Below are 72,089 nucleotides of genomic sequence, written 5' to 3'. Positions count from 1 at the left end.
AAAACCAGATTCTGGGTTCGGGAGTCGGTTACGCGTAGGGAAGGTATTAGCACCCTACAACGTCTGCCCGCGAAGGCAGTACCTTTAACTAAATACGCAAATATGATGTGGTTTTCAAAATGTTTAACTATCCCCTAAAATAAAATTCTAAATAAACAAAATATATTTTTTTTTTAGTTTTTTGGGCCCGACAAGGATTGACCTTGCTCCTACGTATTCTCATTCAAAATGAGAAATCAGGGGGTTACGTAGTTCTTTTGGAAACTGCTTGAAAATTTTGTTTAGAAATTGTTTGAGAAATTTGTTTGAGAAATTGATTATGGATAAATTTGGATTTTTGGGAAGTGAACCTGACAAGGACCAGCCTTGCTCCTACGTATCTCCACTCTTGATGGAGAATCAAGGATCACGTAGTTCTGGGGAGGACTGTTTTGTTGTTTGAAAATGTGGATGTTTTTAGTTTTTGAAGATTTTATATTTTTTTTTTATATTTTTGATAAAAAGGAAGGTAATTAGTACTAGGTCGACGCGGACGGTCACACGAGTACTCATACCTTTAGAATGATATTTAAATATTTTTAATTATTTTTTTAAAAGAGAAATAACGATATTAAGCACTAGGACGATGCGAACGATCACACGAGCACTCATACCGTTATCTACTTATTTAGGAAGACTAAGGGTATTGAGTGCTGGACGATCGCACGAGCACTCATACCATTATTTAATTTTTTAGATTGAAGATATTAAGTACTAGGCTGATGCGGACGATCGCACGAGTACTTATATCATTATTTAATTATTTAAATAAGAGAGAAAGGTATTGAACACAAGGACGATGCGGATGATCTCACGAGTGTTTGACTTTTAAAACATATTTTTGTAATTTTATTTAAGAAAGAAGAAAAGGTTTTTAGCACAAGGACGACGCGAGCGGTCACACGTGTGCTTAACCTTTAAACGTATTTTTTGTAATTTTATTTAAAAAAGAAGAAAAAGTTTTTAGCACAAGGACGACGCGAGCAGTCACACGTGTGCTTCACCTTCAAAACGTATTTTTGTAATTTTATTTAAGAAAGAAGAAAATGTTTTTAGCACAAGAACGATGCGAGCTGTCACACGTGTGCTTCACCTTCAAAACGTATTTTTTGTAATTTTATTTAAGAAAGAAGAAAAGGTTTTTAGCACAAGGACGACGCGAGCGGTCACACGTGTGCTTAACCTTCAAAACGTATTTTTTGTAATTTTATTTAAAAAAAGAGGAAAAGGTTTTTAGCACAAGGACGATGCGAGCGGTCACACGTGTGCTTAACCTTCAAAACGTATTTTTTGTAATTTTATTTAAAAAAGAAGAAAAGGTTTTTAGCACAAGGACGACGCGAGCGGTCACACGTGTGCTTAACCTTCAAAACGTATTTTTTGTAATTTTATTTAAGAAAGAAGAAAAGGTATTTAGCACAAGGACGATGCGAGCGGTCTCACATGTGTTTTAACCTTTAAAATATATATTTTTTGTAAATTTTATTTTTTATGTATTATTAAATATATATTTTAAAATAAGTAGATATTTAGAATAAATAAATAAAATAAAATAAAACAATAATAAAAACAAATGAAATAAGAAAAATAAGGGAACAAAATAAATGAAATAAATACAAAGCAAATAAATAAATAAATAATAAACATAATGTAAATAATAAGGGGTGTCTAAATGAAAAAAGGGGTGTCTAAACTATTTTTCCTTTTGTAAATGAATTGGGCCAAAACCCAAGCTGAAAGGGGGTGCGGAAGTGAGAAACAGGGGCTGCGCGAAGGAGAAAAGAGTTTTTGTTTACTTGGGCTAGGCCCAGCACTGGCCCAAGGATGTACGGGGGTGCGCGGGTGAGAAGCGGGGCTGCGCGAAGGAAAAAGCTTTTCTATTATATTTTTATTTTGTTTTTTATTTATTATTATATTTTTTTGAAAGCTGGGTCAGAAACAGGCCCAAGGCCTTTTCGTTCTTCAGCAGCCCAGGAACCCTTAGGGGTTCTCCCATTCTCTGCGCCACTTCACTCAAATGAAGGTCTCTTTCTCTCTGAGCGAGGAAAACCAGAGGCGTTCAACTCTGCCCAGACGGCCGCCGTGCCACTGCTTCTCAAAACCAGACACCGCGCCACCACCCTCTACCGGTCTCGGCGTCGACGGCGACCTCAGGCGCCACCGGAACCACTGCCGACCGTAGCGCCACTGCCTTCTCTCTCCCGCTTCCCTTCGAAAATGGTAACCCAGGGAGGGGTTCGTCTCCGCCAGCTTACGCACACGGGCCGCCGCCTCAGTCGAAACCGCCCACTGCGAGTCGCGGCTGAAACGTCGCAAGCACTCCCGCTCACCCTCATTCGTCACCGGAGCCACCGTCAGCCACGACACTAGGTTCCCCTTTTCCTCTTCTCCTCGCGCGCATACAGCCGCCTCCGCCAAACCGGCTACCGCGAAGAGGCCTTCCGCCTGGTCCTCGCTGCCACGACGACCTTCTTGCTCTGCCTGAGGTGCTGCCGGCGATGCGGGTCACCACCGCGGTCTTAGCCAGCCGCCGTATACCATGGTCCAAAGCGTTGCGAGTACACTGCGCACCGCCGAGATCGTCGCCGGCCACAACTCCAAGCCTTTCTTTCGTTCTCTGTTTCTCTTCTCCCCCGCGCACTACTACCTTAATCTAGTGTTCTACAACGTGATGGTGAGCCTGAAGGTGGCTGTGTGTCCTCTTCTTAGATTGGACAAGAATGAATGGAAGTGGAGATTGGTGTTGCGTGGTAGAAGGCGATGGTGAATGGCACAGTGGCCAATTCCCGCTTTGGTTCAGTAAAGGTAAAGTATGGGCTTGTATGTGGGTGCTGGAAATTGGTCATTGTTCTTGGCTGTGGCTTTGTGCAATGCAGGTTGAGGATGATGGTGTTATGCGTGAGTTGAGATGGAGGTTCTAATGGGTGAATGGAGTGGTTCCTGTGAAGATGATACTGGCTCTATTGTTTTTTGTTGTGATTGTGAGTGAGGATTATGAGAAATTAATTTATGACTTGCTAGGATTTCTTTAGCAGGGGAATGTAGGATGATGACATTCGGTAAGAACGTAGGTTACTATAGGAGACGATGGTGAAGGTTCGTACACAGTATTATTAAGCATAAAAATGCCACAGTAAGTATATATCTCCAATGCTTATTCCATTATACATGATAGTATGAACCAGTGAAGGAGTTGCTTACCTCTTGGAGCTCCTGTGTTATTGCTTGGTGTCTCTAGTGACGGCTGCAAGGAGTGGAGTTGGTGCCGGCAGTGATGATGCCCAAATAGCTCGCCTCCCGCCTCCGATGAAGCAAAGTTTTGTTTCCTTTTTATGATCCCTCGAAAAAAAAATCTCTCCCCCTCTTAATCCTTCTTCTCTGCTTTTTCTGTTGATGCCCTGACCAAAATCTCCAAATCCTTACCTGCAGAAGCCGTTTTCTGCCCCCTCCCCCTCCAACACACGCGTTGTCCTTCCCTCGACAAAACATTGTTTTTTTTTTACTAAAGACAAAATAGAATGTTCCAAACCTTTTTTTTATATTAATTACATTTAACCACATTAATTATATTAGAACAAAACTAAAAATAAATATAAGAAGTAAAAACAAAGTTTAAAAATGGAAATTACGAAAGGAAAAGTAAAATAAAAAAAGAAAATAAGAATAAAATAAAAGAAAAGAAATGAAAATTATAGTGTAAATGAAAATGGGTAAAAAATAAAACATAAAACAATAGAATACGATAAAGCCAAAAATCAATCTGGACGAAATTGGGTGTTGACAATAGGTCACTCATATGCAACATTCCAGCCGATATGCAACATTGCGCAAGCTTTTTACCACTCTGAACGATCCTTCCCAGTTTGGAGCAAGCTTGCCATGCACTGACTTTTTGTGAGCATCGTCCATGCGTTGGGAATCCAAGTCCCACATTGGATAGAAATGAGAAAGTAGAGCAGTATATAAAGATGAAAGACTCATTAACCCATTGCCTTAAGGTTTTGGGTAGAGAGTGGTGTCAATCCTTTATATAGTTGAGCTCCGATGTTATTGGTGTTTGTGTAACCCACAGGGAACCTCCTCCTCAATAGACCCAACACCACGTTTGTCCACACTACGTCTCGTTCGACGAACTTTGTTGCTTGACTTTGGAGTTATAACATCGTGTTACCATCTGTTTGCATGCATTGACGTTCAAGTCTTGTACTTGTCTTCTTCACCTACTTCTATTGAGAGCATAACATTCGTGTAATAAGTCAAGTTGAAGGAAGTTTCCCTTATCAACCCGTGCGGAGTGCATGTGCCTACAACACTTGCGATATCTCTTCCATCCATACTCCTTTGGCCTGCCCTAATCTTATCTTTAATTCAACCGACAAACAATGTTCTTTAATTCCTGTTCATATCAAGCAGTTATGATGGTTAAAGTTTTAGCTTCTACCCATTTGGTGAAGTAATCTACTATCATCAGATGAATTTCTCCTAAGCTTTGCCGACTTAGAATGGGTGATAAGTTTGATAATTACCTATTATTCACACTTATTAGAACCCCTTATTTGTCTTTTTATCATTTATTTTTTGTTGAATTCCATGAAAAGATGAAAGACTTATATAAAGTCTTTATAGATAAAGATACTTATTTGTTTTGGTTTATTTTGTAGGAAAATGGAAGATTGGAGAAGATTAAAGAGATACTGCTAGAAGCCACTCGCATAGTGAATCATCAACACTCGCCTAACGATACCTTGACAACACTAGCCCAACTAAGAAGCCCAATGAGCTGAAGAAGCCAACGTGTCAAAAAAGATACCTCTCATCCAGTGAGAGGATATTGTGGCTCAACTTGAACACTTTTTGGTGAATATTTTAAAGTGTCGAGAATTGAAGAAAAAGATAATTTTTTTGAGGTGGAAACGAACCAGACGCTCAAGACACGGGTTGAGGCATTTCTAGGGCGCAAGAACTCCATTTTCCTCCATCCTTTTCATCATTCCAATCCATTCTTGTGCTCTTGATGTATAGTAGCTAACCTCCATTTCATTGGGGTTGAATGTAATGTAGCTAAACTCTTTGTAGTTCTTTCTATGCAATAGAATATCTTTCATATTTCTTGGTTTTATCCTTTTTATTCACTTGCATGATTAAATTTCTATGCTATTTTGGTGGTGTCTAATCATTGAAAAATGATTTGGAACCTAGACATGGATAGAACAACCAAGAGGCTTGATTTTAGACATAAACCAAAGCTCTTGGTCATTCTAAAGATTTTTTCTTAATGCATATATTGTGTTTAAATATCTGAAAGATTAGTATTTTCACATGAATATTTAGAACTTGCCTCTAAGGGATTATGGCTTGTATACTTGTAATGTGAATGCTTGAATATTGTTAGCATAAAGCTGAAGAGATAAAGTTTTGATGATATCCAAAGTCAAGTCTCAAGTGCTCTTGTTGCAAGAAGATCTTCACGAAGACTTGTCTTGTGTTAAAGCTTTTGTAATTTAGTAGATTTATGTATAAGATGTAGTTTATCTTTGACTCGTTTTGAATCAAAAAACCTCATTTTATATTCATGATAATCAATTATAGACTTATAATAATCAATTATCAATAATCATTTATGACTTGCAATAATTGATTATCATGAGAAATTATGAGAATTTTTAAGCAATTTTTTTTACCATTGTGCATTCATTAAATGCATAATCGATTACCATAAGTGGATAATCGATTATCACATGTTAATTAATTGACAACAGATTTTTGGAGGTATCCTTGAGTGAGATCTCTATAAATTAGATTGAAACTCTCATTATAAACTACAAAATATATTTATTTTGAAAATCTAATCTGCTTAGCTGTGTGCTTTGATAAGTGTGTTTTAGGGTTTATTGTAACCATTGTGCTTTGGCTTTGAGAACTTGGTGTTGGCATAAAGCGAGAACTTTCACGGGAGTTGTGATTAAGTGTTGTTGTTGTTGCTGAGTTGAAAGCCTGTCATCCTTTGTGAAGATTCAAAGGAGGTAAAATCTTGTTAACACTTCGGCAAGCGTACCGAATCGTTTCAAGTAATAAACCGGTAAGATCAGATATCGTTTCCCAAGAGACTCGTGCAACATCAAACAATCGTATAATTTCTAACTAGTATAGACTAAAGAATGATTCCATAATTTGAGTTTTTATACAATTAAAGTAAATATGAAACATAAATGGTAAAAGTAAACTTTAGTAACTCAAACACTTAGAAATGGAAAGATTAGAAATGATATGAATTGTTATTGTTCGGGTATGATTTCACCTACTTCACTCTTATGCATGTAAAATTTACGTTTTTTTTCAATAATATGCTAATGTCAATCTACTAACTTACTCAAACCCAATCCCTTGGTAGAGAGAGCCTAGACTTACTTATTAAACTCTAATCCCTTAAAAAACCTAACAAGTTCATCCGCTTTAAGAATTGAGATTTAAGACAATCAAAGGTCCATGTTTTATTACTAGATACAATTTCTTTTAGGTGTTTAATCTAGTTCTAGATTCACACAATATTTTCCAATATCAAGCAAACCAAAAATCATGCTATGGTTGATCAAATCATAACAAGCTTTAAGTGAAGGAATTAAACACTAATAATCAATGAAAGAAACTTATGGAAACTTAATCATTAAGAACAATTGCAGTTACATAAGAGATTCATGGTTACATCAATCCCCTAACAAGAATGAAGTTAGCTCTCCATTGTCATGGAAAGCTCAAGCTTACAATGGAAGAAAATGGAAGAGGTGGAGACCCAAGGAAGAAGAAGGGAGAGCTCCCACTCACCCAAGCTAGCCTCCAAATGCTCCAAGAAGGTGTTTTCGTGCTTCAATCGCCAAAAGATGCCAATGCCACCCTCGTTGCATGTTAGTATTAAATAGGTCTAAAATGCCACATCAACAAAAGTCACGCTCATCATCCTAACAGAAGGCGCCCAAGCACCAACTTTGTGAACTGGATGGCACTTAGCACCCTGCATGGGGCGCCCAGGCGCGAGATTGTCGAAGCAAATGTCGTTTAGCGCCTTGGCTTAGGCGCCCAGGCGCCAACCTTGCGCATCAAATGGCGCTCAGCGCCCTAGATGAGGCATCCAGGCGTGGTCTTTGCGAGGCAAATGATGCTCAGGGCCCTTGGAGGGGCGTCCAAGTGTGATCTTGACTTCATGATATCATGCTTTTGATGCTCTTGGTGATTTTCTTGGGTTCCAGCGCCTTGATTTGATTTATGTTCTTCCAAAGCACAAAATTGACCTACAAAATAAGGGAATCAGTGATGATATCTCCTAAGTGTAACCTAACTCAATTATTTACAAAAGCAAGATAAAAGAGAGGATTAAGCAAGTTTCAAGCTATTGAGGAGCTGATTTTATTTCTAAAATGAACCTTAGATAATGGTAAGAATTACCGTTATCAGTTTTCATCCTTTGTGAAGATTCAAAGGAGATGTTCATCCTTTGAGAAGGATTCAAAGAAGACTTTCATCCCTTATGGGTTTCAAGGGAAGTGAGTTTCATCTCTTGGGGTAACAAGAGAGGTGTTTTAACCTTAAACCTGTTTTATTTTCTTTGTGATTATAATAGTTTGTTGGTTTGTGATAGTGAAGCGTTAATTCTCGTTTGAGATTAATAACTAGACATAGGATCTGTGTGATCCGAACAATTATAAAAATCAATTATGCAATTTTATCTCTTCCTTACTATTTTATTTGTTTAAATTATTATTAAGGAATTTATATTTTATGAGAAAATTATTAAAGGTATTATTTGCAATAAGAAACCAATTCACTCCCTCTTGATTTGTTGTACATGCTAACCATTCCGCAACACCGCTCTGACAATATGTAATAGATAGATTGTGTGGATGAGTACATAGAGTTTGGGTCATGAAGTCCAACCCTGATGAGGCTTTACCCGTATCACTTTATAACCTTTATACTCAGTAACTTTATATTTTTGCAACTTATTTGAATCAATAACTGTTTATATTCATTGTCTAAACTAGTAAGTAATCATAATTATCTAAACAAACACAAATCCCTTGGGAAATGATACTTTGACTACAATCTACATTGAAGGATTTGATGTGTTTGCCAAGGATTTAACAACGGGCTAAAAATTTCCATTCCCCATTGAGCGAATAGTCAGGAAGAGATGATGTTATGCAACTCTGAAGATGGCGTCTTGACTTCGTTTCCATGCTTTTGGAATCTATTGCACCTTCCAAAGAATTCCTTGCAGTTGGTCTCGATCGTCGACCGAAAGTATCTCGCTCTTCATAGCTCATCAACCAGTATGCATGCCACATATGCCATTATGCAACTCATCCATTACGTATTAGGCTTTTTCTTGGGACATACATTTGAAAAGTGGCATTGAAAATCCTCTCTTGTAGAGGTTGTCGCCGGTAAAAAATCGAGTTATCAACTTGGCATTTCTGTTTTGATTGACAGACCTTCTTCTTGCTGCTTCACTAAAGGTCGAATTTATGCACTCCAATAGTTTTGATCGGTCATAAACATGTTTGTACTTGCCTTATTATAACTTTTAGTTGCCCCTTCTCCTTTCCTTTGACCAAATTTGATAACAAATCTGATAGAGTGTTTTCCACTCGAAAAATATGCTCAATGCTGGCCTCTTTAAATCCTTTGATCAACTCTATCATCTTGTAATAGTATTGGAGGAGTAAGTCATATATAACTTGATAACTTCCTTGAACTTGACCGACCACTAGTTGGGAGTCGATATTATATTTCAGCTTTTGTGCTCCCAAGTTTTTAGCTATGGTCAGCCCGACCACTAAGGCTTCGTACTCGTCCTGATTGTTTGATACTTTGAATTTGAAAATTAGGGAATGTTCCACACACACCCCGTTAGGCCTTTTAAGAACTATTCCTGCTCCTCCTCTCCTCTTGTTTAATGACCTGTTCACGCATAACGTTCATTGTTGGTCGATTAGTTCACTCTGCACCCCTTCCAACTCAACCACAAAATCAGTCAAATATTGGCCCTTGACTAAATCTCTCAGATCAAACTTCAAGCCAAACTCTGATAGCTTCACCGACCAGACAATTATCCTCTATGCTAGATTGAGATTTTAGAGAATTTTCGCGATAGAGTGATTTGTTCACACGATTACATGATGATTTTGAAAATATGGTCTTAGACTCGGACCACTATTAGTAATGCCTTAACAAAATTGATCGATCAACCTTATGATCAATTGCATATATCATTTTCAACTTTAATTGTGTGAAAGTAATTCTTACCGCATCAACCGCTTATGAAACCTATATGCTCAAAATTCTTATATGAAACATTATTCACCTTAATTCATGAGCATTTGACTAAAAAATCATTATTTATCTACTTTTATATTACAAATAAAAATACAAATAAGAGATTACGAATATATTGTATCTATTGAGAATAATCTAAGTATGAAACTAAATTTCGAATTAAATAAAAATAACAAAGTTAAATACTATATAAAAAAACTCTATAAATACAACAATATCTTAAAATTTTAGGTTAAAAATAGTATGAATAAGTTATGTGAGTTAAACTCATACCACATTTATATAAACTCTCACTAATATTTACTTCATAAAGGAAAACACTATTTTAATCTTGAAAGTATTAAATATTTTACATTTGTATTTGAAAATAATAAAAATTAAATTACGATTTTGCAATGTCATTTTATTTCTTAAACTTGAATATTTATTATTATATTAGTCATTAAAATTAAATGAATTTTATTAATTAACTCCCAGCCTTTTGAGTTTCAGACTAGAATGAGTATAAATTATATTTTTATATATTTTTAAAATTTAATTACTTTTAAATACTACAGTGATAGCTCATATTTTCTGGATTTAATTAGATGTTTAACCCCATGTTTAACTTTCTTTTTCTCAATTTCCTACGCATGCATCAACAGGGAGGCATTGCAGTGGTGTTGCCCCTTTCCTTTTTTGTAGACTTGAATCGTTGGGTTCAAACTTACTTTAATCAAAGGCCTAAATTATTTTTAAAGTCATAAAAAAATTGTTTTTGCTTCCTACACCCTATCAAATTTTTGCCTCACTCCATCAAAATGTTACTGGAATTTTTTTTTCGTATAACAGGAAGGAAAATTTGCTTTCCAGAAAAGAATTTCGAGAAGTGTTTATTGTGTTTCGGAAAATAAATTCCGATTTGAAATTTGATACGGTGTAAAAAACAATATCCTACAAAAATTAAATAAAAAGTCTACCTCCTTAGATATTATGACCAAAAATGACGTATTTTTTATCTGCAACTGATGTATGAAAATATTATGACAAAAAAAGTACTTACGTTGGTCGAATTTGACTTTTTCAATTTCTTTAGTGAGAATCAATAATTAAGGTAAAAACAATGCAAATCAAACAAGGCTCTTTCTTTAAACACTTCTCTAAGCACTATCATTGGACAACTATAAGCTTAAAGAAACGACGAAATTAAAGAAGTCATTAACATTTAAGCATGGTATCTCTAAAATTAAATTATTAATTTTTTTTACCAATAATTATTAAGTTATGGTTATGTTATTAGTTGCCATTTTAGCAAAAAGGGTTATTAAATATTTTAATTTAGTCCCTAATTTATTAAAATATTCATTTATATTTCAAAATTATAATCATTTTAATTTAAAAAGTTAATTATTTTTAAAAATTATTTCAAAGTTTTTAACGGTATATTTTCATTAATTTTTTAAAGCATATTATTTATAGAATTAAATATGGTTTTAGGCCTTGAAGTTATATATGAAATTAAAATTTGTATCTCCTGAAAAGTAAATGTAAAAGTCATATGTATAATTTAGTAATTCATGGAATACATGTCTCTCTTTGATGACATGTGTGATTAATTTTTAAAAATAAGAAAAGACATGTATTGTTAATAAGAAAACAAAGTAAAAGGAATATTGAATATATGTAAACTTTTGTGTTCTTTAGCGCTAATAGTGTGTGCATTCGGTTGGTGCTAGTGCCTTTTGGGGTCTGAGGTTGGTGGTGCTGAAAGTGTGGTAAATTTGTTTGATTTGGAGAATTTACGGGTTAGGGTTTTTTTGGTAAGGTCATTTGATTTGGGGATTAATATTAAAACATTGTTAGGTTATGATTTCTTAAGGGTATGATGTGTATGGTAACTTAATTAGAGTGAAATGTTATGTTTTGGTAAATTTTGTATTCTAGTGCTAATTGAAAGCATGACCTCTACGTCATATTTTGAATAAAAAAACTTTTCTACTTTATCTTTATCAATCAATGTTTTGAACAAAAAGTGATAAATTATATTTTTACCTTTGTGTGTCTATTTTCATGATTAACTCTTTTTTAGCTTTAATCTTGTTTTATTATTAAGTTTAGTGTATTTTGTATTTTAGTTCTTTTATATTGTTTTACTTCTAATATATTTGTTTATAAGTGTATAATAAATGAATAAGGAGCAATTCTAAAGAAAAATAAGCAAGAACTTAAGAGATCTTGCTTTGGATAAAAAATGATCATTTTGGAGGAAATACTAGCCTTGAATGGCACCAAAATCGCGTCTGCAAAGCCAGAGAGAGAGTAATCAATGCTGCAAGGAGCTTGGTGTTGAACGCCACCTGGTCCTCCAACACTCACATTGATCGGTCTAAATGGTGTTGAGCAGTGGTTTCATAAAGAACCCCTTTTGCGTTTTAATTGATATAGCGTTGAGCGATACTGATATGGTGTTGAACGTTGACATTACTGACATGTCAAAATGGGGTATTTAAACATATTCCTTGCTAGCTTTTGGAGAATCTTCTTCTTCCATACTTCCCTCTCAACCTAAGGAAATTGAGAGAGGCCATTGGAGGTTGTTTGGGGTGTTGGGAAGCTCTCCCACTCCTCCTTGGGTCTTCAATCCTCATCCATGGTGTTTTCTCCTTCTTAGGGTTGATGAGAGATACGAGCTACGAATTGAAGGTGTTGAGGCAAAGGGGAGACACAATTAGAGCATGAGTAGTTGCCAATAACCTTGGGAGAGGGCTTGCATCCACTCTTTAGTTTCAATTTCTTTCCTATCTCTTCAATTTGTAGAACCCTAAGTTTTCTATCATGGAAGGATATTCTTATTTGTTGATATTAGATGTAAAACATGAAACTCTTATGTAATTTTGTGCTATTAATGATACATGTTTTCTAATTCATGTTAGTAATAAATTTCCATGCTTAATGCTTGATGTAGATTATTTCCTTGCTTAATGCTTGATGTAGATTATTTTCATGCTTGATTTGTGATTCTTGAGGGGTTGGAAAATGTTTTAAGAATCTAGACTTGAAATTGAATGTCTAATATATGGATGCTTGTGTGTAAGAATATAACTTGATTTATTAGTAATATTAGACTTTTAAACTTAATGCATGCTTCTTCAGAATTTAAGATATTGAGACTTCATGAGTTATAATAGACTTAAAGTCATTAAGAAAAGAAAATTTGAATATTTTGATAAATTGATTTTGATTTGAATATGAAATTGAAGTGTTTGTTAATTGAGAATAAATTAAATAAACTCCAGTCTTAACAAATTGAAAATAATTTAGTTACAACCTCCTAATCAAATACCACTTACAATCACTTTACAACCTCCAAAGCAAATACCGGCACTACGCTTACAATCACTTTATAAAGAGAGTTTTAGACTTTCTTTTAAGGCATAAATGAGGAAGATATAAAGGTTACAATTTCATGACATAAGTGAATTCAGTATTCGTTTAACAATACACGTTATTTTTTCTTTTAAAAAATAATCACACATGTCAAATGTAAGGTTTTCATGTTACCGATCATAAGAAAATTACGCGACATTCAAAAAGAGGATGTATTCAACGCATTACTATAGGGAAAACTTTTATATGAACTTTTTAAAAGAAACAAATTCTAATTCCACATGTAAAATCAGGAATTAAAAATATATTTAAACTTTATTTATATGTTTTAACTTTTTAATCTCAAACATTAGTTTTTCTTAAAATATTTTAAAACAATAATCAAATTTTAAATTTACACATTCACAAGTTTGTATTTAAATAAAAATAATTGAATTAGTTACATACTGACTTAAAATATCTAATAATTTTATAATTAGATAAAAAAAACATAACATATTGGAAGTAAAAAATAACAATAACAAAAATTAACAATAACAAAAATGCTTAAAATTTAAAAGGATACAACATATTTCAAGTGATTTCTAAAGTGATATTTTCCAAACACGAGATTTCTCATACAAATTCTTTGTTGAAAAGATGTCTCCAATGCCTTTTCTCTTTTCCATGTTTCTACATAAATTAATCAGATTACAATAATGGAATATTAATTTTTTAAATTCTGCTTAAGAGCTACAAAAGGAAAGTTCCTTATACTTGCTTTACTTTTCAAAATAAATTAATAAAAATTTGTATTTTAATCCCATGAATATAATAAGCCAAACCAAACATGGAACTGTAAAGTGTCGTGTTGGAGGAATTTCACATTTTGGGGGCTTCGACTTTTGCAGCTTTGAATGGCCACCACGGCATAACATAGCCTATATCTGTACCACAAAATTTTTGGAGAAACAAAGTTATCTTTTCCCTTTTCTTTCTCCTTTGTTGAAACTTAGCCATTGTGTAAAAAAATAATTCACCATAAAGGATGGTTCGCATAGAAAAGAATAAAACCATTTGAAAGGACACATGCAACGCAAAATAAAGGCATAGTTCCTTTGGATATGCCATCCTAAGACCCATAAATATCGTTCCCAAAGCCATTCATCTGTGTGTGAGAGTGTGTCTTCCCAGTTGCAGCTGCATTACAGGGCATGTTCTCCATTGGCAGGTACCCACTACGATCAATGCATCTCATATTTGCAACTTTCTTAGTGTGAAATCTGCCAAAGGAGATTTGCCCAGCGATTCTCCTGCAACCACTCCATGCTTCCTTCAAACACCATTCATTATACTTTTCTCACCAGCTTTATCTATTGTTTCAAACATTCATATTTTATCTTGGGAAAATCAGTTTCCAATGTTAGAAATTCAACTGTAATTTTAAGTTCCAAGATACGGGAATGTTCAGCATCATATAAGAAAAATTACTCGTAGTCTCACTTCGTAGTCTCACTGCTCCAAACTTTTGAGATTTTAAGATGATAGTTAGTTCCTACCGCATTTAAGAATCCCACCTCGTTTAGGAGTTGGTCTAAAACAGTTAAATACTTCTTTTTCCTCTTTTCATTATCTGAGGTGGCTGTTAAAGATAAAAACGGAATTTCACGTTCTAAATATACAGTGATTCTAACGAAGTCATTTAATGTAACTATCGGTTAAGTTATGTGTTATGATTGATTTTAACTATGCCAAATGCAAATATATGTACGGTGATTGACCCTAAATTATATATTTGTTTTTCTCTTCTTTCAAAAGCTTTGTTTACACTGTCAAATTTCCATCCACATGATAATGTAAATATAAATATGATCATGTTTTTACTAACTCTTATTTAATTATTTTGGTTAATTTCCTTTGCAAGCTAAAGTGACAAGCAATTAAATATGATTTTTGACCTGATTACACTCCCTTTGCTTGCGTTAGGTTTTCATATCAGCGTTCCTAACACACTACAATTCGAAGATTAATTCATTTTTTCTTTTAAAAGGAATGAACAAATGTCAGGATGAGATCAAGCAGATAGTTACCTCCGTCATTTATTTATGTTTGTGCAATTAAGATGTAAAATTTGGGTGAAACAAATAAATATTTTGTAATAAGGCATTATTGACAGTTAGTTTCTTAAACTAGACAGGGCTTAAAGTGCTTCATGCACTCTGTGAGCACAAAGTTTTGAAGCATAATAATAATTATTATAATTGATTAAACTAGCTCACTTTCTCCAATAGGAATATAACAAGCACGTAATCCAAATCTTTGGGCTGCTTCTAGTTTCAACATAAACAACTTTTGGGTCAATAATTAATAATAGTGTTTGGTAGTCAGCAGTAACAAATCTGTGAGTGCTTGTAGAAGCCAAAGAGAATGTGCTGCAGAATCTTCTTTCTGCATAATGGTCTCATTTCTTTTTCTTCTCTACAAATTAAAATCAGATTCCCTATGAATGCGTAAACACAAAATCTGAAAACATATATTCTTATTCATCACTCTCCGTTGAAAGGTACTTTAATTCTGACCTAACATGTTCATCATATATATATATGTACATCTAATTATTTTCCTTCTGATACTTTGTTGGTTGATTCTATTCTATTTTTATGTGATGTTCGCCACATATGGTTACTTAATATGTTTCACTGTAGTTAAAGTAGTGGGCATAATTTTATTTGTAGGGTCGATTAAAAATTCTTCCAGTGTGTTTAGGTTTTTCTTTGACGCTAAGTTTGTTTAATTCATTCATTCAAAATTTATTTGTCATTTTCTTATATTTTAAAATGCAGTATAAATTTGTAGAATCAGTTATCAAATTTTTACTGTTGGATAAAAATCAAATAATTCATCTAATTCGAACACCGGTTTTTAAATATGAACTTTCATTGTTTTTTATTTTATTTTTTCTTATATATTTCTTAACTTTCTTAACAAGATATTGTGCAGGAAAAGAACTATGCTAGCTAGTTATTATTAGATTTAAATTACAGATAACAAAATAATATGAAGTTTATGTGTGTGTGCCCGCGCGTCAAGTTAGCTAATATGTGAATTTGAAACTTTAATCATAAATAAAAAAATATAACAAGAGTTTTGTTGTTTGTAAATAAATTAACTTTTGTTCATAACCTATAGAGAGCTTGTAACAGAAGACTTAAGTTTTATTTTCACATAATACATGTTTGGAAGGGACAAAGAACTTTAGAATTTGATTAAACATCAAATAATCAATTAATTTCATAGACGATCCTAATTAGAGACCAAACTGTGTAGATACTCCAAGATGCATCAGGGAGCATACTATATTGTAAAAAAATTTATCCTACATCGGTATTTAAAAGACATTCCAGGCAATTCTGCATCTGTATGAAGAACACGGAATACAAATTAATGTTAAAGAATATTCCTTGAATAAATATTTATTGCCTTAAAACATTAAGGATAGAAACACATTTCAATATTTACATTGATAGAATGCATCAAGTACTTCTTAACTAGTATATAATAAGCTAACAAAAAATAAGAGGAGGAGGAAATAGAAGAAGTGTAGAAAGTAGAGGCTTTTGGTCATTGTTAAACTTGAATTATTGACACATTTTTTATTATCAACGGATTGCGCCTATCAGTAATATGTGATTTTCATATAATAAAAGTGAATTAATATTATCGGTTGGAATTTAAGAGTATTAGAGACAACTTTCAGATTTATGAAGAGTTACAATTATTCATAAAAAGTTACAACCAATAAAGAGTTACAATATTATTCATGAAGAGTTACAACCATTCATGAAAAGTTACAATGATTTATGAAGAAATGTAATTAATCAGAATCTGATTTTTCTTGGATTTGAAAGATGCCTGATCAACATCTATATAAAGGATCCTATGTACATATATAGATTTTTTCTCTACATTCAGTCATTCACTTAACACACAAATCAATTCGTGAGAATTTTATTCTTGTTTGACGTTAATACTAAGAGTGAGTATTATCGTTGTATTTCTTCTTTGTATCTCAAAAGCGGATTTCGTGATCCACTTCACTCTTATAAGAGACGAAATATTGCGTTTAAGAAAGTGTGTATTCACGTCTAGAAGATTATATCAAGTCTATATTGTTGTTCATCTTGTTTCTCTAAGTTTTTGAAAAATTGTTCCAACACTATCATTTTTGTTAAAATAGTACAAAGTGTTAGTATATTTCATCAATATTATAAAAATGGTAGTTAAAAATTATATTGTTAACTTATGTCTATTCAAAAGCTATAAAACAATATTCTAATATTTAAAAATATCAAGTTGTCAACCTTTAATTACAAGTAATAAATAATTATAATAAATAACATATAAAAAAATTATAAAAAATTAATAAAAGATTATTGCTGATGGGTTAGGTTACGGACTAACCTATCTATCTTCAACCCTGTTCAAACTTATTTAACTCATAAATTAAGTTAATAAAGTTTAGTTTAATCTATATTTAAAAAATTAAATTTCTTTCAACCTAATATTTCAAAATTTTGACACCTCTAAGCTTTTGTAAGCAAATTAAGAGCCAAAATTCACATCCCTTTAGGCACTATTTCAAAACAAACTAAATTTAAATTTAGAAATATGACAATTGAAATCTAAATAATGAAATATTGTTGAATTATAGTTACATAACAGGAAAGGGAACTATATGGTTTTGTATTTTTAAAACAGTTAAAGTCAAGATTTTTTTTTTCATAAAGCATAATAATTATACATTTTCTAAGCTGAATTTGAAATAAAAATAATGAATTTCGAGGTTTCACCTTTAAACATACTTTGATTTTTCACTTTAAAAAAAAGTTTCACAAAGGGTTAGACAAAAGCATAGGAAAGGTGAGAGACAGTACAAAATGAGGCATAATTCGAAGGGATATGCTGAGTGTAGGAAGCCATAAATAACATTTCCAATAGCCATTCAGTTGGTATACCTTCCAGTTGCACATGCATTGCAGGGCAAGTTCTCCTTTGGCAGTTTACTATACTATATATCTTAGACAAATTATATATATATATATATATATATATATATATATATATATATATATATATATATATATATATATATATATATATATATATCATAGTGTGCAACCTGCCAAAGAAGATTTGCCCAGTGATTCTTCTGCATGCTACTATATAATATCCTCTCTTCTTCTCTTATAATCATTTTTTCTTACATATTTCACTGAATTTTATGTTAGCTTACACCTTTTTTGCTGAGTTGAAAAAAATCATAAAGCCGGAATAATTTGTTTCAGTATACTAGGAAAAAAGATATGATTTGAAAAGTACTTTTGTGATATTTAGCTAAATTAATTTCCTCTTCAATATCAAAATACTTTTTTAGTAAGGTATAGTCAAATTTATGCATTTTTTTGTTCTTGTTACCCTCAACATGATTTTTTAATTCTTTTTGTTGATTGAGTCTTTTGAGTAAAGAATTCATGAGGGGAGACATAAAACTAAAGAAATATTCCAACCTATATTAAAGATTAACATCAATTTTAATTTAAAACCTTAAGTTAAAAGATTTATAGGTTTTTATTATTATATGATGTTCAATTTTCTTATATTTATCTAAATGTAAAACTTAGATTCACTTATATTCCTAACAATCTCCTCTTAATTCCTTTCACATTGCACGTTTTCTCTCAAATGATAATATTCTTAATTATAAGTATCCCTTATTTATATTGTCGTTCATCTTAAGAACATAGAATTTTACATTATATATATGAGTCAGTCACCAAAACTAGTTATATATTGTCTTTGATACTATTTATAAATTTCAAACCTTTGACTTTAATATTATTAATAAGTCTATAAGGAAAAAATTCACTGTGAAAACACAAAACACAACATTAATAACTCACATAAAGAATTAATATCATTTGTAATATAAAATCTTAAAACAATGACCTTATGGGTTTTCTTTCTTAATCATATTTTTTTAATTATATGATGCTTTAACTTTCCAACACTTGAAGAATGTTGTGTGTGTTTTCATCTCAAAGCTTAAACTGTTATAACTTTAGAAAAATTCCGGGTTATCACTTTTCTTTTGTGCAATTCAAATGTAGTTATTTTAATTTTGAACCAATTTTAATGAAAGAGTATACATTTAGGATACATATATGTCGACATTATTATATATTTAATAAATAATATATAAAATATCAATAAACATATTTAAATACTATAATGAAATAATATAAGGGTATTTTTAATTGCGTGCTTAATTCCTTTTCCCTTAACAATGATGTTATTGAAATTTGAGGAGAGGTACAACATCTCATATAAATGCTATACATGAAAAGTGCAGTGTGGAATTAGGAAAAATCTTTAGTAAGAAATAAACAGTTTGTACAAATATATAATTTTATGAGAAAAAAAAATGTAATACATTAAAGTTTGTACATAAGTATAATTTAATAATTTTCATACTTTTATTATATTCTATAAAATTTAATTGTCAACCTTAAAACTAATTTCAAAAGTAATATATACCAATAAACTGGGGCAATACCTAATTCACTTTTTTAAAAATTAAATATTATTTAAATAAAAATAAAAATTCTACTGGGATCAGTGTGTCCACACCTTTTAAGCCATACCTTACTGTAAAAAGCAATTAAAAGTATTTTATGGATTAAATAATTAAGAAATATCTCGTTTATAATTATTTTGAGCAGTGATTTGTGTACTTTAATTTATATTATACTCCTCCTAGTAGCTAAATTTTTTAAAAACAGTATTGTGTTATAATAATCACAGGTAAAAATTAGTAATTATTTAACATTATATATATATATATTATTGTTAATTCTATTCTCAGATTAAACTTAACATTTTATATTATATATGATGCATAATTGAAAAGAAGCACAACAGAGCTCTTTAGATTGAACTCCTAAGAAAAGAAGAGTTTTTATATCAAAAAATAGCAATTGGGAAAACAAGAAAAGCTAGAAGAAACATATTATGATTAAGGAATTTTTCTTCTAATTTATATCATGATTTTTCGTGACTGATAAAGACTATGAGTATTGAAAGTCCCACATCGACTAGAGATAAGGTCAAATTATAATACATAAGTGAGGTGCAATCATCACTTTACAGGTTGGTTTTGTGGAGTTGAATTAGGCTTAAAACCCATCTTCTAACATGGTGTTGCACCTCACTTATATATTATATTTTGGTCTTATCTCTAGTCAATATGGAACTTCTAACAATGAGAGAAGATAAACTTGGGAATTCAGATCAATTATGCTGAGAAAGTAAAAAGATGAAAGAAATTGAACTAAGAAAAGGTTGAGGAAAAGGAAAATCCTAAGGAGAAGAATATAATGAAGGCATTGTTCCATAGGATATGCTGATTCTTTTCTTACCAGTTGTAAAAAACATTAATGGCAGTAGAAAAGAAATTCCACTATGTGCTAGCTAAGGCTGCATGCATTACTGGACATCTCATGCATGTCACTTTTGGCATCATGATATATGCTTTTCATACATTCGCATTTTCTTCAATGAGCTTACAAATTCTCAGCAATTTCCTGCTATTAGTGCTTCATTGGAAATTAGTTCATAATGTTGGATGAGATATTCAGAAATATTCATGATGTCTGTCGTTCAGAAAAAATCAAATGAATATATCACCCTTTAGTGCATGGTTTCAATTGACCGAATATATTTAGACAAGAAAAGGCTTCCATGTCTAAAACTTTACACAAATTAAGTGTATATTGCATGTTTGGGAATAACTTTCAAAATGCTCCAAAAATACTTTTATCTACGTCATGCTACTTTCGCTTGATAATCTAAATGAAGTTAATGCTCAAACTCTTGGAGGAGAGAAAGAATCAAGTTGGTCTCTTTCTAACTCAAATTACCAGCAAGAAACAAACTTATCTCTGTGACCAAATGAACACTTGAGCAATACTATTCTATCATAGCATTAAATTCCACAGTTTACATCTCATTCAAGTGATTAAAAACTATATTTAATTTAATTATCAATTAAATTTAGACTTTCCTCTTATTTGCTAAGACATTTTTTCATCATTACAAGTCAAAATATTTCCATCTCAATTCAATTAAAATCAAATATTCATGTCATCCATTAAAAACATTCTAATTTCATACTAAGTAATTACAACATCCAAGGATAAAATAAAACCTATCTACTTGTAATACAAACACTTGTAAAGTTAAATTTCTACAACATATTTACTTATATATATAATTAACATATCTACAATTCAATTTCAGCAACACAAGCACTAACAATTCAAATTTTAACTCAAGGATTTCCACATAATATTTTGTCTAACAAAAATAGTGATGATAAGAATAATCCGTACTACAGATATCTATAAAAAAAATCACTAACAAATGCTAAATGGACATCTAATAGGTACAAATATTTAATTACCTATTTATATTTTCACTCCTTTATTATTTCTTTTTAAACTTAAGAGGCATTTTGAAGAAACATGATTTTGAAGTAATATTATTATTTAAACGTTTATCTAACACGGGGAAAAAAACATTACTAATTTTAAGTTCCCCAAAAGTTAAAAATTTATCATATAACAAGGATCATCTATATGTAAAACAATAAAAAATTTAATATATAAATTATTATATAAAAAGTTGTATTTTATTTATTTATAGGTATCTATATCAAATATTTTTAAAAATAAAATAAATTCTAACAGAATTCAAAACACAATTGTTTGTAATAATTCCCAAATCAAACCTCATTTTGTTCCAATAGTAAGGTTCCAATAATAAAATAATTGATCCTTTCACACTTCAATATATAAATTGTATGTGAAACTAAAAAGCGTTTCCAATAAAATAAAATGAAAATGCTTCTGTGAAATAGAAAGAAAAAATGGGAAGGTAAAGAGTACGCAACTAACCTTGTAAGCTATTTTTTTTTTCTCTTTTAATTTCCACCTTCACCAATTTACTCGAGTTTTTTTTTATCTCAAATAACTAAAAATAAAATTTTATCAACAATATTATTAGTAAATTGTAAGTGTAACAAAACATTTTTTTATTGAAGCATTCCAAATGTTTCAATATATAGATATAGGTTTCTTAACTTTCGTAACTTCTTAAAATATATTAAAATTTAGTTAACAATTTTAATCTTAAGACAAGAGTATTTGAATAATTTTTTTTAAATTAAAAATAAAAATTATTAAAATATTTTTATATTTAAAGTAAATATATCTTTTTTAATATATAAGGATAATTTTGTCAAACTAAATTTTAATATACAAACTTTCTGTATATTTGTTGATAAAATAATAACCTTATATATAATAATTATAAGCTCACAAATTTATAAGTGTTATGCTAGTTTGACCCGAAACAATTGGAAAACGCTTATTTTAAAATTTGAATTTTATAATTTTTTCTGATATCTTTTCCTTTCATAAAATACATTATTTTCAAATTTTCCCAATTTATCATACAAAAGTTGTTTTTTTTTTTTTACCGAAACACAATAATTATTTTTAAACCGCTGTCCAAGGGATCGAAAAGTCTAATTCTTTTCCCATTCGCAGATTTGTTTTTCAAATTCCGTGAACTTAAGATTAATCCCATCGTTCGTGGTTCTTCGAGAAGCCTTTGAGAACATTTTCATGCAACCATTGTTAAACTAAAACTCAGTATTAATAGTTGAAGTGACAAAAAAATAATGATAAAACACAAGTTGTATGTGGAACAACCAATTCTGTCTAATTAAGACTTGTGTCAGTAATCTGGAAAACTATGACATTTGCACTGTTATTCTCCCATTATTCCTTTGAAGTTTATATTACCTTTTATTTTAACCGTTTTTCTTATACTAGTATATGCCACGGATTATCCTGGGAGAACTTCTTTGTTGTCTGCGTTACTGTCATAAAGCTCCTCATTCAACCAACCTAACCAAAAGCTCACTACAGTTGGAAAGCATCATATGTGCCAAAAACATTGACTCTTTTGCTCAGTTTCATTATTTCATGTTGTTCGAAAGTCACAAGTTGAACAATCAAAGTAAGAAATTGATGTGTTTAGATTCCTCTTTCTCAAATCCATTCTTTTTAAAGGTCTTGTTCATTAAGGTTTTCTTCTCTCTACTCTATTTTACCTTAAACAGTGCAGATTATTCACCTATGAATCACAGGAAAGGAAGGGATTCTTTGGTGATCGTGGAAAACAAACGAACACGGCGGAGAGAAAAGTAAGGGAGAGCACATACCTCTGGATCTTCCTTCTCACCAAGCTTATTCTCTTTTTTCTTTCACCTTTCAATTATAAAGTTCTGAAAAGTTAAATACCTATATTATATATATTATATATCATCCTTTCTGCTCTTGGCTAGTTTTTAAAGTTTTATTCTGCTAGTAGTGACCTCTTAAAGTGTCAGGGGTTGCATAATGAAAGGGCAACATTAAATGTATTCATTACTATGATAAAATTTCTCAGGAGTAAGAGTTTCAGTTTAAAGAATAAAGGTGTAGCTATTGATTGGAAAATAACTGTTTATGTGTATTATAAACCATGAATATAATACCTCTCTTTTTAACCAATGCAACAGTACGTACTCACTTATTTAAGATTATTTCTAGCATGTTTATTGGATTTAATTTTTTTTTCATACGTACATTTATGTTTATATATATATATATATATATATATATATATATATATATATATATATATAAATTGTACTCTCTCCTGGTTATGGAATAAGAAATATAATTCATATCCTTTCTTTTCTCATAACATAACATGATATCAGAAGAAAATTAATTCTTTATCACTTTCTTTCGCAACCAATTTTTTTTCTCCCAGATCTTCATCTTTTACCTTTCGTTTTTGGCTTTTCTGCCTTTTTCTTCTCCTTCTATGGTTATTCCCTTTGTTACTCTCGTATCGTTGCAAGATACAACACACGACTATTACATTCATCATAACGAGAATCCTTCACTAGTGCTTGTTTCCCCGATTCTTCAAGGTCACAATTATCATGGATGAGCTCGCTCGATGTCTATGGCACTACAAATGAAGAATAAATTTGGTTTTGTTGATGGTTCCATTCCTTGTCCAACTGATACAGATCTCATGGTTCCAGCATGGAAGCTTTGCAATAATCTAGTTTTATCTTGGATCAATCATTCTATTTCTCATGAGATTGCTACAAGTATTATCTGGATTGACTCTGCCGCTGCGGCATGGAAGGATCTCAAAGATCGTTTCTCCCAAGGTGATTCTGTTCGAATTTCACAATTGCATCAAGATCTTTATTCAATGCATCAATCTGACCTAAGTGTTATTGCATATTACACTAAAATGAAGATTCTCTAGGATGAACTTTGCAATTTTCGCCCTATTCCTGAATGCCAATCTTCTGCTTCTTGTTGTGTTGTTTCTAAGACAATGAAGGAATATCGTGAAAATGATTTTGTTCTTTGTTTTCTTAGAGGCTTGAATGATAATTACTCTGTTGTTCGCTCTCAGATCCTTCTCATGGATCCCTTGCCTTTTTTACCCAAAAAATTTTCGATGATAATTCAACATGAGCGACAATTACAATCAGGAATTCTTTCTCAACCTCTAGTCATGGCGTCACAAGTTTCTCAATCTAAACCTTCTTTTTCTACCTTCAATGGCAAAGGTAAACCCTCTCCTGCCAATGATTATGGCCGGGAAAGATCTTCATATCAAGGTTCTCCTCAAGGGGAAGGTTTGGTGCACCTCGACAATGCACTCACTGTGGCAGGACAAACCACACCATTGATACTTGCTTTCTAATACATGGATTACCACTTGATCTCAAATCCAAAAGAGTCCACAATGTTACAAGAGATTCTTCTACAGTAGTTCCTTCCTATAATAATTCTCCGGCACAGTCACATTCCTCAACTCTAGGACTTTCTTAAGAGTAAATTCATGGTTTATTGGCACTTCTTCCTCAATCTAATCCCACAGTTCCACATTCTACCAATCTAGTGAGCTCTCATAATGCTTCCACTTCTTCTCAGGCTCAAGGTAATATCTATTTCCAATGGATTCTAGACACAGGTGTTACTGATCATATATCCAATTCTTTGTCTCATGTTATTTCTTATCATAGAATCTCACCAATTACAGTATCACTACCCAACAAGAACTCTTCATTTGCTCATTTTTCTGGCACAGTTTCACTTAGCACACACCTTACTTTACATAATGTCTTGTTTGTTCCTAATTTTTCTGTCAATCTTATTTCGGTCACAAAGTTAACTAAATCTCTATCTTGTAAACTTAACATTTCTGAATTTTCTTGTGAAATACAGGACAAGTCAACCCTGCAGATGATTAGGAAAGCTGAAAAAGAGATGGCTTGTATGTCATGATAGTTCCTGCACCCACACCCCTTGGTTCACCAGCTGCTATTACTTCTGAGAATTATATTGCTTGTTCTACAATAAGACATAACTCTATAGATATTTGACACTATAGACTAGGGCATCCTTCTTTTTCTTGTTATACCAAATTACACAATATGTATGCCACTTTACCCAATACAAAATACACTCATTGTGATGCTTGTCATTATTCTAAGCAAAGAAAATTTCCTTTTCAATTAAGTACTATTGTTTCAAAAGCTCCTTTTGATTTAATTCATGTTGATATTTGTGGGCCTTACAGTACTTCTTCTGTTGATGGTTTCAAATATTTCTTAACTATAATGGATGATATGTCTAGATACACATGGATTAAATTAATGACAAGTAAATCAAATACAAGATCACAACTTATTGGCTTTGTTTCTTATATAAAAACACAATTTGGCATTGATGTAAAAGCTGTTAGATCAGATAATGGTAATGAGTTTGCAATGACAGATTTTTATAGACAAAAAGGGATACAACATCAATTATCTTGTGTTGAAACACCTCAACAAAATGAGGTCGTTGAAAGAAAACATCAACACATTCTCAATGTTGCTAGATCTTTAATGTTTCAATCCCATTTGCCCATAATTTTCTGGTCTTTTGCTGTTCGTTATGCTGTGCAACTCATTAATATTTTACCTTCCAAAGTTTTGGCATATTTTTCTCCATCTCAGTTGTTATACAATGTTAAACCTGACATTACTTACTTATGAGTTTTTGGCTCACTTTGCTATGCTTCAACTCTTCAAAGTCATAGAACAAAATTTCAATCTCGTGCAAGAAAATGTGTTTTACTGGGTTTTAAAATAGGAGTGAAAGGCTACCTTTTGTTAGATTTCAACTCTAGGGAAATTTTTCTATCAAGAAATGTAGTATTTTGTGAAAATATATTTCCTTTTCTTACTAGTGACAAGCACTCACCATTGATACACAAAATTCCTTGGATTTTGTCACCAAAATTATTTTACCTCCATCACCTCTTTTCTCAGAAGTTACTAATCAACCCTCTTTACCACTTACATCTCCTCCTTCTATTGTTTCCGACCCTGCTATTTTCTCTTCTCAGCCTGTTTCTATTGAACCTGTCACTACCACTCCACAATGGAAATCAATCAGGCCAAAACATACATCATCTTATCTGCAGGACTATCATTGCAACATGTTATATACTTCTTCCGCCACTCAGTCATCCACAGGTACCTTATATCCTATCTCTTCATATCTATCATATGATGCATTATCATCTCTTCATAAATCATATGTCCTTAATCTTTTCCAAGTTAGTGAACATAAAACCTATAACCAAGCCATCAAACATGATTGTTGTAGAAATGCCATGGATCAAGAAATTGCAGCTTTAGAAAATACCAAAACTTGGGTTTTGACTGATCTACCTAATGGAAAGAAACCTATCGAATGTAAATGGGTATACAAAATAAAAAGGCATGCTGATGGGAGTATTGAACGATACAAGGCAAGGTTAGTAGCCAAAGGCTACACACAACAACAAGGTTTAGATTACTTTGAGACTTTTTCACCTGTTGTCAAACTCACAACAGTAAGATTGGTTCTGGCTTTAGCAGCTTCCAAACATTGGTATTTACATCAACTAGATGTAACTAATGCCTTTTTACATGGGGATCTAGAAGTATACATGTCTCTTCCTTTTGGTTATAAAACTGAAAAACCATGACAAGTTTGCAAGTTGTTGAAGTCTTTATATGAACTCAAACAAGCCTCTAGACAATGGAATTACAAATTGACAACTACTTTACTCTCTTTAGGCTACATACAATCAAAATCAGATTATTCACTTTTTGTCAAAAGTGATTATGCTCATATTACCATCTTACTTGTTTATGTAGATGATATAGTTTTGGCAGGTGATGACATTCAGGAAATCCAAACTGTGAAGGCTCTATTGAATGCAAAGTTCAAGATTAAAGACTTAGGCCAACTCAAGTATTGTTTGGGCTTAGAAATTGCAAGATCTCAACATGGCATTAATTTGTCACAAAGGAAGTATGCTCTAGAGTTACTAGAAGATGCAGGATTGTTGGGATGTCAACCTGTTTCTACTCCCATACATCCAGGCACAAAATTTTCCAAGACAAAAGGGAAACCCTATTCAGATGTGCAAGCCTATAGAAGACTTCTTGGCAGGTTACTATATCTAACCAACACAAGACCAAATTTATGTTTCGTTGTTAGTACTCTCAGTCAATTTCTTTCCAATCCTTTGGAAGATCACTATGCAGCAGAAATAAGAATTCTGAGATATATCAAGAACAATCCAGTTCAAGGATTATTCTTTCCCTCCAACACAGAACATGCTCTCAAGGCTTTTAGTGATTCTGATTGAGCTGCTTGCCCTGACACTAGAAGGTCTGTGACTGGTTTTAATGTGTTCTATGGTGCATCATTAATCAGCCGGAAATCCAAGAAGCATGGTACTATATCTAGATCATCAACCGAAGCAGAATATAGAGCTTTAGCTTCCACAACATGTGAAATTCAATGGCTTCTATATTTGCTCCATGATTTGAAACAACCTCTACCACAACTAGTTCTTCTGTTTTGTGACAATCAATTTGCTATACAAATTGCACAGAATTCAGCCATGCATGAAAGGATAAAGCATATTGAAATTGATTGTCATATCATAAGAAATAAAGTTCAAGCTGGTGTAATTAAGCTCCTGTCCACTCCTACTTCAGCATAACTTATAGACATTCATACTAAAGCTTTGCATCCAGCATAATTTCAATCTTTGTTATTCAAGTTGAGCATTAAGGATATATATGCTGTAGCTTGAGGAGGGATATTGGATTTAATTTATTTTCCGTTCATATATGTGCATTTATGTTCATATATTTATATTCTATTTTTATATTTATATTTCGTTTATATATTATTTCAAGCAATTATATATATGTAAATTGTACTATCTCCTGATTATGGAATAAGAATTACAATTCCTATCCATAACAATGTTTTTCTCGATGTACTGATGCTTCCCTTTTAAGATTTTATATTAGCTAGCAAGTAATTATGTTCCAGATAGGCCTGATATACCAGATGATGAAAGCCTTTTATTTGAGACCTTTTTTTCTGTCATTATGACTCCCAATTGAGGGAACCTCAAATGATGTCAATGTAATTTACTGAAACTAAAACGAGCTGAAAGGCATCAACACCAGCTAAATCCAATCAATGCTTGAAAAGTGCTTGTTTGATTATGTTTAATTTAGGCACACATTCAATCACTTTACACCGTGTAAAATCAATTCGACCAAAAACATAAAACAAATATATATATATATATATATATATATATATATATATATATGGTCTTATTAGATGCTGCTGGATTTTCTGCATTATCAACAGTTTGTATCACAATGATAACTTTAGATACAATCTCTCATGAAGCTATATTCCACATTAATCTGCTTATTCTCTCAAGATAAACTTGTATTTTAGTGTATGATCCTTTTAGTTATTATTATATCATAATGAACTGAACACTAGTTTTTACCATGTAGTGAATGCAAAACATTTGAATGTGAAACAACGCGTGAAATTTATTTAAACTGGTATAATGGCCTTGAGATTTTGACATTTGAAGATTTGTAAAGTATAGTGACTAGAAAAAGTAGAACATCAATGCTCTCTAACAGAAGGTACATTACCAGTGCCGAAAAAGGAAGCTTCTTTGCAACCTTCATCTCAGTATATTGCATAAGCATCTTATTATGGCTTTGTCTGAGTAATCTCTGATTTTTGTTATCTTTCTCTCATTTCATGCGACTTAAAATTGAAAATCTTTCGTATCCAGCTGCCACATATTGAAAAGAAAACCTTTAGTAAACAAGAAAAAAATTAATTAAACACAGTCATATCATATGCAGCAACTACTTCTACAAACCAACGCATGTGTAATCAGCAGAAGGGAGAAAATAGGTAAATACAATGCGTCAGTCAGAAACTGTCAAAAAAATGGCAGGGCAAATCTCCTTTGGCAAACTAGAAGCATGCATTTTCAAGTCCTCTGCTTCTCTTGCCAAAAAGGAGTTTCGCCCTCTCATTCCTCAACAGTAGATCTATATATATGTATATATATCACATTTCCAGCACCAAATTTGTGTCTGATGCATCATCATAAAAATGGAAGGCTATTTATAGGTAGCTATGAGCATCTAACTTGGATATGCCACAGGTAAAGCATTAGGAGCAGGCAGCATATACCAGCACAATTCCATTGCAAGGTTCTTTTTATTTACTGGTCCAAAGTCTTTGAACATCAATCCCTTTCAAAAACAAGGATTTGTCTATACCATGATTTACTAATCAATCAGATGCTTTGTCTACGTAGGAATTGGTCTTCAACACTTTCTGTTATATACATGAAACGAACTTTCATTTCAGCCTTCATTTATTTGTAATTTAAAATATGCATGCAGAACCCTTTTTATTTGGAGTCCATAACTGATAAATATTAAATGATGTATTTATAAAAGGATAAAGAATAAACTATTTCAATATGTACATCTTGATATATTGAAGTATAAAAAAGAATTTAGTAAGTGATTCAGTAAGTTTAAAATTAAAAAGGAAATTTAGATTATTATTATCATTATTATGTTATATTTATAATATTTTTTTACTGAAAACATTTTAAATTAAAATGATAAGAGATTTGTTAAAACCAATCCAACATTAAGTCCATTATGGAGAATTCAAGAATTGATTGCCAGTTGAACTTGATGGAAAAGAAATTGTTCTAATTTTAAAAATTTATTGAAATTTATTAAATGAAATTCACTTACACAAGTGAAGGAGGGAATAAGGGAATTGAGGTTGGCTTGTTACAGTTTACAAATGATATTTTATTTATATGTGAAAAAAACACATGTAACATAATGGTTATAAAAGTTATTTTTAAGAAGTTGCCTTCTGAACTTAGAACTAATTTCTTTAAAAGTAAGATTGGGGGAATGGGAATTAATACATAAGCAGTGGATGGATTTTAAATTGTAAACATATGAAAATCTTGTTCAAGTACTTAGGTCTACCAATATGGGGAAATCCAAGAAAAAACCAGTTTTGGTAAGAAATGATAGTCAAAGTGGGAAAAAAATGTATCCTTTTGTTGGCCGAGTTTTCCTAATAAAGTTAATCATTTCAACACTTATTCTATATTATCTATCCTTCTTCAGAGACCCTAAAAATGTATGTAAAGAGTTCATAAAGACACAAAAGAAACTTCCTATGGGATGCTAAGGATAGAATTAAATAACATGGCTCAAATGAGAAAATTTATCTAGGTATTAGAGATATTGAAAATTTTAACAAAACCCTTCTAGTAAAATGGAAATGGAGACTAGAGATGAAAAATCAAGAAAAATCAAAAGAGGTTCTAGAATTTATGTATGGATCTTGGAAGAACTTAAATTATTTTAAAATAACAAATAATGAATCTTGGTGGTGAAAAGATCTAAGGTTTGTTTGTGGAAGTACAAAACAAGATAATTGGTTTGAAAAGATGGTCATGGAGAGATTAGGAGAAGGAAATAAAATTACGTTTTGGGAGGACAAATGAGTAGGAGGAACATCACTCTATTCTACCGTAGGAAAGCTCGGGAATGGATATACATAATGAATGGGTATAGAATTTAACTTGGAGAAGAGCTATACTAGAGTGGGAAAAATACAAGAACATGACTTAATGCAAATCATAAATGACCAAATGATTAAAAGAAACTACGATGATTCTTGGATATGGTTGGAGGAAGAAGAAGGAACATATATAGTAAGGTCTGCATACAATAGACTGCAATATTATAGGTAAGGAAGACAATAGTGTTTTTAAATCTCTTTAGTGCTTAAACGTGCTTCCAAAGGCACAAATACTAATGGGGTAATGATGGATAAGGTAACAATTAAGACAAAGCTAGTAAGAAAAGATATACATTTAGGTAATACCTTATGCTATATGTGTGCAGAAAGTGAGGAGAGTGTCAAACATCTCTTCTTTGATTGTAAAATAACTAAAACAATATAGGAGATGTGTGATCGGTGGGTTGGTATGAATAGAGTGCCTCATAACAAACCATATGTCAACAACGCTTTCATCTTATGCAAATAAATAGAAAATCAAATCAAATTTGGAAAAAAAATGTGGCTGGCAATTATCTTGAAAATCTGGAACCATAGAAATGAAGTAATTTTTAAGTAAAGGAAAGTAAGAAATATTTTGTATGACACAAGTGAGACATAGACTTAGATGAAACATATATTACCAAATGTAATATTTTTATATAGTGATTGGTACTAATGCCTAATTCGATGCTTAAAATCATTGTGATTTTATCCAGAAATTACTATTCAAGGACAAACATACACTTAGTTTAGTTTGAAAATAGAGAAATGAAAGTTTATTTTACAGGGAAGGAGCATTAGGGAAGGATTGAGGAATGTTATGTTTTTTTTTAAGAGATGGGAGTGAAGTAAAGTACAACTTTTCTATCTATATGGAATAAACAACATGAGAATACAATTCTTCTACATGAATGGAACTAGGTGACAAAAAACATATTAGAGACGGGAAATCATGCTACAACAGGTTAAGCAAGGGAATACAACCACTAAGAAAATGCCGTTATGTCATGTTAGCAAAACATTATTGGAGCATAATTTCATGAGACTATGTAACCTTAGAATTATTATGTAGTGGCAGGATCTGAGAAATTGTTTTGTTAGTACATGTTTTTATCATTCTATAACATCTTTGCAATTGTAGATTGTTGGAAGGTATTTTGTAACTTTTTTTTAAAAGGGTCAGAGAGTACTCCAATTTAATTTATTCATTTTTTGCTGATAAAAAAAAAGACACAAGTTCTGTGTACTGCCATTCGTGCTATCTTTCTTCTCCTGTGAAATTTTCTATTAGACTGTCACACACAAAAGAAAAAAAAAAGAAAAGATTCTCAACTAGCAACAGGTAATGAATATGTACATGGTAGCAAAATGGGAACACAACTAATATCTAAATTCTCATAATTATTCAGTTGAAAATATATCTCTTTCTTTTCCAAGGCCAAGAGTAAAGATAGGTAGACAAAGGAGGAAAACAAATCATCTTCATTACCAGGAATTTCAATATAATAATAAAGCTCTATTCCAGAGCATAGTTAATTCAAGACAACAACGTATTCCAAAATTTGTATAATTTTATGGAGAAAGTATTTCTAAAGGGAATTTCTAAATTTTAACTGGGCTGGTTAATCGGGATACAAAACATTTGATATCAGAAATCACTGATACTCTAGTCTCTCACAAAGAAGAAAAACTTACATATATAACAATGGTTTTTGAAAGCAAAACTAGACTTACCGTTTCAGAAATTCGTAATTGTACCGTATCACCCGGCCGAGCGACCATCTAGGCCGACCATCCGACCGACCTACTACCCGGCCAACCTACCACCCGGTCGACCTTCCAGGCCGACCAACCACTCAGGCCGACCGACCATCCAAGACCGATCAACCATCGGTCCAACCATTACAAACGATAATAGCTCATTAAAATCCCTAATGAAGATTAAGGTGTGATTGGGCCGTCATTAGGCCGACGAAAGGTAAAAGTCCATCACAACTAATATAAATAAATGTCTCAGGTATGACTTTAACCACGATGCATAATACACACGCATTACTTGTTGTGCTAACCGCTTGGTCACTTTACTGACTTGAGCGTCGGAGTGCCTTTAACAGGTACACGCCCATTCGGCTTGGAGAAGTGGGAGGGAGAACGAACAACTTGGAGTGCAAGGACAACTTGGAGAAAAGCCCGCCCAGTCTTCAACCTGAAGCGCTTCGAACAGAGTTCGTCCATCTTGTCTTCGTCTTCCATCCAGTCTTAAGTACAACCGAAAATGTTTTAGCAGGGACCTTCAAACCCTATTGAAACATTTTGGCGTCGTACCACCCAGCCGACCGACCGTCCAGGCCGACCGACCACTTAGGCCGACCTACCACCCGGCCGACCCTCCAGGCCGACCAACCACTCAAGCCGACCGACCATCCAGGACCGACCAACCACTGATCCGACCATTACAAACGATAATAGCTCATTAAAGCCCCTAATGAAGATTAAGGCGTGATTGGCCCGTCATTAGACTGGCGAAAGGTAAAAGTCCATCACAACTAATATAAATAAAGGTCTTAGGTATGACTTTAACCACAATGCATAATACACACGCATTACTTGTTGTGCTGACCGCTCAGTCACTTTACTTACTTGAGCATCGGAGTGCCTCTAACAGGTATCCGCTCATTCGGCTTGGAGAAGGGGGAGAGAGAACGAACAACTTGGAGTGCGAGGACAACTTGGAGAAAAGCTCGCCCGATCTTCAACCTGAAGCACTTCGAACAGAGTTCGTCCGTCCTGTCTTCATCGTCCATCCAGTCTTAAGTACAATCGAAAATATTTTAGGAGTGACCTTCAAACCCTACCGAAACACAGTGGTGCAAGGTGGTGATTTTTCAACCATTACGTTGTCAATGGAAGTAGTTCTGGAATAGGTATTCACTACCAGCATATTCTTAACTAAACAGAAGACACTAGAAAAGGAATCGAGAACCTTTCGTATGGATGGCATTTTCTTTGTCATAGACTACCATTTCAATACTTGTTCTCTTGGTGTAGACATGTTCATTAACATTAAATGAATGGTATTATCAAACCAAATATCTGTGGTACCACTTTTTTGTTGTAAGGTGTTGAGAGGAGGATGTCCTTAGAATATCCTTTGTCTTGTGCTATGTATGTCCTAGTATTATTTAAAATTTAACTTAAATAAAAATATTTAAATTTTATTTTCTAACAATATTACAATTTGTGAGTATCCTTTAGTCTGAGTTTTTTCTGAGAGCTATATTGCCGAGGCCTTTGTGTGATTGAGCAAAATATGAAGAAATGTCCAATCTTGCGCAATTAATCAGGCACCTAACATGCACAGTATTAATCAATGTAGGAGCACGTTCTACTGATGACGACCATTGTAAGGTTAGTCAGAAACTGAAGTTTGACTGTGAATTAGATTTTAATTTTTTTAAATTATTAATATAATATAATAAAAAATATAATAATTATTTTAAAAAATTGAATTTTTTTTCAATATAAAAATATTAAAATTAAAATATAAATAAATATAAAATTGTTTACAAATAATTAAAATATATTTACCTAAATATAATAAATATTAGTAAGATAAAAAAAATTAATAATTAATTTAGAAATAATTGAAATATATTTCTTCAAATATAATAATATGATCAATATTAGAATTAAAATATAAATAAATGTAATAATGATTTAAAAATTATTAAAATACATTTGTTTAAATATCATGAATATTAAAATTAAAATACGAATAAATGCAATGATTATTTTAAAAGATAACTAAAACATATTTACAATTGAAATATGAAAAGAATGTAATAATTAATTATGCAGTTTTGTGATGGATTAAAATATTTCACAATAATATTGATTTAATTATAATGACAAAGAAAAAAAATGATATTTACAACCTTTTCAAGTAAAAAAAGAAATTAAAATTTTGAAAATAAATTATTTCTATACATTTAAGAAGGAAGACATAGGAGCAAGATAATTAAATAATATAATTATAAATTTAACGAAGATTATCAATGCCTAATTAAAAATAAATTAAATAATATAACTAAAAATAATAAACATAATTGAATAAAGAATAACATAATTATAAATAAATAGAAAGTGTGCCTAAATAAGATACTAAATTAAATAAGTAAAATAGACGGAGTTGAATATAAATTAAAATTAACAAAATCTGAACTAAAATTATAGATAATTATATAAATAAATAAAGGAAACTAGTGTATAATTACAAATAGACTAAATGAAATAAATTAAATGAATAAGTATATATCCAAATATAAATTAAATAATGAAAATACATTAAAAATATATTTAGTTCTAAATAAACAAGGCTAATGATTAAAATTTCTAAAACACTTTTGTTTTTATTTTTGTCTTTCCTTTTTTTGTCTTGTATTTTATCTCCCATTCTTATTTTTATATTATCCTTTTCATTCCATCTATTTATAAGTTAAAATTTTATTTTATTTTAATTTGTTAAAGGTGATTTTATTTTAATTCGTTCAAGTCGTGATTTTAACAGATTTAATTCTTTTTTTTATTATTTAAAAATAAATGTGTCTCTTAAAAATTATTTGAATTTATTAAAATAAAATTCGTATAAAATAGTTAGATATTAAAGATTTTAAAAGTAAAGATTAAATATTATTCACAGATGAAATCGATGATTAAATAGTAAATACTAATAAAAAAAATTATCTTTTAGTTTCTATGCATTTGTAAAGAAAATTTTAAAAAATAATATTTATATATATTACTTCATTTTTTTAATTATTCTAATTTTATATATTCAGAAATCTTTAAAAATTACTTTTATAATACATAAAGCTCTCATTTATTTTACGAATGTTTAACTTGAATAATTATATTTAAAATATTACTTATAATACTTTTAATTAAATTTCTTATAATATTTTTTTGAAGTAAAGTGCATAAATATGAATTCTTTTACTAATTTTATAATATTAAAAAATAATAAATACATTTAATTAATTGTAAAAATATTTTATTAAAACTTACTATATATTAGAGTTAATCGATTTTATAAAATTATATATAAACTAAATTAAATGGACAAATAATATATATATATATATATATAATATTTTTTATCTAATTAACTATTTTAATATTATCTTTTACTTTTTATGAATTTAGAGAGTTAACTTTAAATATAAAATTATATATTTTGTTCGTTTTTAATTATTTTAATTGTATATCAGCTTTTATTTCATTGTCATATAAAACAAACTCTATAAATTACTTTTATAATATATTAATTTGTTATTTAATTTATGAATATTTAACTTAAATTATTATATTAAAACATTATTTTATAAGTTTTAATTTAACTTTTTATAAATGTTTTTCAATGTAAATGCGAAAATATGATTTATTTTCCTTATACTATACATATTAAAAAAATATTTAATTAAATCTAAAAGTATTTTATTACAACTTATTATATAAAATTATATATGAATTAAAATATATGCATAAATAATTTGTGTGTGTGTATATATATATATATATATATATTATTGTAATATTTTTAATTTGTATTAACTAGCTTATATTTTTTTAATATTATCATAAAATGGATAATTTTTGTAATAAAACTAAAAAGTAAAAAAGTTGAAATAAATTTATGTAATTAATTTAATTTAAGTACTTATAAAATATTTAAGTCAATTTTTTTTTTTAAAATTAGTGTGTAAAAAGAATTTTAGACAAAGAATTATATAAATTACCAATAAAAATGGTTTTATAATTAAATATTATAAATGAATTTGGTTGAAATATTCATTATTTTCTGCTAAAATAGGAATAGTTGAAAATTATTTTTTCAAACTAATTATAATGTTTTATCTTATATTTTTAAATAAAAAGAACATTCAATATCTTAGGAAAAATGATTAATAAACTATGCTTTAAAGCATTTAATAGAATGTTGAGGACATTAGAAAAAATGTTGATGATGAAAACAAGGACAAATCTTTTTATGGTAAAGTGATTGTTTCGAGATGATAGTTTAGACAAATTTTGTTTGTGGTAAAAAATGAGTCCGATATGATGTCATAAAATCAACAATAAATTATTCTAAGTTATGATAACCTCATGAAGTGTTGAAACTTTAAAAACATGAGACTAAATATTGTCAAATCATTGTTGCAATAAATATAAAAAAGTTTACTTATTAGATATTGAAAATTGGAGATAGATGTATAAATTTAAATGAAAATTGTGAAGGTTTCTCAAAATATGAGGAGATTTTTTAATTCAAAATAGTGAATCTTCTTTATTATCCTGAATTTTTGCTAAATATGATAATTCGTGAGATTTTTTTTTATGATCACATAGAATTAAATATGTATAGCAAATCTTGAAGTTGAATGTATGTGTGTCAATTATGCTTCTAAAATACATTGATCAAGCAAATGATCATTCTAATGGTACAATGTTGCAAGTTAATTAATCAGGAAAAATGTTATTTTTGTTATCGTGGTCATAGTAAAAAATATTGGACAAACAAGAATGAATTTAGTATTTTTTAAATTTTAAAGAAGACAATTTTCAATATCGTCTTGTTTTACAATGACAATCAATAAAAGTCAACGACAATCTATTATAAAAATTGAAATTTATTTATCACGTCCAATATTTACACATGAACAACTCTATGTTGTTGTTTCTAGAGCCAAAATAAAGAAGAGATTGAAAATCCTAATTTTGGATGAAGATGGAAATGTGAGTACCATAACTAAAAATATTGTTTACAAAGAAATCTTCAAAACCCTTAAAAAAAAGTAGAACATTTGTTATACATTTAAGGTATACCTTCTTTTTATTTCAAGTTTTATATTATGTTTATTAAAATTATGTTTTTAGTTCATTTGTGGATTATTTGTAGATGAAAGATATCGATATATATCTTCATTATTAATAAAGACCTCCTTATGTCAATCTAAAGTTTTGAGGTAATGCAAAATTTTTGACATTATTTTAATTTTATGGACAATGATATTTGAAACCAATTATGTGTACTTCATTAATTATTGTATTATTTTTTTATTCAAATATAGTATTGCATTTTACAAAGCTTATCAATTAGAACATTATAATTTAGTATATAACAATATCGTGAACTTCATTTTGAACTCTCGTGACTTAAATTTTTCATCCTTTATCTTATTTTTTTTAACATCTACTTTTCTTATGTTGTCCTTTTATGTCAAATTTTCAAAGTGTACCGTGATCCTTGTTTGTTCATTAATGTTTTTATGTTTTTTATACACAACATTCATAAGGGAATAATAAAAGAAAAATAATACACATAAAAAGAAGGGAAGGAGATAGAAGACTACCTTACATTTTCTCTTTTCTCTTTTCGTCCTCGATAGCGTAACTATACCTTTTTTTCATTTTGTTCTCTCAAATTCACATCTCTTTTCATCTATTTTAGAAATTAATCACACTTCTGAGTAGTTGAAGTGTCAATGAACATTTTAGACCGATCGAATTTTCCAAATAGAGTCTTTAGAGGAGATAGTTCCACCAACAATTAGCAAAAGTTGAGATCTAAGGAATAGATATTCTGAGGTAAGAGGAGCTAACTTGTCTTGCTTAAATAACATTTTCATTGAATGATTTTATGAAAATCATTTTATGGATATGATATGGCAAGTCGTGATAATGATAGTTATAAGGGAAGCCATAACTCTTTTTGCAAATTGATTATTTTTAATATCAATGTTGTTATATTATGAAATTGGTACCTCATAATGAAAAATTTTGTTGATTTTGTAGTTGAACTAAGTTGTATATATATATATGAGTCTAAGTTAAAATTGATATATGATTGTAATTTTGATATGTCTCTATCAAATTCTCGCTCAAACAAGAATACCACTGCAACTTAACCTAGTTTGTGTCAAATTCTCGCTCAAGCGAGTAAATTCTCAATTAATCGATACAATTCTCGTCCAAGCGACACCCTATTTTAAATCCCGAGTTAGTGAAAATTAAGATTTTTACTTCATTAACCATCGAATCGAGGTGAAATCTTTCTAGATGGGTCTAGACACATGGTTCTTTATTTTGACCATTCAAACATGGATGAAATTGAGATATTTTAAATTTTAGATGTTTGATTGCATGAATTTTGCCACTTGCATAATTATGTTCTAAATTTCTAGATGACGAATTAATTTTATTAGTTTATAATTTGTAAAAATTAATATATTCTTTAATCGTTTAAGTTTTAGTTCATTTTTAACTCTAAATTTTTAAATCAATTTATAGCTTAATTATCCTTTCATTTTTGTATGTGTTTTCTTTGGTTGACCATGCATACGCATAAACAAAAGATATAACAGGTAATAATTTGAACAATGTTAAAAGTAAAAAATAAGATAGATTTATGAGTTTATTCTTTGTATTAAAGCTTTTTGTAATATATGAAATTTCTATACGAAAATTTGTACGAAGACAATTATATCTTGAATAAATCTTCATAAACTCTTATTATATAAAACTTCATGCTTATAATAATGTATATTGTGTTTGTTTTCAATAAATGAAGTGAAGTGGTATAAATTGGAGCGTTAGAACAAAGAGATTCATTTATGTTTAAAAAAAAAAACTCATCTGGCATAAAAGAATTATCAGTTTTTTTTTTTTAATTTTTTAATTTTTTTTCTTCTATTATGAATCGGTATTTCACTTTTTATTATTAGACGATCTCAAAATTGTCATTTCCTATTGTGAAAAAACACTCCTAAACTAGGTGCTGTCACGTTGAAAGTCCTAACGACCTTAACAAATATAAAACTTTAAGGAACGAATTTAATAAGAATCTTTCGTAGAGATACTCTAAATTAATACCTCTATTTTTCCTTTTTATCTTAGTTTCGAGACTCGTTCAATAGCGTCCTTTTGGTCGAGTCTTGAATTTTCCATTTTAGAATACAGATATTACAGCGATGATCGTGAACAGTTGATTCGATTTTTGTTTTGTTTTGTTTTGGTTTAAGTTGATCTTTCAATCCATTTTTTTATTATATAATCAGAAGGACTAATCGCTGTTAAACATGGTCATTTTTATGACTTTTTCCTACCTAAAGTAATAGAGATTAATTATTAGGAACGAGTATGACATTGTCGTGAAGTGTATTCGTTTTCATATTGTCTAAACTTTTTAAATGAAATTCTGCTGCCTAATTTATGCCAAAGGAACCTTACGAACTTAGTTTTGGAATAAAAAAAATATTTTGAATTTGACTTCCAATACGTGTCTGAAAGAATATTTTATTCATATAGATAAACACGTGAGAAGTCAACAACACCATATAATTATTTTATTCATCTTCAGAATCACACGTGTACCAGGGAGTGCAGGACGTCGTACGGAAGGACGCCCACATAGACGGCGCCATGAGTAGAACAATCCGTCCAATGTGGAGCGTCCGCCCAAAGTGGAACGTCCGCCCAAAGTGGAACGCCCACCCGAAGTGGAACGTCCGCCCGAAGTGGAACGTCCGCCCGATGTGGAACGTTCACCCGAAGTGGAACGACCGCCCAAGGAGTGGACGTTCGCCCAAGAGCTGGACGTTCGCCCAAGAAGTAGGACGTCCGCCCAAGACCTGGACGTCCGCCCAAGGAGTGGACGTTCGCCCAAGAGCTGGACGTCCGCCCAAGGATTTGACGTCCGCCCAAGAGCTGGACGCCCACCTAGGGTAACATCCCTGACCGACCATCATTCCCAACCGACGCACTTCGCTGATTACACGGTTAAATGCTAATGACACATTAAGTCCTTAATGAAGATTAAGGTATTATTGGGCCGTTTCCAGGCCCCCAAAAGGTAAAAGCCCATTACGATCAGTATAAATAAAGGTCTCAGGTATGATTTTTGGACAGATTGCTTAGAACGCAACTCATGCATGCATTATTCAACGCCCTGTCATATTACTGATTTGAGCGTCGGAGTGCCTTTAGCAGGTACCCGGCCCCTCCCCAACTGGGAGGGTGGAGCAACGCTAAGGAGAGGGAGGACGCCCGCCCAGCTTGGAGCAGAAAGCGAAGGATCATCCGCCAGGAGGGGAGGACGCCCGTCCAGCTTGGTGCAGAGAGCGAGCGTCCGGATTGGAGGACGTCCGCCCGGTTTGGAGCACAGAGCGATCGTCCATCTTGGTGCCGCCCGCCAGTGAAGCTTGCTTCGGTTCGTGGGATTCAGTAGTGTTCGCCCGGTCCATGCATCTTCGTCGTCCGCCCGTCCGCCATCAACAGTAAGTTCGTGTGTTTTAGCATGGTCCGCCCGGATCCAGCCGAAACATTTGGCGCCCACCGTGGGGCCGTGTGACTTCGGTTACCCAAAGGTGACCACGAGAAATGAGCACGGACACCCCATCGACAGTACTTCACAGCCGCTCGACATATGTCCTCGGCCGTTCGGCCTTCACATTTTTAAGAACGTTCGACCTCAGCATAGGCTCAGCCGTTCGGCCTCAACCTATCCTCGGTCGTTCGGCCTCATCATGATTTCGGCCGTTCGGCCTCCACGTATTTAAGGTCGTTCGGTCTCAGCATTGCCTCGGTCGTTCGGACTCAGCAGGATTTCAGCCATTCGACCTCCACGTTATTGGACCGTTCGGCCTCAGCATAGTCTCGGCCGTTCGGCCTCAACCTATTCTCGGCCATTTGGACACATATTTTCGACCTTACAAGGTACGAACACACCCTTTAAGCTAGAAATACGATCATGTTTCCCTTATACTGCAGGTGACCAACCTATCCGGACTTAAGCGTTCGTCCGCCCGGATTCAAAGAGCGCTCGTCCAATCCGGACTTAAACGTTCGTCCGTCCAGTCCAGCTTCAAAGAGCGCTCATCCAATCCGGACTTAAGCGTTCGTCCGCCCGGATTCAAAGAGCGCTCGTCCAATCCGGACTTAAGCGTTCGTCCGTCCAGCTACAAAGAGCGCTCGTCCGCCCGCATTCAGAGAGCGCTCGTCCAATCCGGACTTAAGCGCTCGTCCAATCCGGACTTAAGCGCTCATCCGAGCATGATCAACCCACCAATCCGCCTTACAAGGTACGGACACATACTTTCTTTAAAATTCGCCATGTTCCTTTCATAATGCAGGTAACCCGCAACAATGGCACGAGTGCATATCCTCCCAGTAAAAGCTGGTGAAAAAGAGTGTTCCAACGAGAACAACTCTCAGCTTGGCCGGGCAAGAAAGCGAAGGACCGTCCTCCCAATAAGACCAAGCTGGTGAAAAAGAGTGTTCCAACGAGAACAACTCTCAGCTTGGCCGGGCGAGAAAGCGAAGGACCGTCCCTCCCAGTAAGACCAAGCTGGTGAAAAAGAGTGTTCCAACGAGAACAACTCTCAGCTTGGCCGGGCAAAGAAGCGAAGGACCGTCCACCCAGTAAGACCAAGCTGGTGAAAAAGAGTGTTCCAACGAGAACTCTCAGCTTGGCCGGGCAAGAAAGCGAAGGACCGTCCTCCCAGTAAGACCAAGCTGGTGAAAAAGAGTGTTCCAACGAGAACAACTCTCAGCTTGGCCGGGCAAAGAAGCGAAGGACCATCCGCCCTATCAAACCCAAGCTGGTGAAAAAGAGTCTTCCAACGAGAACAACTCTCAGCTTGGTTGGGCGACGAAGCAAAGAGCCGGCCGTCTATAACTTAGCCAAATCTGGCATTCAGCGACCAGCCGGCCGTCCGTAACTTAGCCAAATCTGGCATTCAGTAATGACCGGCCGTCCGTAACTTAGCCAAATCTGGCATTCATCAATGTCCGGCCGTCCGTAACTTAGCCAAATCTGGCATTCAGTAATGACCGGTCATCCGTAACTTAGCCAAATCTGGCATTCATCAATGTCCGGCCGTCCGTAACTTAGCCGAATCTGGCATTCATCAATGACCGGCCGTCCGTAACTTAGCCAAATCTGGCATTCAGTAATGACCGGTCGTCCGTAACTTAGCCAAATCTGGCATTCATCAATGTCCGGCCGTCCGTAACTTAGCCGAATCTGGCATTCATCAATGACCGGCCGTCCGTAACTTAGCCAAATCTGGCATTCATCAATGTCCGGCCGTCCGTAACTTAGCCGAATCTGGCATTCATCAATGACCGGCCGTCCGTAACTTAGCCGAATCTTGCATTTATCACCAATCTGGAGTAGGAGGACGTCAATCAACCATCCGGCCATTTGTCCTCCAAGGTACGCCAAGTCAACCTCCACATGGACCCAGCAATTCGGGGACCATCTAAAAAATCCCTTCGCACAATCAAATTACGCTCGGGCTTGGGGGGCTTATGCACTGATAGGTCCTCCCAGCGTAGACCGAGCGAACGGTTAACAAGGCCGCCCCCCAAAATGGCAATCAAGACCATGGCCGCTCGAGCGCTACAAGGCCGAGCGTTCACCCTTGTTGAGTACCAAAGTCGAGCGCCCACCCTGGACGACTCGCATAACACAAGAACCGGACGTCTATCTAAAGTAGCACGTCCGCCCAAGATTGGACGAGCGTCCAAATCACTCAAGAAGAGACGTCCAAGATGGCATGTCCGTCCAAGATGACGAGCGTCCACCCGGCATAGGACGAGCGTCCAACCATTCAAGAAGGGACGTCCAAGATGGAACGTCCGTCCAGAATGAAACGTCCGTCCAGCCATTCGGACGTCCGCCCTAAGATGGCAATCATGACGAACGTCCACCCATTTGGACGTCCACCCAAGATGGCATGTCCGTTCAAAATGGCGAGCGGCCACCCGTGTCAAGCACCAAAAACCGAACGCCCAAATAAACAGTAGTCCGAGTTTGCATGGATCCAGCAGTTTTCCAAAATGACGCCCATCCAGGCACGGACAACCCCTTTGCACAATACAATTATGCTCGGGCTCGGGGGGCTAATGTACTAGGTCCGCCCGGCACAGGCCAAGCGCTCAACCATTCAGTGACGTCCCCCCAAGATAGGACGTCCGCCCGAAGATGGCAATCAGGCCGAGCGCCCAGCCATCTGGTAAATGCATGTTCGCCCAAGGACGAGACGTTCGCCCAAGGATTGGACGTCCGCCCAAGAGCTGGACGTTCGCCCAAGAGCTGGACGTCCGCCCAAGACCTGGACGTTCGCCCAAGATGGGACGTTCGCCCAAGATGAGACGTTCGCCCAAGAGTTGGACGTCCGCCCAAGGACTGGACGTCCGCCCACGAATAAGGGATAAGGACCCGTTCGCCCAAATGGGCAGAACCTCTGTTTGTAAGAGAAACTTTGAAGAACTCACATGGAATTCTATCACCACGGGACGGCCCCGCACTCTCTACACTCACAAAAAGTGTTCTACAGGAAAATGCTGAGAGACGAAACGTCTGCAAAATATGTATGACCACGGCGTCAGATCTTCTCTTGTTTTAGGTGATTATTCAAAATCCTACGTACACTACGTGCACTAGGACTTGAGGGGCTTATGTACCAGGGAGTGCAGGACGCCGTACGGAAGGACGCCCACATAGACGGCGCCATGAGTAGAACAATCCGCCCAATGTGGAGCGTCCGCCCAAAGTGGAACGTCCGCCCAAAGTGGAACGCCCACCCGAAGTGGAACGTCCGCCCGAAGTGGAACGTCCGCCCAATGTGGAACGTTCACCCGAAGTGGAATGACCACCCAATGTGGAACGACCGCCCAAGGAGTGGACGTTCGCCCAAGAGCTGGACGTTCGCCCAAGAAGTAGGACGTCCGCCCAAGGAGTGGACGTTCGCCCAAGAGCTGGACGTCCGCCCAAGGATTTGACGTCCGCCCAAGAGCTGGACGCCCACCTAGGGTAACATCCCTGACCGACCATCATTCCCAACCGACGCACTTCGCTGATTACACGGTTAAATGCTAATGACACATTAAGTCCTTAATGAAGATTAAGGTATTATTGGGCCGTTTCCAGGCCCCCAAAAGGTAAAAGTCCATTACGATCAGTATAAATAAAGGTCTCAGGTATGATTTTTGGACAGATTGCTTAGAACGCAACTCATGCATGCATTATTCAACGCCCTGTCATATTACTGACTTGAGCGTCGGAGTGCCTTTAGCAGGTACCCGGCCCCTCCCCAACTGGGAGGGTGGAGCAACGCTAAGGAGAGGGAGGACGCCCGCCCAGCTTGGAGCAGAAAGCGAAGGATCATCCGCCAGGAGGGGAGGACGCCCGTCCAGCTTGGTGCAGAGAGCGAGCGTCCGGATTGGAGGACGTCCGCCCGGTTTGGAGCACAGAGCGATCGTCCATCTTGGTGTCGCCCGCCAGTGAAGCTTGCTTCGGTTCGTGGGATTCAGCAGTGTTCGCCCGGTCCATGCATCTTCGCCGTCCGCTCGTCCGTCTTCGACAGTAAGTTTGTATGTTTTAACAGGGTCCGTCCAGATCCAGTCGAAACAACACGTAATTAATGTTAACAAGAGAGATACATAGTACATAAAATGGTATCTTATACAATTAGGTACTTTACACGACATCAGTATTCCTATACTATACAACGTCTGAATTATTATCGTTAAAAACAATGCAACCGTATATTGGTATTTTTTAAGGAAGTCGTGTCTTTATTAGTTATTCCACATTCCCTTACGACATCTGTTTTACTAACGGTCAACAGCGTTCTTTAAATTTATTTGAAAACACGTGCTATTGTTGTTCACACGTGATCCGAGTAAAACTCACTATAGTCGATGTTTTGTTTGTCATAATAATGTTAACGCTTTTAATATTGGTCTCTGTGTATGTTATGTGTACAAAAGAAAAAACCACGTGTGGCTTAACTTAATTTAAACTTTCAAAAACAAAAGTTTTTAACTCATACATTTTAAAAATTAAAATACTAAACTTCCCAATTTAAAAATATAAAAATCAGAATCTGTGTTCAAATAGGTTCTATCACGGTTCACAAGAGTTAACATGTTTGGGAAACAACGGTAAAAACTGTAAAAAAAAATGATAAAAACATGCAAAAATAGAAGCAAGTGCCGACCATTGACATAGACAATTAAAGTTTGTGTAATTTTGAAGCAACCAACAATAATTGCCGCATTTAGAGCCACAAATTTTACTTGTAATGTTGAAACAATAAGAGAAGAAAACCAGTAAAATGTCAGAATCTAGATATAACAGGATACACATTGGTAGTTGATAAGTAACTTGATGTCACATTGTGAACAATCCCACAACCTTGTATCTAGCTTTATCTAGTAGCATCCATAATTCATTGTTCCACCTCAATCAACTCTTCCTTTTACTTCTTCATAGAACCACCTAATTCCGAACACCATTTCCCTCTCCGCGGAACAAAGTACTTTTCACTCGCCAAAATAAAAAATAATATTTCAACAAAGTTATATCACACATGCAATGAGAAAGAAATTCTCAACCACCTTAATTCAAAACGTGCAAACAATTGGTTATAATTATTGTAATTAAAGGGGGACGTGAAGGGCAATATGGTCATGAAGTACGGTCTATATATAGTCTAGATAGTCACATAACACGCAATTAACATAGGATTCTTCCCTTCTGATTTTCCTCCACAGCCACCATGGAAACCAAAGCTGTTCTAGACCTCTTTGATTCTTACTGGTTTGAGGTTAACATTTTGAGGAAAAATTCCAGCGCCGACACATCAATTACAAGTGGTAAAGGAAATCTAGAATATGAGACAAAAGAAGAAAAGGAAGAAGAATTAGAACCAAAGCTTCCCTTGATCAGAACCAGCCACACCAGATCCATGAGTGATCAATCCATGACAAGCACAAGATTCAACAATGATTCTCTTTCTCCAGACTCTGTACTTCTTCTCTCGCCAAAGCTCCAAACCATTCTCTCAGGAAAAGAAGTCACTGGCTCTGAAGGTGAGAGTCCAACACAGGTTAGGCTCCATGAGGTGTTGTGCCCTGAGAACAGAAAAAGTTGCAAACTTTCGGGTAATGGAACTAGGAAGAGGAGGGAGAGCAAGAGTTTGTCCGACCTTGAATTTGAGGAGCTAAAAGGGTTCATGGATCTGGGTTTTGTTTTCTCAGAGGAGGATAAAAACACAAGCTTGGTTTCAATTATTCCTGGGCTGCAAAGGCTAGGGAAGAAGGAAGAAGAAGAAAAAGAAGAAAGAGGAGATTGTAATGAGCTAAATGTCCCAAGGCCTTACCTTTCTGAAGCATGGGAGGTTCGGGAATATGGTAAGAGAAAAAAAGAGAACCCCTTGGTGAATTGGAAAATACCTGCTTTGAACAACGAAAATGACATGAAAGATAGTCTCCGATGGTGGGCACACAGAGTTGCTTCCACTGTCAGATGATAATGCTGTTGTTCATAATCCAAGTTTTATTGTTCACTTCTTTCTTTCTGTTCAATATACACATTTTTCTTATTCTTTTGTCCATTTTTTTATATATTTATTCCCTTTCTTATTTTTTTTTTCTGGAATTTGGCAATCCATAGATTTATGATTAGCTGTAAATTTGTACGAAAAGAGAGAAATTTTATGCAGCATTTCAGATTTATTGACACAATCCGAACAAATATAGTACTCATGGCAGGTCTGAATATTTGTTCTTTTTGTAAGTTAGATTAGTTGTGAGCTCTGTTTTTGTCTTGCTTGTTTGTGTAAGGAATTGACAATGCAATTGGTAGGTACCAAACTTAGAAAATAGTGTTTTACATAACTGAATTATGAATTTACCACTTGAAACATCAGAAACACTTCCCTGTCTCCTCCCTTTGCATTCATACGAAAAATTCTGTGTATATCACAGCTTTTGTGCAGCCTATGATGGTTTATTCCCTTAACCACCTAAATAGATAGCAAACATGTTGTATCTAAAACAATCATAGACTGAATCCAGAGAATGACTATAAATTTCCTTTCTTAAATTCTTCTGTGTATTACATTAATTTTATGAATAAAATGTGTCTTAGTTACTTTAATTTTCAGTTAAAATTATTTTATACTTTAAAACTGATATAATTTTGACCATAAAGAAAAATAAATCATCTTGAAAAAAAAAAGAGATAGGAAGACTAATATGTTCATATAGATAAAAACAAATTGAGACTCACATAATACTGTATCCTAATTTTAGCATACATTAATAACATATTAAATAATTTTTCATTAATATTAAATTTAATAAATATTATATGTGATACAATTTAATAGAATAATAAATATTTAGTTTAAATAAACTATATAGTAATAGGTTATTTAATAAAAAAATAAAAGAAATTAATATTTGCATGAGTAATTTGAATTTTGTCTCATAATCATTGGCAAGACACATAAGGAAATGAGAAATGATAATTTATATACATATATTGAACATTTTTTTATTTTACTTTTTTATAATTATTTTATCTTTTATAATCTGTATTAAATTAATGAACGTAAATGTATATCACTCATAATAATTATAAATAATTATTATAAAGAGATATGCCGTAGAAAATGCAATTGATGGACGAAGAATGCAAAATTTAGAAAATTTTGAATGCTTTAGATGTTTTTTTTTCTCCCTTGTTATAATTCGTCCTCTGTTCTACTTTATCGTATTATGATAGTATGTCAGACTTATTTGCTTATTTTCTGTTCTTTTCATCTTTAATCCTAGAGAAGAGTGATATGTATCCAACGGTCTAACACGTGAACATTGTCTTTTATGTTTGTGTTTTTTACCAAATACAACATCTGAAAATCGTAAACTAAAATTCTACGATTATGATTTTCTTTTTCAAGCTTTATGCTTTGATATCTTCTTCTCCACGTGTTCGTTTGCATGTTCCTTTGTAAATGTTACGTTCTTTGTAACTGGATGAAAATCTAAGATATCTTTGTAACTGGATGAAAATCTAAGATATAATTTGTTTAAAAAAACAAATAAAAATAATAGAAAAATATATTTTCATGGTTGATTTTGATTTTTATACTATGTATTCATGAGAACTACATGCATATATCAGAATTTCAAATATATATTTTTGCTAATTTACAAATTATGGGAAAAACCAAATTGAAATGCTACTGTCAAATATATTTATTCTTAATTATTAAATTTCAAAGATTAGGTGAACTTATAATTAAGTATATATGGATCTTCATTTTTTTACTCTACATCTATTAAACACTGATAAAATTATACTTTATTTTAAAATATAAAATAGTTTAAGAAAAATTAAATACAAAATATAAGTAAAATATTTTTTATTAGGTATTGAATAGAGGTAGAAAGTTGAGAGAGGTAATGTACAACTTTCCTATCTTAGTGTAAGTATATCCAAAGAATCATGAATTAATATTATACACCATTTTATGATTAAAGATGGTGTAGTTCATAAAAATGGGTGTCATTAACAATGGCTCACCACGAAGTGTCTAATCATGTGCAAATACTAACGCTATTTATTTTATTCATTTATTATATAAAAATATTTTTGAAACTGAAAGTTTTATTTTGGTTTAATACCTATTTTGGTCCTCTTTTTGTAGAGTCTGTTCAAAGTTGTCCTTTTTTTCAAAAGTTCACTAACATCCTACTTTTCGCAAAAACAGTTTAAGTGGATCCTTTTTGCTTACGGCGTTAAAAAACTAACGGCAAAGTTGCTCTGCTGGCCAAAATTAAATGACATGTTCAATTAATCCAATTAGTTGGCAAGTTCAGCTAATAAGAGACTGCCACGTGGCAGTCCCCTTTCCACCCAAACCCTAATTCCCTTTTCCCCTCTGCGCTACTACGCCGCGCCCTATTTCCCCATCCATCTTGGGGTTAACTGTATTAGCATGGGGAAATTCAATGGGAGATTTGATGTCAAATATTGCATTGGCATTAGATGGAGAAGATGGAGTTCAGATTGCTTTATCTGGATGCTATGCAGGTCCTATGTTCAACACACTTGTTGGTTTGGGAATCTCGCTGCTGCTTGGGGCCTGGTCTAAGAAACCCTCTTTGTACGTGGTGCCTAAAGATAGTAGCTTATTTTACACCATGGGATTTTTTATCGCAGGACTGCTATATGCACTTGTTTTGCTACCTACAAAGAACATGTATCCTAACAGAACATTAGGAATGGGTCTCATCACCCTTTATGTGATACTTCTTTCTTTCAGGATATGCACTGCAATTGTGATCACTCAAAATCCAAATCAATGTCTCTTGCAGTTGAAGCAGAAGGGAAATAGGGCGCGGCGTAGTAGCACAGAGGGGAAAAGGGAATTAGGGTTTGAGTGGAAAGGGGACTGTCACGTGGCAGTCTCTTATTAGTTGAACTTGCCAACTAATTGGATTAATTGGACATGTCATTTAATTTTGGCCAGCAGAGCAACTTTGCCGTTAGTTTTTTAACGCCGTAAGCAAAAAGGATCCACTTAAACTGTTTTTGCGAGAAGTACGATGTTAGTGAACTTTTGAAAAAAAAGGAAGACAACTTTGAATAGACCCTACAAAAAGAGGGACCAAAATAGGTATTAAACCTTTTATTTTTATGTCATGTCAGTGTGATAACCATTTTAAAAGAGAAACAACTCTCTTTTTTATATAATTAAAATAATGATTGACATATAGTCTAATTTTTACATTAGGTATACGTAAAAAGATTTTTAATATTTTTTTAGGATAATGATATTCTAACTTCAAAATTTTGACAACCTTTTAACTTTGACATATGTTGGCATGTGATTGGTAATAATTTTAAAAAAATGACATGGAAATAGTTGAAATTGGAGTTTCAGAGTTTTCTTCTTTGCGGATCCATACTTTTGGATTCAAAAAATTTATTTCTAGAGTGCAAAACAGAGCGTTTTGGGACGTCGTTTACCGTGATGAGAAATTGTCTTTCACCCAATCTTCAATCGTCGTCGTTGATCGAATCTGTATCTGTCGTCATTCGGAATGAACCTACTGTCGTTTCGAAGTTTTGTTGAATGCCTAAACCACCATTCATGTGGGTTTCGTAGCTTTGTGTACAATCGCCATTTGGAAGAACAGTTGAAGGCGAAAACCATTGTTGAAGGCGAAAACCACCGTTGAAGGCAAGAAAGCATTGTTTGTAAGAAACAATATCAACAAAGGAAAATCAAAGCGAACCACAAAAACTTACAAATGATGTTTTTTCGCCTTCAACTGTGGTTTCCGTCTTCGAGGGTGCTTCCAAACGGTGATTCTAGTGAAATGAATAGAACAGAGCTACAAAACACACGTCAATGGTGATTTGGACTTTCAACAAAGCTTTGAAACAGCGGTAGATTCAGCCCGAATGGCGACAGATACACGGTTCGATCAACGATGGCGATTGGAGGTTGGGTGAACGACAGATTCTCGTCACGGTGAACGGCGTCCCAAAGTGCTCTTTCACGCACCTTAGAAATAAAGTTTTTGAATCCAAAAATATAAAACTCGCGAACTAAAAAACCCTTGAAACCCCAATTTCATTTTTTTTCCACATTATTTTTTTAAAATTGTCTAGATGGACCAATCACATGCCAACACGAGTCGATGTTAAAAGGTTGTCAAAATTTGAAATCAAAATATCATTATCCTATTTTTTTAAGGGGTGTTAAAGACGTTGTGGATGTGTTATTTGGAAGTGGGATGGTATATTTTATAATTGTGATGAGAATTCGAATATTTTTTGAATATGAAACAATTATCTATACTATTAGTGATTGATATTAAAAATGGATAAATTTGAAATTACAAATTTTTTATTTTTCTCTTTTTTTCTTTAATTTACATGAAAACACACCCTCAATCAAGTGTTTGGAAAAAATATATTAATAATTAGAAAGACTCAATCACCCTTTGGATTGTGATTCAATCCTACTTTATAACACATGAAAATATTTATCTCAATAAATAGTAGTAATTTTTTCTTAGTATTATTACAAGTAGTAATAATTTTATGGATAGAAAATATGATTAATAAGTTATGTGGTAAGTAAACAAAAAATTATAATAGCTTAGATGGTAATTACCTTGAAACACTTGGGACATAAGTTCAACATAAGGATTTTACTCCCTTTTGACCATTAGTTAATTCACGCTTTGTTTACCATTAGATTGACCTGATAATTTAATATATCATATAAAATTATCTTGACCGCTCGAACTTGTAATTGGATGTATATATTTAGAGAAAATAATTTTGGAATTTTTAGATAACTTAATCCCATCTTAAATTTTGTTTTTGAGTCAGTTAGGTAAAATTAAGATCTCCACTTCATTAAACGTTGGATCACTACAAGAAAAAATTGAATTACATACAACCAAAATCCGTATATAAGACCCAAAATCCGTATATAACACTTGATTACATACGACTTACATACGGACAAAAATCCGTATATAAAACTGTCGTAGCTACTTTATATACGGATATATCCGTATATAAATTATATACGGATATATTCGTATGTAAATTATATACGAAAAAATCCGTATATAAAATCCGTATGTAAATTACATACGGATAAATTCGTATATAAATTACATACGGAGAAATCCGTATATACAATTCGTATGTAAATTACATACGGATAAATCCGTATATAACTATAATTTTTTAAAAAAAATTAGATGATCTCACATTTATACCCAATAACTAATAGTTTTATATACTGATAAAAATAAAATAAAACTACAAAGCATAGTCCAACATAATCCATATTTCCCAACATAATGTTTGACAGAAGTTGAACAGAAATAAAAAATTCCCAACATAATCCACATTTCCTAGCTTAATCAAGTCTGAAAAAAAAATGTTTGAGAGAAGTTCAACAGAAATAGAAAATTCCCAGCATAATCCACAGTTCCTAGCTTAATCAAGTCTGAAAAAAAAAGAAAAGAAAGGAAAAGCAATGTCAGGAAAAAACAAATGAGTGAAAGCTATTAACATTAATTGTATACGTAAAAAGAAGTCTTACTTTTGACAATTCAAGTCATTGGACATGATTTTGCACTCTTTGCAAAGATTATTGTCTCTGTCTTTATCTAGGTTAGGAACCTGAGAGCCTGATTCCTTTAGACACTTACAAGCAGCACGTTTTTCTTCCTTCATAGGTGATGAAAATATGATTTGTTTCATCCCATAGCAGTAAGAAGTTGAAGGGGCATCACTTTTCTTGGTTAGATAATCTAAGCATTGCTTCGCTAAGGCTTTTTCCTGCTCACAAGTTAAGCCCTTTGATGACTTTGTGGCAGTAACTGTGAAGACAAACACAATTAGTAGAGTGAAAAATGATACAAAGATAGTCTTCATTGAGCCGAAAAAATCATAGTCATCAGAGCAAAACAAAAAGCTATAAAAGATTAAACTGCATTTTACATAGACCACACATTTACCTTAATTTTACAGTCAAAGTTAAGTTCCTAAATTTAATACATTATAAATAACTTAAGTACATTGATTGACAGAAATATATATAGAAACGATCAAGCCTGTGGTTTGGCATTAACCACCTTCCTGAAAATCACTCAATCACCCACATATATATAGAAACGAACAAACCACTCAATCAACACATCCAAAAAACACATACCAATTTTTCATCAAAAAGTCATAGCAGTTATCATGAGTGCAGCAACCAGAGCTTGGATTGTTACATCCAGCATTGGGGCAGTGGAGGCCTTGAAGGATCAACTGGGGGTGTGCAGGTGGAATTATGCCTTGAGATCACTCCAGCAACATGCCAAGACCAACATCGGATCATTCACTCAGACCAAGAGCTTGTCCTCTGCAACAAAGTGCCCACTGCCAACAAAACAAGAAACCCAATCAACCTTATTAACACCAAAATATGTTCAGAGTTTGGAATTTCAAAATAAATTGTGAAAGAATGATTGATTGCCGATGATTTTGAAATACACACAAGAGCGGGACATGTAAAATGGACACAAACCTCAAACTTCAGGTGACCTAGAAAATGGACCCAAGCAATGTAAAATAAAAAATATATGGAAATTGAAGAACAGTCAAACATAATCCCACATTCAAGTTCTCATTTTTCGCTCCTCGTAGAATAGAGCAAAATTGAATAAAACAAAAATGTATATGTCTGCAACAACTATAATTGCCAACAAACCCAAAGACAACACTCATCCATAACACAACACTGTCAATTACAATAGCAAAGACAATATCTTTTTAGCAGATCGAGAATTAGGTGAAATGGGAACGGTGCTGTACCTAATGACAAAATTCAAGACATCATTTAACAAGACAAAATATAATAAAAAAATTGGATGTAAAAAAAATTACAGTGACTATAAAAAGAAAATTTAAAGTTATGAAGGCTATTTATATTTTCAATTTAAGTTTTCTTTAATTTTGTTTTCCTATCCATCTTTTCTAATCTTATTTATCTTAGAATTTTAATCATTTGGTTACAAATATTTACTGTTAAGCCTCAAGTGTCAGTGTTGACTAATCCTATATACATGCAAATTAAATTCAACCAATAAAAGACCATAAAACTGATTACTCCCAAGAAAGTCATTTTAAAGAAGTAAAATAAACTAAACTAAAACATTTAGTAAATAGTTGACCTTTTTAAGTATCTATAGAATTAAAATTCTTGATTATGATAGATATTTTGAGGGAGAGGACAAAACTCATGACTAATCCCTATAAAATTATTTGTCTCTTACTATTATCAAAAAGATATTTGATGTATATTAAAAAATATTAAATAGATTCTCAAATCTGTAATTGTTCTCATCCTTACATTAGGCATAGAAAGAATGCAATCTAAATCTTGCACATTCAGATGTATGACATGTTGAATCAAACTAAAACTAATTTAAATAACTTCTCCATTTTACACTGGAAACTTAGATATTCAAATTTAGTTCCAATAGCGTGAAACCAAACACATGTCCAATGTAACAATCTTTAAGTTAACGTTCCTTCAAACTTTTTTCTCATGTACATTCAACTTAAGTTACCAATGTCTAGTAAGAAAAGTAACTTCATTGGGAACTAACCTAGTGGAATCAAAGGAGAAAGTTGTAAGAAAAAGACAGTACAAGGAAGTTACATTAATAAGCATGCGGGATGAACACACTAGAGTTGAGTAATCACCACGCAATTCTCAAAAGGCACAACCTCAAAGTCCTTAAATTATACACTCCATATAACAGAATAAGTTAGTGCTTCTGTGCACACAACGAGTTTCTATTGTCTCTGACATTAAGAGACAGAGAGATACAAGTATCAGTCTCAGATTTATTCGCGAAACAAAGATCACTGTTCATCAATCAAAGTTCAAAAAGCTTAGAGAATACTCAAAACTTAGAGGTAAACTAACAGTAAAAAGCCATTAACATGAGTAATTAAATGTCAACCAACAAAGAAGTGGTAGTAGGTTACTCACGAGCGGCAATACATTTTAAGTTGTACCAGGGCTCTCCAATATTATTTTAAAACTGAAATCTACTTTATTTGACAGCATTGAGTTATTTTATTAGGCCATTTTCAGCAGCAATAATGATTCTGATTTCTTTATTTATTTTCCTCATTCCGTAATCTTAACTCAAAATTAAAAATAAGCACCAAGGATTTATCCAACTAACCTTGTCGTTTGCCCTGGCAGTTCACTCTTCACTGGTCAGGTAAAAAGTTCTGCTATTCTCTGTTCCAAAAATTCACAGGGAGAAACGTGAGGTTGAGGAAAAAAAAATATAGACATAAAAGCAACTAGATCACAAGAACGGCATGAGACACGACAAGTGTGGTCCGTGCCAATTCTTGATTGGGATGACAAGGGAAAGGTTTCAAAAGATTGCAATAGGCATGAATAGTGAATTGGTGATAGTAAAACTAAAAGTAACACTCCCCCCGTGCACCTCGTTACACCAACAACACAAACCCAACATAACCTGAATGAATTAAACACAGATTAGAGTCGACCCTTTTTCGATTTTACGCAATACTAGCATTAGAGATTACTACGAAAATTAAGGAAGAAAGGATTACTTACCAGATGAAGGTCTTAGCATCATCCTAACGAAGACCGCCACTGAACCACGGAGGTGAAACGAAGGTGCTGAACGAGATTCCTCAACGAGGCACAAGGAGATTTAGGGAAAAAGTTTTTCGCACGAACACAGCTCGAGTGTTTCAGTGCGTTCGAGAGATGAGAGTTTCAATGCATCGAGAGTGGATGGTTGAAGTTAGGGTTCGAGAGAGATTTGAGAGAATCAATGCGTGGAGAGTGCGTGGAGAGTGAAGAGTTGAAGTTAGGGTTGCAGAGATATTTGAGAGAATCAGTGCATAGAGAGTGGAGACTTAAGGTTAGGGTTGTAGAGACATTTGGGAGAATTAGTGGAGAATGCAGAGCTAGGGATCGAGAGAGATTCGAGAGAACACATCTCAAGCGAGTGTTCCACCAAACAAGGTTCGAATGAAATATAATTTCAATCTTTTTAAAATAAAATTAATTTTCAGATCCGTATCTACCATCGGTGGATAACACTTGCTTCTATACTTACATACGGATATTATCCTTAGGAAACTCTTCTGCCACCATGCGCAAAAAATACATACGGATTTTATATACGGATATATCTGTATATAAAATTCGTATATAATATCTGTATATAATTTCATTTTTAAGATCTGTATATAATATCCGTATATAATATCCATGTTACATACGGATCAAAATCCGTATATAATTATCGGTAGATAATAATCATTTTTCTTGTAGTGGATCGAACTAAAACTTTTACAGTAGGTTCTAAACATGTTGTTATTTAATTTGATCGGTTAGATATTTAATCAAAGGTTGTAATGAGAATAATCACCCCACGTAATAGTATAATTGGTTAAATTGTTAAAAATATTTGATCATATTGAGTGAAATTTTGAGTAATTGTATTTATTGATTTGTATGTTTGATTGTAGCATTGACTTGAACATCATTCTATTTTAAGCTACGAACATGATTTTGGATAAAAAATGTATTGCATGATGAATGGGTTGATGAATATGAATATGATGTGAGATTGGTCAAGGGTCTTGTAGAGAGACTCTGAGGTTGTAAGTAATTAATGTACACGTTGATGTTGATGGTCCTATTGTTGGAGGTTATCCAGATACTTTAATAACCATTCAATCTCAAGTTGAGAAGGATGAATTATGTGGAGAGAGGGGCAGGAGGTCCTAGTCTATGTGTCGGTTTTGGGCATAGGTGTTAACGGACTAACCTTGTGGATGACATGAAGTTTTGTATTGGAAGTGTATCTATAAAGAGCAGTGCAGGCCACCACAAGTGCATAACTTTCCGTGATCGTGCATCAATGTCTCGTCCGGATAAGTGTATTTGACATGATTATTATATGTTGTGATGATTAAATTTATTATAATTACTGCATGATGATATGGTTATTGTTATGTGAAGTAATAATTAAGCATGTTTTATAAATAATCTATTGCATGTTAATTCACCCCTACTTGTTTGTGTTTGTGTTGATATATATATATATATATATATATATATATATATATATATATATATATATATATATATATATATATATATATATATATTGTTTTTGTGCGATGATCGTATAACATATATTATGCGGGAGTAGATGAGGAAATGTTGTTTGGTCTAGTGCAAGTGAAGAGAGAGAGAGCGAAGAACAATAGAGAAGAGTTCGAGTTATCTTTATGAGTATTATAGTTGAAATATGAGTTTAAAAACATGTATCACGTGTGAAATCTTTTATATTTTCTTATGAATGACTGTATAATGCTACAATATATCAACTATAAATTATCAAGCGTGAGAATTTGGAATTTTACTATTATGAAGGTAACTTAACTTATCTCAGGTAAGATCAATTATTCTACTTACAATAAAATTATTTTCTAAAAGACAATATTGTTATTATTTATTATTATTGGTTTGTTATTATTCAACTATCAATAATGAATTACCATTATCTTGATATAAACTTATGAATGTCATAAACTTTATTATATATAAATACCTTTGTTAAAATAATATTTCACTTTCTTGTTTATGGTTAAAATAATGATGGACAATAATCATTTTATTGGCGGTATGACATTAATAATTTAATCTCGAATTTCTATTACGTATGATCATATGACGAACAATTTCGTTGTTTTTCATAATTTTGTAAATCTCATGGATTACTTTTGTGGGTCGAATTAAAATCTATATTTAACATTAAGTTGATATTTAGTTAAATTATTTCATGGATAAAGTTTGATTCAAAACAAAGTTGAGATCAAACTTTATTATATTCTTGTTATTAACCGAATTCAAACTTATTAAGATTTACTAAAAGGTCTATTTTGATCATATAAATCAAACTTAGTCCAAAAAAAAATATTTATGGCTAGAGTGAGATATCGTTAAGGTTTATATTATAGCTAAACTTAAGCTTAGTTTTAAACTTAATTCAAGACAAATTATTTGTGTTTTAGTTTGGCTCATTGGACTTCATTAAAAAGTAGATTTTGAGTTAGTATTTGATATTAAACTTAAATTATTTTTTATGGTTTAAGTTTGATATCATTAATATTCATTAAAAAATTGATTTTGAGTTTATATTTAAACTTACCTCTAAATTACATTACTAAGAAGTGGATTTTTTGTTTAATTCAATTTTATAATTGGGTCTACATTTCCTTTTATATTGTAAATTATTTTTATAATGTAAAAGTTTTACCATACTTGACATCTTGAGCATAGAACTAGATACTTCTGAGTGTTAGAGCGGCTGCAGCAGAATGAGCGTGAAATAACAAACCAAGAGGGTTTTTAATACGAACATGTGCCTTTTAATTTCTACTCGATTAAACTTACCAAACAAATAAAAATAACAAATAAAGAGAGTAAGGTTGAGAGAAATTTGCATAGATGATTTTATCCTGGTTGGTATCTTACCAATCCTATATCCAGTCGCTTATCTCAAATCAAGATAAACAGTTCACTACTCACAAAACAATTACAAATTACAATCACAAAGAAACAATTTGTAAAAGTTTATAAACCACCTCTCTTGTTACCCCAAGATATGAAAGTCACTTCCCCTATAACCCACAAGGGATGAACACGTCCTCTGAATCTTCATAAAGGATCAACACCTCCTCCGAATGCTTCACGAAGGATGATAGGCTTTTAACTCAGCAACAACAACAACACTCAATTACACTCCCTGTGAAAGTTCTCGTTTTATGCCAACACACCAAGTTCTCAAAGCCACAGCACAAGGGTTTCAACAAACCCTAGAACACTTATCACCGCACACTGATAATCAATTATCCAATTATGGTAATTAATTATGCATTATTATAATCAATTATGACAAGTCATAATTGATTACTGATAATCGATTATTATAAATTGATAACCAATTATCTTGAGTATAAAATGAGGTTTTATGATTCAAAATAAATTTTAAGCAACCTAAGGCAAACAATACGTATAATCAAATATAAACCACATTCTATACATAAATCTACCAACTTATAAAAACTTTAATATAAAAAGTAGTCTTCATGAAGCTCTTCCCGCAATAAGAACACTTGAGACTTGACTTTAAGACATCATCAAAATTTCTGCTCTTTAGCTCTTTATGCTAACAGTGAGTAGTCAAATGATGGCCTTACAAACACTGGTATGATAAATCTACTAAACAATAAATATACCTAAAATAAACCTCTAAATGGTTGTGATGTCATATTAACAAGTTGATTTTAGGTTTAACTTAATATTGGAAGATAGACATATAAAAAGCGATTTACACTCATTTATATATCGTAAATTATCTTTATCTCTAATCAATCTAAAATATCAACATAAACTCAATCAATTTCTTAACATCACTACAAATAAATTATATATTACTAATAAAATTTTATTGGAAAAAAAATCTATAAATCAAAATTTATCAATAGATTTTATTGATAGTTTTAAAATTTTAATTACTTATAAGAGTGTTTGTTGATAATGGATCTATTGGTAAAAGTCATCAATAATACTCGTCAATAAATTAAAATTTATATTACTGACAGAAACATTAATCGGTAACAACCATAAATAAAATGTGTCGATAATTTATAATATTTATTACGAACGAAATCCTATGGTAAAATGGATACCAAAATAAGTCAATAATGGATTTTTATAAAATCTATATGTAAATTCGTCGATTATTAAATTTTTTTAAAATCCATTAATAAATATATCTTTAATAATTATGTCTGTAATTGTTTTTTAAATATTATGATACATTCATTGATAATTGAAATTTTTGAAAATCTATCAATAATTTAATTTTTGTAAAATTTGTCAATAAAATGGATATCAATTTTCTCACCAAATATGATGTAATATTTATTATAAATTAATTTAAATAAGTGAGAAGAAGGAGGAAGAGAAAGAGGAATGAGAAAAATAAGAGTTGGAGTAGGAAAAGGAAGTGGCAATGGTAGTTGGAGAGGTGACAATGATAGCCACAATGATAACAAGAGTGGAGGGAGCGAGAATAGTGATGGAGGTGATAGTGGTCAATGATAAAGGACGAGGAGGAGGAAGAGTTGGCGACGAAAGAGACAATAGACATGGCAACAACAATGTTTATGGAGAAGTAAGATGAGGTAAAGAAAAAGAAAAAAGCGGAAGAAGAGAAAAAAAAGAGAAAAAAGAGAGAGAAAGAATACCAACAAACATTTTAGTCGTCGATAATTACAATTAAATTCTTATTCATAAATCAAATTTACCAACGAACATTTTAACAATGAATTTTTTATTATCAATAAATAATTAATTATTTTTATTTTATTAATAGATTTTGATAATTATTCATAGATTTTTAATTGATAATTCCAATTTGTTTTAGAGTATAACTAAAAATATTGAGACAATTTAAAAAAAATTAATAGTTAATGATTACATTTATTATATTAATACACCCAAAAGTGTATTGATATCTTTTATATTTTCCAATAAGGTATTGAATTTCATGCTTATAATTATCTCAAATATACTCCACAAGACTATTTGGAAGTACCTTTTGCAAAGTATCACATTGTTCGAAGAAATCAATGAGACTCTTATTTCAATCACTGTCAGGATTGTTTGCCACATTTTTCTAAGTACATATTTGTAACATCCCAAATATAGTATAAATACTATAATAGAGTCATCACAAAATCAATAAAGCAAGAACAGTCGGCAAACAAAAAATATAAAGTTAAATATAGTCATCGTGATAACCATAATATAAACTTTACATACATTCACACAAACGAAAGCAATTAAGCATCTATTGGTCCTTCCCTTAGGGCATGTTCCACAAACATCTCTTCACCCTCTGCTCATATTCACTAGATGATCATAGCCAAGAAGTAGTATAAGAACATAAAACAAAGCACAAACAAAAAGGGTAAGCTAGATAACAAGACAATTCATATATATTATATTAACAAATTCAAACATTAAATTCAAAATTAATCCATAACAAACCAATCATCCTAAGCATGTCATAACCTAGACAAGACTCATCCGGATTAGGTATGAATGTCGAACTATTGGTGGTTTGTGCACTTGTAATGGTAATATTGTTGGCTGAAACCAAGCTACCGTACAAGGTTAGTCCACTTCAGTTGCCTAAAGCCATGATCAAAGCCTATAGACAAAAACCTCCCGCTACTCTCACCACATAACTCACCCCTCTCTAATTAAGAATGAATTATCATTAAAGTGTCCAAATAGACCACCAGTCTGAAGTTCCATACATTCATACAAAATTAACAAATGCACAACCATGTAACCTTTCCACGAGTCATGGAATTACGTCCATCAACCCTTCACTTCATTCACAAACTTTTCATCATAATATTCATATGCATCATTTTTATTCACATGTAAATCATATGCAAATCCATTCATTTTACATTGACTAACATCATATAAGTTCACTATTTATAATTAAAAGAACCATAATCAACCAAATAAGTCATTAGAAGTCACATAATAACACAATTTTCTTTAAGGCATCTTAATATCCACATTTAGGTAAGGAAAACAGTTTGAAAACCCTTACCAATAGCTTCGGAAGGGTCCAAAACCACCAAAACAACCTAAAAAACATCCAAAACGGATATCCAAAACCCTAAAAACCCCCTAAAAACAGGTGTAGTGGCGCCTAGTAACGCTTGAGCGCCCAAGGACTGACGCTCAGCGCTAACGCCTCTAGAAACGGACGCTCAGGCGCTATTACTTCAACCCTTTTTAAACCAATTTATACACTGATCTCACAACTTTGAAAGGTTCCTAGGACCTTCTAAACACTATGAAACTTTAGAAAACACATATCTGACTGAAAATGACCATCTCCAAAACCCAATATTACTTACCTAAGCTACCCAAACTCAATTCCACCTTTTCTAACTTCCATATCAGCAAACCAACATCATGTACAAGTCATAATACACCAAATAATTCACTCCAACATCCTAGTTTACTCCCACACTTATTGTTTCAAAATCTCACCATACGAAACCTCATTTTTTACCAAAAACACCTAATCACTCTCTCCAACATGCCCATAAATAGTTCTACACTAGATTTTCTTCTTTTGGAAGCCTAGACAAGTCATAATAGGTCTCCTAATCAATTTCTAACTATCCACATTGCCTATCTCAAATTTTCACTAGTCAAAACCTCCTTTTTATACTAAATATACCTTCAACTTCAACAATAATCCCCTTACATGTTTGATACCATACTTCATTAAATTTAACAATGCTAACAAGTCTAAAATAACCTCATAACAGTATTCAAACAGTTCATTCATCACTCCAAAATCCACTTTTAAAATTCACACATCAAAACCCATATTTTAACCTTAAAACCTAAGCAAAAGAACAATTCTTTAAACCAATCACTTTGCATTCAGTTCCAAGCAATAGAATAACTTCATTACACATAATAAATACAGTTTTAAACATCACAAACATACAATTCTAACATACCAACAAACATGTTCAAATCATCAACTACATATAATCTTTATATACCCAAACATAGCAATTTCTCAAAATTTAACTTCTATACATAAAGATACAAATTCTTATAATATAATCACAAACTAAAACAAAAGTTTTAGCTTCCCTTACCTCACAAAACAACTACTCAACCCAATAAACGTTCCGTTGATTGCTTGAAATGCAAGGAACTCTAAATGACCTACGAAACACAAAATTAGAAACGGACAGAGTTCTTAGATCTCTAGATCAACCAAGAACAAAGGAAGAAGATCAATTGATATATGCAAAACAGTTTCTTTGCATGATTATGGACCAAAACTTCCATGTAAAAAGGAGTAGAAATTTACTTGCTCTATGACAGAAATTGATCGACTAGAAATGTAGACCTCGTCGTCGTGATCGTCTAGACACCTTCTGATTGTCAAAGAGATGACTCAAGATTCAGAATTCTTAGAAAGAAGATCAAGAACCCTGAAAAATAGTTTCTAAAGAGATGATACGTTTTAAAATAATGAAACTCGTTTATAACAAAATTATTTATAAATAAACCATTTAATATTAAAATAACCTAATCTCACTATTTTTAAACTACCTTCACTTCTAAAATATCATTTTATAATATTTTTTTATTGGAATATTAGAGGGGAAAAAAATTCTTTTTCATTGTTTGATGAATAAATATACTTACGTGTAAAATAAGATAAATATATCTACTTAGAAAAAGAAATGTGATCATGAATTTTTCTGCATAATATTTTTAATGCGATCTTTTTATAACATAAGGTAAGTATGATAGAGTATAATGTATATAATAAAATTAATGAACCCATTTCTACATTAATTACAGGAACTTTTTTCAAATTAATACGATGTGCGTATAAAAAGCAATGCATAATTCAAGCATATTTATACTAATATACAATTAGTTATATCTCCGTTTGAAATAATTATTTAGTGTTATTGTTTTATCTTTCAATAAGTATTAATATTATAAATATTTTTTTTAACTCTCTAGAGAAACTGTTACATTCACAAGATTACCATAATTCAATTTTAATTCATTTTCTACAAATTAACCACAATTTTTTGTTTATTCATAGTTAATGTTGAGTTCTCTCTAAGTGCAATGCACCATATTAACAAACATTTAATCTTAACTCACTTATAATACAAAATTTTAATACATATACAGGGGTTCGGAATTTAACTTTTATATTATTATATAATACTTTCACAAATAATTTATAATAAAAAAGGGTTAAATATGTTTTTAGTCCCTAAACTATCAAGCAAATTTGTTTTTAGTTCCTCTCTCAAATTAAGCTACATTTTGGTTCTTCTCTTTAAGAAAATCATAATTTTTCGTCTTCCAAAATTAACCGCGTTAAAAATAAGTTGAGGTGGTTAAAGGTGGTATGCCACGTCATTTTTTTCTCACACTAATCAATCTTTCTCGGCTCCTCTCCCTTCCTTTCTCTCCGACTCTACCACAGCCATTTTCGGCGTCACCTCCGACGCCACCTCGAACACCTCCATCATGATCGCGAGCCGTCCCTGGTGCCGGATCTTGAAGTCCTTCACCTCCACCACCGTGGCAGGCAATTTAATCCCTTACTGGTTTGTAGTTACTAATATTGGGTCCTTTGAATCTGGAACTTTTTTAAGTGGCTTGTATTTGTTTTAATGTGTGCACCCTCACAGAACCATTAATTGGTGATTTTAATTTCAAAACTCCATGTTGAAGGTGGTCGGTGATCATTCATAACCGTTGAGAATCCTTTTGGCGACTTGTACCTTTTTTATATTCTCTTCAAATGCCACCATAGTAATATGCTGGAAAATCTTTGAATATTATATGGTCTCCACATTTCCGTAGCTTATATTAAATTAAATTTCTGCTTGATATGCAGTAATCTTACAATGTACCTACATGATCTTTCTTTGAATTGTTCATCCATGGAAATTAGAGCATCTGGACCTTAAAATTAATATATGGAAATATGAGCATTCCCATTAAACAAATGGAGTGTGGATGGCTGAAATATTCAGTTAATTCATGGGAAAAGAAGTTTCAGGACATTGATATTTTATTTGTGTATTTTCAGAATCCAGGATCTTGTTTGTACATTGAAACAATTATGCTTTCTTGTGATGGTTTTCATCAGCACACAAGGAGATTGTGCCCCTGTGCATAGTGTTAGCTGGGTAAGTCTTGCTCTAAATTATCTCTACATTATGTCAAACAGTAAAGCACCTTTCTTTATCGGTTTTCTATGGAAAGGATAAAAATTTCTTCGGAACTAAAGTCAAGTTTGACACTCTCTTCTGTAATGCTGAGCAGGTTGGCTAATTTTGTTGGTGTGGAAAAGTGTCTAATTTTTATGTTACTATACACACCTTGGTTTTTTTTTGTTACATCTAAGGTACTGGGCTTCATAGCACTGAAAATTTTGGTTTGGAAGGAGGCAACTCTTGATTTAATGTCACTGACCAAGGAGGCAACTCATGTAACAGTTAGCAATTGTTGTCATATTTTCGAGTGTAACAGTTAATTTCACACACCAGATGAGTTATTACAACCACAATTGACAACCAAACAAATGAACCTTCGGTTCAAGAGTTTGTAAAACGCAGTTAGTCCAATTACAAAGGCAGAATCTTTAAAGACTGATAAGACGGAAAATGAAGAAACAAAAAAAGAGAAGAAAAAACAGTGAAGTATCATCCCTCTGCACTGGTTGATAAATTAATAATTACTATAAGTCGAAATTAAAGTACATCCTCCGTTCACTCAGAAGCTATAATCTAGTTTAAAGACCCTCTGAGACAATGTCTTCGGAGATGAACTATTATCCTTTGATCCCACGAGTGCCTCGTTAAAATGGTGTCGGAAGTGGCATCGGAGGTGTTCGAGGTGGCATCGGAAGTGACGCCAGAGATGGATGTGATAGAGTCGGAGGGAGAGGAGTTAGGAAAGATTGAATAGTGTCAAAAAAAAAAGGTTTAATTGCTTCCTTTGTCCCCAGTTTGGTTGAATTGTGTCAAATTCATCCTCATTTTTAAAAAAGTTTCATTGTCGTCCTCACGTGTTGTAAAAGTGTCAATTGAATCCAAACATTGAAAAAATTTGTGTCAATGTAGTCATCTCCGTTAAATACACACTAACGGTGTTAAGTGGCTGATTATTTGGCACCAGAGAATTAAAACGTGGCAAAAGAGAGGTTTACGTGGATGCCCACAGTTCTCAACATGTGCAACACTTTCCTGGCCTTCTCCCTGGCCCTCTCTGTTCCCGTTTTTTCAACCTCCTTCAAAACCTCCACAACCCTCGCGTCCTTCACCAACCCTTTGAACCTCAAGCTCCTATGACTCAGCGCAAACAGCGCTGCCACGCAATTCTCCCGAATCGCCTCTGAGTCCAACTCGTTCGTCCTCAACAGCCCCACCAGAAATGCAACATATAGAAAGCCAATAAACAATGATAATTGCGTGAAGCGCTAGAAACAAGAAGGAAAAGCTACTCATAGTAGAAATCATAAAATGGTACTGGAAAAAACCACCCCAACTTGAAATCACTAATGAGAGGCTAGCAGATCAGAAAACTATAGAGTTACTTGAAGCATCAAAACACTAACCCCATAAGCAATTAAAAAAAAAATCGGTATCCGTTCACAGAAACATGAATCCACAAAATCAAAATTCTTTACACATTGAAAACAATACTAAGAATAAAAATAAGAACAAAAAACAGCACACATTTTCTTCTATTTCTTTGACAAATGACAGTACCCACATAAGCCCAACAGTTGCAAGACATTCTTTTTGAGACAAAAGAGGGATCTGTGTTCCATAAAACAAAAGGGAAAAGAAGAATAAACAAAACCAAGCAAAAGGGACAAAATACAAACCCAGCATTGAAATGAAAGAGAAAACTGCGTAATATTATAATGGAGTTGTTTCTCTTTGTTCCCACTACTTCAAAGCCAATAACAACAACCACATCAAACACACCCTCTTCCTATTTCCTTCCACCACAAACCTAACACCAACTCTCTCTCTCTCTCTAAAACTGGAAAATGGTGATTGAAGAAGAAAGAATTCTCTCTCACACTCTATAAAGTGTTGCTGTAGCTGTTGGCGAAGGACGCGAGGGTTGTGGAGGTTTTGAAGGAGGTTGAAAAAACGGGAACAGAGAGGGCCAGGGAGAAGGCCAGGAAAGTGTTGCACATGTTGAGAACTGTGGGCATCCACGTAAACCTCTCTTTTGCCACGTTTTAATTCTCTGGTGCCAAATAATCAGCCACTTAACACCGTTAGTGTGTATTTAACGGAGATGACTACATTGACACAAATTTTTTCAATGTTTGAATTCAATTGACACTTTTACACCACGTGAGGACGACAATGAAACTTTTTTAAAAATGAGGATAAATTTGACACAATTCAACCAAACTGGGGACAAAGGAAGCAATTAAACCAAAAAAAAATGACGTGACATACCACCGCCACCTCAGCTTATTTTTAACTCGTTAGTTTTGAAGGACGAAAAATTATGGTTTCTTTAAGAAGAAGGACCAAAATGTAGCTTAATTTGAAAGAGAGACTAAAAACAAATTCACCTAATAGTTTAGGGACTAAAAGCATATTTAACCCGAAAAAAGACTTAAACATTGAATGGGCTTTTAGTTTACTAACATATGTCCATACACACACGTAAGATAATAGATTTAAAGTGCTTACTTCCAAGAGATAAAGAAACATAAATAAAAACTTAAACTGTAGAAGAAATAAAATTAAAAGCTAACATATTCATAAAAATGTAAAAATTGTGCAAGTTTCAAAGTGAAATAATATTAACCGATAACTAATAAGATTAGCGACAGAACATTTTAGTTTAGAGAACAAGATATGAAATATAAATAGAGCATCAAACCAATATTTTCAAATATGTAAGTAAATTAAAATTATAAAAGAATAAAGCATTTAGTGTTGATTTATCTGGATCTGATAAAATCAATGGAAATTAGTTTAAAAAAAATGAATTAATCCCTTTTAAACTCGAACCTTTTTCCTTTTGTGTGCAAATAGAAACAAAAAGAGTCGTTTATGTTCTAGAGTAATCATTCTGTTTTAATTCTGTTGATATTATGTCATTGGTTTAATACAATAAAATATATCATGTTAATAAGACTACTTGACTCTTGGTAATGATTACTTCTTCAATTGTTATTTGACTATGGGAGTCTTGTGTCTGCAAAATATATGCACTCATTTAAAAAGGAGAGCTGCAGATAAATCTCTCCTCATACATGAGGTTTAACAGCATAATTTGACTTTTTTTTTCTTTTTAAAAACGTGTACAGTTTAATTCCCTTAAGATTTCCATGGCAGCATGTAAAGTGTATTAAAAACGTTTTTCATATTAGAAAATCAATAAAGAATATCAAACTCTTTTAAATATGTTTTGAAATTAAAAGTATGAATTAATTAACATCAGAAAAAGATGACAAAATTAATACGCAAATCACAGCATCCCTGTTCTAATTTTACAGATCCGACTATCTTAGTAAAATTCAAGAGGAGATTTAGAAAATGCTAATACAAGTGGAAAGAATACCAGAGACAGGCTTTGAGGTGTAGCTGCTACTAGAAAATGCACCATGGATATATCTATAAAATCTATCATCCATGCCCTGTATGGCCATGGATCCAAGAGCCCTTGGTAGGGTCTTAAGAATGTCAACATAAAAAATCCATTAAGATCAGAACTTCTACACATAATGATACAGAAATTTTAGCGAATACTGCGTGAACTTCATAAATGTTACAACTGCATCTTCTCTTTTAAATCTCCAAGCGGGCCATAGCTTTTTTCTTTCACTTCCTCCTTGCTACAAGAGCAGTTGCCAGTGTTAAAGTTTTGACCACATTTCAAGCACATGCCTTTGCACCCAGGATCACATACTGAATTCATGGTAATCTCAAGATGCACCCTGTCCCTTATGTTCTTTGAAATGTCAATTTGATTATCTAGTGAAGGAAAATATAGTTGGTCCTCCAAATCAATAAGTGCATCGTCTTCGTCATCCTTACCACCGTTTGTAAGTTTCTCTTCCCCAAAAATAACGCCCATATCAATAGTCTCTGGCTCTTCAATGGGTTCGTCAGTGAGTAAAAGAGAGAACTCCGAGAATATGCTCTCAGCAGATGGCATGCAACACCTTCAATAGAAAATCACATCGAAATAAGAAATTCTACTTTGCGGAAGTAATGCATTGTTGAACATGACCGAGGCATACTCGGTATCACCTTTTTTTTTTTTTTACTATCACATGGACATGACATACGAAGGGGTTATCCAAGAAAGAAGGGGAATGGGCCTGAAACTGAATAGGCCTATCAAGGGTAGGTTTATGCTAGCAAACTAGTAGCTTCCTCCATAAATAGGAAATGGAGTTGACAAGAAGAGTTTGTCACTTAGTGAAATACAATTGAGACTAGGAAGAGGCCTGTCTCTTAAATATCAAGATTCTTTAGAGATACTCAGTCAACAAAGGAATTTTTCCTTCCTTCCATTTCTTATCCAGTTCACAATAGAATGTTGGAACTGCGATCCAAATTGGTAGAAAAGAATATTTTCTCATATCATATAAACCTTCGGGCCTTCAGCAGTTTACCCTTCATGGTAACTGCGTACATGAGTACAAGAGCAAACAGAGAGAGAACAAAAATATATATATATAAACAATTTCCCACTTTTAATTCTTAGAATTTAAAATTCAAACCAAATAAAAAATGAAAGAAGTTAATGCCACCATTGTAATAGCACGTTGTTCCTTACATTATGAAAATCTCTCATTATCGAGAGAAAGAAACAGTTCAGTCTACGCCAACATTGTCCTTTTACAGAGGAACAAGTATCAATTAATATCACTTCTACATTAAGTTTATACTGTTATCATCAACTTGTCTTAGATCAAGCATAACTAGTAGAGATCGCCTAAACAAAACCAATAAACCTACCTTTTGATGAAGTGATAATGCCTATTTAAAGTAAGTAATTTGATCAATTTATTGACGATCAGATTATATTTATTTGATACACTGTTGTCAATATTAGACAAAAATACAATTGGATAAAATAAAAGATAAGATTTAAAATCGAAAATAGAACATTATATTTCATTAATGATTAGTTAATATTCATATTATAGAGAAGAGAATGTCCTGCGACGAGTATTCCCTGCTAGTAGACGGGGTTCTATTCTGAATGGCCTTTATAACTAAGGAGGATCTCCCGGCAAGAATTGATGAATGACTATTTTTTCATCGTTAAAAAGATTGTGAGCTACTCCTCATCTTGAGACAAAAGGCAACTTAACTATTCCTGTTAAGAAAAGTTCTTATATAGTTTTGGGCTTAACTAATCTAAAGAAAAGGGAAGAGAGAGGAGAGTAAGTCAATATCTAAACCTAAGACTGGTATCAGGTGCCAAGGGATGATCTACTCCTGCCTTATTATCATTTATATGGTATATTAGATGGAGCGATATGCAAAACAAATTGAGAATAATGCATAAATGAGCATCTAGACAATCATTACTGTAATGCAAAAATATACTCCATCATAATAGTTTTAATGTTTAACTAATGAGACCTGAACTATTAATCATTGTCAAAATAAAAATGAAGCAGAGTAAAGTCAGGAAAAATGCAAAACTAAGACATGATAAAAAAAAATATTCACAAAAGCACTTGAAAGTAGGCAATGCCAATAAGGGAGTACCTATTGCAAAGAAGAGTGATGACAGTTTTTATAATCCCATCAAGCTTCAATTTTTTCTTCTTCCTGGTCACATCTACAGATATCTGAACAGGAGTGCCATTTGGAAAGTCTTTCACAGCTTTGGTAACACGCAATCCCATTGCAGCAGCTCTAGTTTTTGAGAGATCGGTCGAAAGCTTTGCTAGACCTAATCTCTCCAAGGTAGTGCAATATTCCAAATGTAAAATAGAGGCATTTCTCTTGTATACAACAGCACCTTCCCAAGGCGACCCCATATCTTCAACATCATCGTCGTCAAAACCCAAGGTCTCATTGTCAATCGACTCAAAATCAAACCCCTTAGACCTAACTGTATACTTATGAAGAACATTCGGTTCATTTCTGACGTGGAGCCCGAAATGCCTTGGTTTGCAACAGAATCCCACTTCATGATGAAAAGGGATGAAGAAATTAGAGGCAAATTTTTGGTAGGAACTCAAACTGTTAATCTCCAATTTAGAAAAATGCAAAGGGACTGCAGAGGATGAGGGGATTACAAGAGACATTTTTCAGGTTTCAGTGGTGATGGGTAGACCTAAATCATCAAATTTCAATTAGGAATTGTGTATAAAGGAAATGTGTGATAGGGTAAAGAGAACCGCATATTCCCAGTCAAACCCAACATTTAGAGAGAAAGAGAGAGATGAAAGTAAAATAAAGATGAATGATGAATCCACATGAGAAATAATACAAGAAGCGAAAGATTGAAAGAGAGAACTTACAGAAGGCTGAGACGATGTAAGAAGGATAGAGGGAAGTACGGTTTCAATGGTGAGAGTGCGAAGAAAAGAAAAAGATAAAATGTATTCTCGTGTGGTTTCATACGGACAGAGAAGAAGAAGGAGAGGAAGAAGAAAGAAAAGATAAAATAGAAAAAAATATATGGGAATAGAACTGGATTAATTAAAAAATAACAAAAGAATGGTAACAAATATTTTTTTATTGAAATAAAGTACAATAAATTACAGTATTTAATCATTTAAATTGGTTGTACGAAGATGGATTAAATTTTTGTTATTGTAATACAAACAAAAGTTATCAGAACTTTTTACATGAAAATATGTCAGGTAGTTAAAATTGAGATCATGATTAAAATGGTAAGAAATTTACAAAATCTTATAACTGTATGTAGATTTTACATTTTAAATAAAAAAGACAAACTATTAAAACAAAATTAATTTTTGTATCAATACTTCGTCAATCTTAAGTTTATAAAATTAATAATTTTGTGAATATCTGGTAATCTTAATCATAAGAATTTTAAGAGC

The 72,089-nt window shown here is 32.8% G+C and overlaps 2 protein-coding genes and 1 long non-coding RNA gene across 5 annotated transcripts; 1 reads left to right on the top strand and 2 right to left on the bottom strand.

Moving 5' to 3' along the window:
• Nucleotides 1-46,374: 46,374 nt before the first annotated feature.
• LOC108338987 (uncharacterized) lies at nucleotides 46,375-47,603 on the top strand. The gene has a single exon (XM_017576103.2). The coding sequence runs from the start codon at nucleotides 46,526-46,528 to the stop codon at nucleotides 47,276-47,278; it is 753 nt and encodes a 250-aa protein (XP_017431592.1). The 5' UTR covers nucleotides 46,375-46,525; the 3' UTR covers nucleotides 47,279-47,603.
• Nucleotides 47,604-52,641: 5,038 nt separating this feature from the next.
• LOC108325980 (uncharacterized) lies at nucleotides 52,642-56,321 on the bottom strand. The gene is made up of 5 exons (XR_008245598.1): nucleotides 55,946-56,321; nucleotides 55,539-55,597; nucleotides 53,507-53,718; nucleotides 52,892-53,171; nucleotides 52,642-52,795 (listed from the first exon to the last, which is right to left on the bottom strand). It is a non-coding gene; the product is annotated as an uncharacterized LOC108325980 (long non-coding RNA).
• Nucleotides 56,322-68,641: 12,320 nt separating this feature from the next.
• On the bottom strand, nucleotides 68,642-71,694 carry LOC108324315 (large ribosomal RNA subunit accumulation protein YCED homolog 1, chloroplastic). 3 transcript variants are annotated; one of them, XM_017557243.2, is made up of 3 exons: nucleotides 71,544-71,694; nucleotides 70,783-71,356; nucleotides 68,642-69,218 (listed from the first exon to the last, which is right to left on the bottom strand). In XM_017557243.2, exons 2-3 carry the CDS (start codon nucleotides 71,325-71,327, stop codon nucleotides 68,822-68,824), a joined length of 942 nt encoding a protein of 313 aa, XP_017412732.1. In that variant the 5' UTR covers nucleotides 71,328-71,356; nucleotides 71,544-71,694; the 3' UTR covers nucleotides 68,642-68,821. The 3 variants fall into 3 exon arrangements, with proteins under 3 accessions (XP_017412732.1, XP_052727498.1, XP_017412739.1); XM_052871538.1 differs by having other exon boundaries at nucleotides 70,783-71,206; nucleotides 71,544-71,676; XM_017557250.2 differs by having other exon boundaries at nucleotides 70,783-71,675.
• Nucleotides 71,695-72,089: the final 395 nt, after the last annotated feature.

The sequence above is a fragment of the Vigna angularis genome, chromosome 1 (assembly GCF_016808095.1).
Source record: "Vigna angularis cultivar LongXiaoDou No.4 chromosome 1, ASM1680809v1, whole genome shotgun sequence".
Classification (NCBI taxonomy): Eukaryota; Viridiplantae; Streptophyta; class Magnoliopsida; order Fabales; family Fabaceae; genus Vigna; species Vigna angularis.
This window is presented reverse-complemented; position numbering and strand designations above follow the sequence as displayed.

Bases quoted from the DNA above. Each gene is read 5' to 3' on its own strand.
- LOC108338987 (XM_017576103.2), top strand. From the start codon at position 46,526: ATGGAAACCAAAGCTGTTCTAGACCTCTTTGATTCTTACTGGTTTGAG.
- LOC108324315 (XM_017557243.2), bottom strand. From the start codon at position 71,327: ATGTCTCTTGTAATCCCCTCATCCTCTGCAGTCCCTTTGCATTTTTCT. The intron at 69,219-70,782 runs GTACTCCCTTAT...TTTCTATTGAAG, and splicing joins ATCACTCTTCTTTGCAATAG to GTGTTGCATGCCATCTGCTG.